Source organism: Ochotona curzoniae, unplaced genomic scaffold, assembly GCF_017591425.1.
Source record: "Ochotona curzoniae isolate NIBS_2020 unplaced genomic scaffold, NIBS_Ocur_1.0 scaffold_2683, whole genome shotgun sequence".
Taxonomy (NCBI): Eukaryota; Metazoa; Chordata; class Mammalia; order Lagomorpha; family Ochotonidae; genus Ochotona; species Ochotona curzoniae.
The window spans coordinates 1719386-1790997 of NW_024467100.1; the positions used below are offsets into that span (position 1 = coordinate 1719386).

General features: G+C 46.9%; 1 protein-coding gene and 2 pseudogenes across 1 annotated transcript; 1 reads left to right on the forward strand and 2 right to left on the reverse strand.

The window, feature by feature from the left end:
• Nucleotides 1–259: 259 nt before the first annotated feature.
• Nucleotides 260–20243, reverse strand: MGST3 (microsomal glutathione S-transferase 3). Its single transcript, XM_041003333.1, has 6 exons — nt 20154–20243; nt 5920–6043; nt 4811–4884; nt 3854–3911; nt 974–1046; nt 260–511 (listed from the first exon to the last, which is right to left on the reverse strand). Exons 2-6 carry the CDS (start codon nt 6034–6036, stop codon nt 375–377), a joined length of 459 nt encoding a protein of 152 aa, XP_040859267.1. The 5' UTR covers nt 6037–6043; nt 20154–20243; the 3' UTR covers nt 260–374.
• LOC121171704 lies at nt 12734–12833 on the reverse strand (annotated as a pseudogene).
• Nucleotides 20244–20479: 236 nt separating the features above from the next.
• LOC121171529 lies at nt 20480–49283 on the forward strand (annotated as a pseudogene).
• The last annotated feature ends 22329 nt before the right edge of the window (nt 49284–71612 follow it).

Sequence of the window (71612 nt, forward strand, 5' to 3'; positions counted from 1 at the left end):
GCAATAGTAGCATCACGGAGTAAGATTTCATAAAAGTCCTATGTATCTATAACCAGTGGTAAGCTAATATGTCTTACCTAGAGCTGGAAGACTTCCCGACTGGCATGCATACTTCTCAGCTCCACATGCCATGGAACAGCTGCTGCCAGGGGGAAGAGGGGCTTGCACTTCCGGCGGCTCCTCTGTCTCTCCCAGGAGCAGACCAGCTATTGAAAAAGACGCAAGAGGGAATAGGCAGGAAGTCGGGAGGCTTAGGGAGTATGAGGCTGATGCCATGTAGGTGTTTATTACATTCAGAAGACAGAAAGAAAAGGTAACTGGAAATAAAAGTCATTCAAAATGAAGGAGTTTTTTTTTTTTAAACTCATAATTCTTCAGTGGCAGGACTTGGACCCACTGCCCAAACTGGGTTTAATCCAGCCAAGATGCTGGAAAGCCGAGCACACTGTGGTGCCCATCAAGGCCAGGAGGGCAAGGGAGGACACGCCTCCACGATACCGCTTGCTGGGGTCTGCAAAAGAAGAAGGAACAGCAGGTTACTGGGGCTGCTGCAGACTCACAAGGCCTCCAGCACACTGCTGCTCTGGGGCCAAACTGCCTGGGTAATAGACCTGCTGCTCTGGGGCCAGACTGCCTGGGTACTTAATTGTGTTCTGCCTTAATAGTAAACTTACACTTTTGGAGCTGTGTGACACAGGGTCTTCGTCTTTCCAAGCCTCACTTTCCTCGTCTATAGAATGGGATATTATCTATATGATAAACTGCTTATAAAGTTATATGGCATAGATGAAGTTCTCGGAGCAACATTTGGCCCATAGGAAATGCTCAATAAAAATAAACTGTCATTTTTCAAAGGTTAGTAAAAACAAACTCTAGACCTCGCACCTACATTAACAAGCTACTTCCGCTTCAAGAAGAACAGAGCAGATGTAAGAGGTACATGCTTGACTTACGCTTGCCAACAGGCACTCACCTCCTGTATAATAGCCGTAAGCGTAAAGCACTCGTCCGATGATCCATGCGCAGCCCAGGCCAGAAGCTATGCGCTGTGAGAAAAGTGCCATGTTAGGACTGGCATTCAGGGAGCAGGCCAACCTTGAGTCACACCTAGGATTGGTTATGTAATGTACTATCTGAACGTTAATCATTTTATGACTTTGCTACAGTAACTCCCCACTGAAGTTAAGATAGAGTTTAGTGCCTGGTTTCAGCCAAGGAAATAAAAAATTTGTGATTCTTCTATCAATTGTTGCTGACTGGGCGCTAAGGATTGGCCTCCAAGGCAGTTAGGATGCACAGTCTCCCAGCTTTCCCTGTGTAACTAGAAGAACTTGTGCTAGAGCCATGGAGAGGTACAGGTGGGCCCAGGGTCCTTGCAGTAAGATGGGCGAGGCGGTTAACCTAGAGTCGGGACCAGAGGGCAAGCCCTGCTATCCCCGATGAGTCCTTGAACCCGAGCCAGCTGCTTGGGGCAAGTCTTTAGAGAGGTCATCCCCGGGAAGAACTGTAAGCAGGTGGCTCTGCAGCCTGCCTGCCGGGGTATGGCTCCCTGAGCACAGTGGAGAGAGCCCCGGAGCAGGTAGCTGGGGAGGGAAACCTCCCTTTCCACAGCACCGGAGAAGAACGAGATCAAAAAGTTAGGTAAGAGGAGCAATCCTCCCATTTGGTTGAAAGGAATCAGAAGGAAAAAACAAAACAAAACAAACCCCCCAAAAAACCCCCAACAAACTAGAGGGTGTGTGTGAGAAGGTGGCTTTCCCCCGTGCCTTCCCATCTAGCAGTGTGGTGAGGTGGCAGCTTCAAGCTTTGGTTCAAATTGACTTGGGGTAGAGTTAAATATCAGCAGGAGGGTCTAACAAGTGACAATTACACACCGCAGTCCTCTAAGTCTCCATCAGCTCTGTGGCCTTTGTTCAACTGCCTTTCGTTTCCCATCTCCTCCCCTTCCCTTTCCTTTATTCTCTTTTCTTTTTCTTCTTTTTAAAAAAATTAAATGGCAGAGTTACACAGAGAGAGAGAGAGAGATCCTCCATCTGCTGGTTCACTCCCCAAATGGCCGCAAAAGGTGAAGCTGGGCTGATTCAAAACCAGGCTGATTCTAAGGGGTGCAGGGACTCAAGAACTTGGGTCAGCTGCTGCTGCTTTCCTAGGCATATTAGCAGGGAGCTGGATCAGACCGGTGCCCATACGGGATGCCAGTGCTGCAGACAGCAGCTTCATAAGCCACCACAGTGCCAATCCCTGCCCAGCCATTGACTGTATTCCTCTGAGAAGCGAGAGTTTTGTATTTTTTTTCAGAATGAGGCAGATGACGGGGACTAGGGAAGAGGGACAGGATGGGGATGAGGGGGGCATCATTTGACGCCTACCCTAAGGAGAACAGGCTCTTCAAAGCAGCCAGGGCAACCACTTGGTAGGATGGAGGTGCCTCAGAGGCATCAGAAAGAAACATTTTTTCTCTCTAAGCGATACAAGAACAGCCTGATGTTTCTTAGAAAAAAAAAATACAAGCCTTCAAGGACATCAGGTGGCTATTGTGGCAACTTAGTGACCAAAGCAGAGGACCATTAGGTACCTACCAGGGCGGGTGGGGCGGGGTGGGGAAGGGCAGGGAGGGACGGGGAGGGGCAGGGTGGGGCGGAGTGGGAGGTGGCAGGTGTAGCGATGGTGACAGTGGTGGTTATGAAAGGCTTAGATGTAGAAGTCCAAAGTGCCTGGACACTGACCAGAGCTCATTTCAGGGACATTCTGGTCCCTGGAAAGGGCGTAGTTTCTGTGCAAGACAGCAACTAATCAGCCTTGTAGGCATGGTTAAGTGCAGGCCATGCCTACAGGGCCACAAGGGCCACCTGAAGAGGCCTCCAAGGCCCAGGGTCTGCCTGCACTCTTCACTCCACTGTGGGCTTCTCACTTACCGATGGAGCAGGTGCCTTCAGAGTGTGCAGAGCCTGTGGCCTGCAGTCACACAGAGCTCCTGCGCCCTCCCCTCCTAACTGTCCCCTGCACCAACAACCCTCCTCGGCGTGCCCTTCCTCACACTGCCTTTCTGCTCTGCCTGCTTCATTTTCCTCCACAGGCTTACCACCTCCAAACACACAGGGGCAGGCCATGTGATGTAGCAGGTGGAGATGCCACCTGCGGCACTGGTGTCCCATGTGGCGACTGGTTCCACTCCCAGCTGCAGCTCCATTTGCTATCCAGCGCCCTGCTAACAGCTTGAGAAAGCCTGGTCCACTGCACCCATGTGGCAGACCTGGTAGAGGCTCCAGGCTTCTCTGGCTTCAGAATGGCCAGTTCTGGCTGTTGTACCCATTTGAGAAGTGAACCAGAGGATGGAAGATTTCCCTCTCTGTCCACCCTCCCTGCCCCCACCTCTGTAACTCTGACTTTTAAGAAAATAAACACATCTTTAAAAACCATGGCACATTTACTTCTGCCGATATCTGTGGCCCCTAAGGGGGCAGCTGCATGTAATCAGGTGTGTGCCTGTCTCCTTCACTGCTGTAGCCTTCTGGGGGAGTCAGTGCTTGCTGTATGTATGAGTGTGCCACATGAAGTCCCTTACGGTCATGAACCTATTAAGAGACCCAAATCAGTCTGAATCTACTCTGGAACCATGTGGCCCTTATGGAAGTTAGACAGTCTGCAAGAAGCTGTTCCTATTTGAAAAGAAAAGTGGGCGGGGGGAAACACCACCTACTCACTTACTTTTAGGGATTTGTAAGAAATCATTAAATAACATCCTTGTATAGACATGGTGTCCGGAAGCCGTTCATTTCCTCCCCCTGCCCCATACTCGTTCAGTGAACTAAATTCTAACAGATTACACTCCCCACCTTCAGGAAAAACTTACTGGGTGGTAAACACCTCCAACAGTCAGAAAAAACAAGAAGGGAGGGTATACTTCCAACCTGGAATAGAAAGAAATTTTATTTTTTAAAAAAATCTTTATTTATTTGGAAAGGCAGAGCTACAGAGAGAGAAGCAACACACACACACACACACACATACACATCATCCAACCACTGGTGCATTTTACAAATGACCATAATGGTGAGGATTGGTACTGGCCAAAGCCAGGAACCAGGGGCTTCATCTGGCTATCCCAAGTGGGTGCAGGAGTGTCAGGCTCTTGGGCCATTTTCCACTGATTTCCTTGGGTGTATTATAGCAAGGAGCTGGATCAGAAGTATAGCAGCAGGGATCTGAACCAGCGTTTATACGGGATGCTGCTACTGCAGTTGGCAGCTTATCTTGCCATACCACAATGCCAGTCCCCGGAAGGAAATATTAAAGAGTGCCCCACTGAAGTATGCTCAAGCAAGAGTCCCTTACATGCTTATGTGCCAAGGCAGCAACTCGAGAGGCAAAATTAACACTGACTTGGGGAGAAGCCCTGGCCCATCATGCCCACACTCTTCTGCTCTGTGGTTGGTCAGAGGTAACCCAGAAGATGCCGAGCAAAAGGACCTCCAACACCCCAAATGGATGAAGGAGGTCTTGGAGAATCAGAGTGGCCTTCCCTACGGATGACAGGGCCTCCCCAGCCCAGGATGTTGGCATCAGTTTAGACAGGACACGCTTTTGCAAGCACTGTACCAGGGAATGCAATGTGCAAGACAGCTTTGAAAAGATGATTCCAAGAGCCCAGTAGTCTATCAACTCTCAATTTTTCTCTGTTCTCAGTCTGCTCGCCTACATAGTTTTCCAGTGACAATCCGGCAGGTGATCGTCACCAATGGCAGAGCTGTTGGACGGCACACACCCACTCCGCAGCCATCTGCAGGTGCCCAGCACAGCCGACACTCACGTGTTCTGGTGGGCTCGCTGAATGCAGTTGAAGATGTGCCCATTCTCAGGGTCTGAGCTGTACATGATAGGGTACTGTTGCAAAAAAAAACAGTGATCAGTCAGTCAAGAGTAGCATGTGGTGCTGAACTTCAAAATTAACCTTCACAATAATATTTCCCAAAGTATCCTCTGTCATACACTTGGAAGATGACCATCTGATTTCTGCTTAAATATTTACACAGACAAGGATGTCAGCTCTCAGGAGCAGAGTCAATGTTTCTAAGATATAAATATCTGTTTGTTTCGTGCTTGCACAAGGGACGGAGGCCCCCGTGTTAGTCTGCTATTACACAATTATGAGAGATTTTGTGGGCATTATAAAGACACAGAGGGACTGTTTCCCAAGAGTCACCAAACGCCATGACCTTCTACAACCCCCCCTGATAGGGGAGTGGATGATTGAGCATGTGAGAATTTAATGGATGTGTCCATTAGAAGAAGAAGAAACTAAAAAAGACAATGACAAAGAAGAAGGACATATTGGAAAAATTTTAAAAGATGTTCCAGTGAGGGATTTTCAGTGTAATTGGCTAGAGGGAAACAGACTTTAAAAATTGCTCCCCAGGGACCACTTTAGCCATTAGCGCTTCTAAACCAGAACAAAAGCAAGAGGCTATAGATCTCTTCTCTGTGTCTACTGGCCAAGCCCAGGCTAAATTAAGCATCTGACAGAGAAAGATAACCTTAAGACATGATTTTTAAAGTGGCACATGAGTAAACTGTGTTGCCATGTAATCCTCTTTACAAAATAACTCTATTCCTGGCAGTTGGGTCTAGCCAAAGGGTACTGTTCCAAAGCTAGCATACTTGGTCTTTCCATGGAAGAGACTAAGTAAAGCTGGATGGAAATCAGCCCTCTGTCACTCCCCCCCACCTCCTCTCAGCCCACATTTCTTGCCTCTTTCCTACCACAAAGCAGCCGGATTTCTAACAGGTGCAGTCCTGAAACTGCTACTGCCTGCCTCCAGCTTCCTGCCACTCCCTCCTGCCCCCAACTGAAAAATAAGCTCCCGGTTAAGCCCGTGGCCCCAGCCCAGCCTGTGAAAACTCAGCTTGTGTTTCACTCACCTCCACTTTGTACTTCTTGCGGGCCTTGCCGACATTGATGGCTAGGTGAAGCACCATGACGAAGCTGGCAGCACCCGTCAGAAGGACATAACCGTATTCCTTAGAGAGGACGGTCATGTTGGTTCTGCACGAGAAAAAACAGCATAATAAGGACACTTCCTGGCACCAGGTGAGTCATGGCCGAGGCCTTAAGGACCACACTGTCTCATTCAACCAGCAGTTGCACACATGCAGATCACACAGAGCTGGGAGTCAGTTTCTGGTTTCTAAAGGGTCACTAGAGACACGGCTATATGTCATGCGGCAAGACTTGAAAATTATTTAGGTGTGCAGCATACACATTGAAAGTATTCAATCACACGTCACGTGTTCTCATTTATGCCTGGGTTCTGCAGATCAATATTATAGTTAGATTTATCTGCACCACTGCAGTAGTCACTGCTATAGAATGAGCCAATGGAAATCACAGCTTTGAGAAAGTATTTAACATAATAAAATGGTAAAAGATAGATTAAATTACAGAGAGAGGAGAGAGAAGGAAGGAGGGAGGGAGGGAAGGAGAGAGGGTAAGAGGGAGAGAGGAAGGAAGAGAGAAACAGGATACAAAACCATTCCAAGCTTTTTTGTCTTTTGGCAGGGCCCAGTGTGAGAGCAGACATCCTGAGGCTTCCCTTCTACCTTGGACAGCAATCCCATACACAGTAAGGCTCAGAAAGTGCTAGGAAAGCAGAGCATGGCTCCCCAGCCTGCTGTGCTGTCAATCACTTTGGCCAGCTTTTATGAGAAGCCACTAGGAATAGGAAGACTTCTTAGAGCAAACAAAGTAAAAACAAATGGGACTACATAAAACCAAGATGCTCAGTACAGCAAAGAAAATGATAACAAAGTGAAGAGGCAACCAACAGGATGGGAAAATATTTGCATACCACAAAACAGATAGGAAACGAATATCCAAGATCTACAAAAAGCTTCAGAAACTCATCAATAGGAAAGCAAGCAACTCTGTTAAGAGCTGGGCAAAGTACATGAGCAGATGTTTTTCAGAAGAAAAATTCAAATGACTAATAGATAAAAAATACTCAGGCTCCCTAGCTAGTAGGGAAATGCAAATAAAAGCCACATTGAGGTTCCACCTAGTTCCAGTGAGAATGGCCTACCAACAGAAGTCAACAAACAACTGCTGGCAAGGATCTGGGGAGAAAAATACCCGACTGACTGCTGGTGGGAGTGCAGACTAGGGCAGCCACTATGGAAATGAACATGGAGAGTGCTCAAACAACTGAAAGTGGATCTACCATATGACCCAGCTAGCCCAAATGAAATGAAATTTCATATCCAAATGAAACGAAACCTGCATACAAGAGCATGACCTGCAATACAGTATTTGGAAGTAGCACAATCCGCGAAAGTGAAGACATGAAAGCAACCCAGATGCCCATCAAAAGAGGAGTGTGTAAGACACTGTGATATATACTTTTTTTAAAAAAAGATTTATTTACTTTTATTGAAAAGATAGATCTAAACAGAGAAGGTGAGACAGAGAGAAAGATCTTTCATCTACTGGTTTACTCCCCAAATGCTTGTAATGGCAGGAGTTGAGTTGATCTGCACCAGGAACTTTTTCGGGTCCCCTATGTGGGTACAGGGTCCCCAGATTTTTGGGCCATCCTCTGCTGCTTTTCCAGGACATAAGCAGGGAGCTGGATGGGAAGTGGAGCAGCCAGGATACGAGCAGGTGGCCATGTGGAATGCCTATGTTTGCAGGTGGAGCATTCGCAAGTTGAGACATTGCACCAGTCCTGGTACATCTATTCTACAGAATACTACTCAGCCACAAAAAGTGAAATCTCACCATTTGCAACAAAATGGTCCCAACTAGAGATATCACACTTAGTGAAGTAAGCTAGTCCTAAAAGGACAAATACCATATTTCTCTCTGACATAAGACAACCTTTAGGTAAAGTATAAAATAAACATATATATAGATAAACACACACACACACACACACACATATATATGTATATACATGCATTCTCGTAGATGAATTGTACAATGGAGACTAGCATACTAGTAAGCGAAGATATATTTCAGTGCATATCTCTACTCCTGAATGAAAGGAGGACACCCAATCAAACATTTAAATATATCTTTACAGTATGATACTAGATTTGAAACCTTTGTCTATACCTACCATGCCATGATGCAATTTAAACAAAAGAAAGATAAACTTGTAAGTGTTAAGACACTGTACTCCTATGATAATTCAGGGGAAAATGGTGGGAGGGGGAAACTGTGAGGAAGGAAGAGGAGCAAGAGGATGAACTTCCGTGGATGAAAGTGTATCACCACCTGTTGCCTTTGGGATGCATTGTAGGAAGCTGGATCAGAAGCAGAGCAGCCAACACTTAAAACCAAGCACTCTGATATGGGGGTGGGTCTCACAAATGGTGGCTTAACGTGTTGTGCTGCAATTCTGATTGGTTTACCCTCCGAGTTCCTCAGCTGGACACACCCTGGGTAGGGCTCTGTGACTCAACACACAAGGACGCCGGGCTGTGTCTGTTTGACTGCAGAGAACGGTCCTTGGCTGTCCTCCAAGCCTCCCTGCCCCCATCCTCTCCCCAAGTGCAGGGAAGAAGTTACAGGAGTGGTTACTCAAACAAAACAGTTCCAACTCTGGAAACCTTTTTGAGAAGAAATGAACATGACTGAGCCTTGCAGCCTCTCTGATATCCTTGAAGTTCAACACTTTTGAGCCGAATGGGCCTTTTAACACCAAGCTGTCTCTAAGATTCAGCAGCTGTCTGTTTCAGGGACAGCCAAGGTAAGCATATCTGCTCTCAGCTAAACTTTACAAGTCAAGAGTGTGTGACCAGAGCCTCCCCTAGGATGGAGGCCTGACTCCCTGGCAACCCAGCACCGTCTCATCTCACTGCAGGCTTAATCTTCGCACACATTCCAACACTTCTGCTTTGCAGAAAAGGGAATGGGGACTTGGAGAAATGGGAGCAGATCTAAGGCCAGAGCACAATACTCTGGCTGGCCCAGGCAAAGCACTGAGATCTGGTGGCTGAGTCGCTGACCTGTGCTCTGGTGACTTGTAACAGCCCAAGGGGACTAGATGGTAAGATGGTGAAATGCTCCTGGAACACATGGCTGCACAGGCAAGAAACGCCCAGAAAGCAGCTGTGCCACAATCTATGGTTAGATATTAACATCTGCCATGGGACAACTCAGGCTGAGGGTGAACCTGTATGCACTCCTGTGCATTGCTCTCCTTGCACTTGGCTCCAGTGATGTGCTGGGAGCATGACCTGGAAGCAGAGCCTGGAACAGGAAGTGCCTCTGAAGGGCAGAGCGTAAGCAGCCAGGGGTTCAGAGTCCAATGCTGCAGCAGGTGCTGCGGTATCAGTCATGGACATAGGGTATGCTGGGAGCAGCAGAGCATCACTTCCCCTGCACAGGTGCAGGTGCAAGGTCCACTGTGAGAAGCATGGAACAGCTCACTGAGGAGTCCTGCTTTGTGTGTCGCAACTTGCACTTAAAACAGAGCAGCCCCTTGGGCCTGGCGCGGTGGCACAGTGATTAAGGTCCTTGCTTTGCACGCACGGGATCCCATATGGGCGCCGGTTCTATCCCAGCAGCCCCGCTTCCCTTCCAGCTCCCTGCCTGTGGCCCAGGAAAGCAGTTGAGGACGGCCCAAAGCTTTGGGACCCTGCACCCACATGGGAGACCCGGAAGAGGCTCCTGGCTTCGGATCGGCATAGCATCGGCCCGATGCGCTCACTTGGGGAGTGAATCATCGGACGGAAGATCTTCCTGTCTGTCTCTCTTCTCTGTATATCCGCCTTTCCAATAAAAAAATAATAAAAATAAATCTTTAAAAAACAAAAACAAAAACAGAGCAGCCCCTTGTGTCAGCCAGGAAGAGTGTGAGTGCTCAAGATGCTTGTGGCATACATGACATGAGATGCAACTCCGGGGAGCTTTCAGGAGTGAACTGCCTCTCCCAGCACACGTCCCTTGGAGACCAAGATCACCAGCCAGCACGATGCTGGGTGTGAAGTATGCACCTAATCAGCTTAAGTGTCCTTTTCTTCCCTCAAATAACCCACTGCAGTCATGAGGGACACTGGATGTATGGATTATTCCAGAAAGAGGAGCTGAGACGTAGAAAAGCTCTGTCAACATTGCTGCTGAAAGCATCAATCCGGTAGGAAGTAAAACTGGTCAAGATTTGCCCTTAATTCAATCAAGGTTGTAGAACAGCAACCAAAAAACACTTCCCTAACTGCTAAGCCTTATTTTCTTTGATACCTCCAGGGCAAAGGACATGGCCATTTCCAGCTTTAGAGGGTGACTTTTGTGTGCACAGGGTGTGTCCTCGGCAGGGAAGCCAGCTCGGTTCAGTGGCCACTCCCCAGAGTCAGAACCACACCCTGGGCCATGGCAGCCCTAGAGCCAGCAGATAGCTCCCGCGGACGGGCCTGGGGAGCTGATAACTGACACACGGGCTCTTGGGCAGGCACACTCATAGGAACCACACACGGCATCTTGGTGATTACTACCTGCTCCAGGTCAGCGGCAGCCCTTTTTGTTGGACCCGACAAGATAAGGGTCTTGAAGCAGGGTGGGGTCTGGTTCCTGGACTCTATCTCCTACACTGTGTTAAAAACCTAGTGCAGAGGGCTTGCCTCTGAGGGCTGTCCCCTGCCTTTCCCACTGACCCATTTCCTACTAGAACATGTACTTGAACATGGATCAGCAGGAATATTTATACCTCCCAATGGACTGAATGCTCTCTCAGGGCACAGTACATGAGATATTAATCTGTCATTTTCATATTTTATAGAAACGCAAGAGTGTTGCTATTCACACTCTGGGTCAGGGGTTCTCACAGTTTGTTTGGAACTCTCCCCATTCTGCCCCCCCAGAGTTTTTGTCTCAGGAGGTCTTAGGTGGGTCATGAGAACATGCTTTACGGAGAAAGATCTACCCACTGGTTCACTCCCCAGATGGTTGCAATGCCCAGAGCTGAGCTGGTCTGAAGTCAGGGATCAAGTGCTTCCTCTGGATCTCCCTTGTGGGTGCAGGGTCCCAAACACTTGAGCCATCCTCCACTGCTTTCCCAGGATACAAGTAAGGAACCGAGCAGGAGTGGAATGGCCAGGACACCAGCCAGCACTTGCATGGGATGTGGCATTGCAGGTGGGAAATGACCTTGCTACACAGCTGAGTCTGCCCTTGGGGAACCACATTTCAAAAACCAGTGTTTCAACTTAAACAGCAGAATGCTAAATTTGTAACTATTACTGAAGGACTATATACCACTGTGATATATGGGGAGAAAGTGGTGGGAGGGGAAAATAAGAAGGGAGGAAAAGGAGGAAAGAGGAGAATCCCTATACCTACAAAATTGTATCATGAAAAATAATAATGACAATGATCATCATCATAATAATAATGTAAAAAATAACTCCACTGTATCAGGCAAAAATAAACAAACAAAAACTGCAGCAGACGATTTTCTCCAATGCAAAACCAGACACTGTCTTGTCTTGGTGACATGGGGTCTAGCTTGTCTCCAAGGACACAGTGGGGCTGATGAGGCCAGGGGTTGTTTTCCAGAACAAACTGTAGCTAAACCCTTCACATTGACACACTTGGTGGGTTCCCATCAGCAAGCCTGTCTTTCTTTAACGGAATGCTCAAGACGAAACTCAGCTAATTTTCTCCTGTTGTGACTTTGTGAGCCCAACCTGCACCAGACTCCAGGTTTCTAGAGCTCACGTCTCCATCATGGTCACTCACTAGACTAGATGTACCCACTCATCAGACTCTAAGGCTTTCCCTTTTCAGGAGTGATGCTCTTTATTCTCTTGGGCATTACTGTTCCCAATGCTGTGCACCCAACATATCTCAAATCTGACCATGCAGCACCATGACTGATAGCCAAAGGTCGTCTTGATGGATGGGCCTGGCAGGAACTGACACACTTCCTTGAAGATAGCACAGGCAGTATCAAGGACACTGGGAGACCATGGGTCACCGATACAAAATGAGACTTGTGTCTCTGAATGGGAGAAAACTGCCTCCTTCTCCATCTTAGAAAGGAAGCAGTCAGTATTTCACTATTTACGCTTTAAGATTTACTTATTTTTATTGGAAAGGCAGGTTTTACAGAGAAAGAGTAGGAGAGACAGAGAAAAGCATCTCCCATCCACTGATTTACTCCCAAAATGGCTGCAAAGGCCAGAGCTCAGCTGGTCTGAGGCTGGGAACCAAGCTTTGGGTCTCCCACATGGGTATAGGATCCCAAGACCTCAGGGATCTACTTCTGCTTTCTCAAGCCATGAGTATAGAGCTAGACCAGAAGTGGAACAGCCGTGACTTGAACCAGCGCTCATATGGGACGCTGGCACCACACACTGGAGGGTTAGAGTGCTGTGCCACTGTACCAGCCCCAGGACTTCACTATTAAATATGACATTAGCAGTAGACTTAATTCTTTCATTTTAAAATACACAGCAGCATTTCACTTGTAACTTTCAAAAAATGTTCTAAACTATGTGGTGGGTGTTGTACAGTGGGTTCAGGCACTGTTTGGGATACTCATATCCTATATTGGAGTACTTGGGTTTGAGTACTATCTAGACTCCAATCCAGCTTTTTATTAATGCTGGATTCAACATGGTGCCTCAAGTGCTTGCACTCCTGTCATCCGTGTGGGAGAGACCCAGATACAAGTTCTGGGCGCCCTGCTTTGACGAGGCTCAGGTCCAGCTGTTGAGGCCATTTGGAGAATGAACCAGTAGATAAAATGTCCTCTTCACGAATTTGCATGTCCTCCTTGTACAGGGGCCGTGCTAATCTCTATAGCATTCAAATTTTAGTATATGTGCTGCCAAAGCAAACCCAAAAAGTTCTCTCTGTTCTCTTGTTCTCTCTCTGTGACTCTGCCTTTCAAGTAAATGAAAATAAACATTTAACAACAAAATTTACCAAAAAAAAGCCCTTACAAAGTATTTATGATGCATGAAACATGATTTATCAGGTTGAGGGAGGATGCAAAGGAATAGTATTTGGAAGCAGGTGGGGTGTGGGACCTGAGGGTAGTTGCGGGGGGCCTTTGGGGAGGGGGAGTTATCAGGAAGACTGTAGTGCTATGGTAGTCAGTGGGGCCTCGAGGCTCCTGGGTAGGTGGATCAGCACTCTGACAGCCCCTCTGAGTGCTGCCAGAGTCTATAGACACTAGAGGATTTTAAGAAACCTACAAGACACCAAGGCCAGGTCTCACTTCAACAGTGATCAGACTGAAATAGTGTTGGTTTAATCCCCAGAAAATGTGCTCCACATACATTGGCAATACAAGGCTACATTAGGATCTCTGGCTGAAGCATTCTCCTCTAGGAATTTTGCCGACAGAGTCTCCTTTATGATTATTCCAGCCCTAAAACCTTCATCTAACGCTCTCTCTAATTCTTAAGTTTGCCAGCACTTGCCTTATCTCACTGGGGCAGGGTCCTTTCAGTTACAACTAGGCGTACCCAGAAAACTCTTGGGGTGAAGCTCCCTTCCCACTACTGACCCAACTTCCTCTTGGTTGCCCAGGAAGTTCCCCAGTGCACAATTAGCATTGCACAAATGGGGTAAAGCTTCATGAATTTGAGCACTTGTTCCTAATGATGCATCACTTCTGAGCCAGGAAGTTAAATCACCCTCTCTTTTATCAACTGATAGAGTTTCAAGAGACAGATGCTTCTTGCCTTTCATCTCCTTTTGCTTCTAAATAAATGAAGCCTGTTGAGGGGTTGGCATCTGGGCATGGCAGTTAGGCTGCTATTTGTAGTATCAGCATCCTTTCCTGGAGCACCAGTTTGATGCCCAGCGACTCTACTTCCAGTCCAACTCCCTACTAATACACCTAGTAAGGCAGCAGGTGCTGGCCCAAGTGCTTGAATCCCTGCCACCATTGTGGGAGACCAGGATGGAGTTCCAGGGGCCTGGCTTTTGGCTTTGGCCTACCAGTCCTGATTGTTTTGACCATTTGGACAATGATAGAGTACCTCTCTCAGCATGACTCTGCCTCTTCCTTTGTCACTCTGCCTTTCAACCAAATACATAAATCTGAAAAAACAAATACATATTGAACAATGGTAACCCAACTTGCATTTGTAATTTTGTTTTCCCCAAACTGTACTGCAGCTTCTCAGTTGTTATTTTCTTTCCTTTTTTTTAAAAAAAAGATTTATTTATTTTTATTGCAAAGTCAGATATACAGAGAGGAGGAGAAACAGAGAGGAAGATCTTCTGTCTGATGATTCACTCTCCAAGTGGCTGCAATGGTTGGCGCTGTGCCGATCTGAAGCCAGGAACCAGGAACTTCCTCCAGGTCTCCCACGTGGGTGCAGCATCCCAAGGCCTTGGGCCATCCTGGACTGCCTTCCCAGGCCATAAGCAAGGAGCTGGATGGAAGTGGGGCTGCTGGGATTAGAACTGGCACCCACATGGGATCCCGGTGCATTCAAGGCAAGGACCCCAGGCGCTAAGCCACCATGCTGGGTCCAGCTGTTATTTTCTTTAATGCCACCAGGAACTTGACATAATTACAGAAGATCTGCAGATCAACTTGAAGTCACTCCTCAAAATTTCATTACAATCTTTAATTGGCTGCCTGTACTATTAGTCCCAGTTTCCTTATATAAGGTACCTATTTTACATTATAAAAGTCAACATTTTTACTGAGAGTAACCTGTAACAATGGCAAATGAAATGGCTGGTCTGATCATACGTGTGGACTTGCCCAGACCCCAGAGACCTGGATTGTAGTCAGAGGATGCTGGGGTGGCTCTGAGGGTTCCACTGACTCACAGTTTCCCTGGGTAGCCGTCCAGCCTCACTTCTGCCTCTAGATACTTCCATAAAGGAACAAGACTGATAATTATCAAGGTAGTGGGCCCTTTTGAACCTGGGCAAAGCTCAAAGGAGAAATGTGAGAGCCTGGAGAGAACCTTTGCAAACATAGTTCCCTGTTTCCACGATGGGAGAGAAAAAGACCAGTGATTGTCAGCCTTGAAAACAACCGTGTGATGAATGACTGTGCTGGCTGTGAGTGGGGGAGGGAGGACTCAACAGAATGCTTAGGATCAAGGGTGCACTGGTACAAACTTCGCCAAGACCAGGTCAGCAAATTATCTGCTCTCTCCTTCTCTGGAGTTTGGCTTCTGAGTGACAAGGCACTAATCACACACGCCTGAATGGATTGGCTCTCCCTTGGGAAAAACTGGTAGTTCTACTCTTTAGAAATGTAGGAATACTGCTTTTCATAGTGAGAGAGAATCTCAGAGATTTGCTGGTATGATGACACAATTTCCCAAGTGATTCTCAACAGCCAAAGTTCTATGGGTGAGAATTCCCTGACATCTGACCTAGAAGGTCTGGGCCCTGTGAGACCATCTGGAGCTGAGCCTGCAGGGAGATGGGATCCCAGGGGAAGTCCACAGGAAGCAACCCTGGAGAACAGCAGGGAGAAGGGGGAGAAGCCCTGGGCTACAGAAGGAAACAAAGACGACTTCATGATACATGGAATACAGTCGATTTGTTCAATGCAATGCAAGACAAAATCATTTTACTCAAAGGAAAGCAAGCCTTTATTCTGACCATCTCCTCCAGTGTTTTCTCAGGCTGTTTGCTTGCCATATACTCATGGATGGGACCCTGACGGTCATCAGGCCTGAGAAGGAAGGGCCTGTCATCCCTCTCCCACACCCAGAGGCAAGCGTGTGTGTGACAGACAATAGGGACTGACTTGTGGTGAGGAGGGTTGGGCCCGCCATGCTGGTGTCCTATATAAAGGCTGCTGAGTGTCCCTGCTGGTGCGCCTGGGAAACCAGTGGAAGATAGTCCAGGTACGAGGCTCTTGCTACTCATGTGAGAGATTTGGGTGAAGCGCCAGGTTCCTGGCTCCAGCCTGGATCAGCCTGAGTCATGGAGGCCACTTGGAGATTGATCCAATAGATGGAAAAGCTGTTGCTCCATTTTTCTATACCTCTGCCTCTCTCTTTCTCTCTCTCTCTCTCTCTCACACACACACACACATCTTCCAGAGAGACACAGAAGCAGAAAAGAGCCATAAAACAGGAGGAACAAGGGTTAGGCTGCTGCTTCGCATGGCTCCACCCCACATAGCAGCGTCTGTTAGACCCGGCCACTCTACTTGCAACCCAGCTCACTGCTAATGCACAAACTGGAAAGCAGAGGGTAATGGCCAGAGCCCTTTGGCTCCTGTCACTCAAGTGGAAGACCCAGATGCAGTTCCTACCTCCCAGCTTCAATCTGGTCCAGCTGCAGCTGCTGCAGGCATCTGAGAGTATGAGCCTGCCTGTAGAAGATCTGTCTTGCTCTCTGTTTCTGTCACTTTGCCTCCCAAATAGATAAAAATAATAAACATTAAAAAGAAGCTACACGGGAGGAGCAGCTTGGGATGAAGACTCTGAAGGATGCAAACAGGGATCTATGAGAATACAGATGAGGGAAGAGCAGGCACAGAAATCTGGACAGGAAATGGCTTGATGTGTACACGGAGCTTTCAAAAAGGTCATGGGAAATGTATATTATGAAAAAAACCTGTGTGATTCCAAAAACTACAGCAAAATAAACTTTTACTTACACTTTCCACAGACTTTCTGAAGTACTTTCATAAGGGAGAAAAGTACCCTCAGTGTGTCTGAGGGCTGATGACAGACTGGAGGGAGGGCGGCAGGAGAAATTGATGACAGCCTATTAACACTAATTATCAATAATGTGCACGTTAGCCCACAGGGGTCAAACCTGTTCCATATTATTCATCAACAGCATGGGTCCGGCACAATGACTCAACTGGTTAATCCTGTGCCTACATGAACCAGAATCCCTTACGGGCGCTGGTTTGTGTCCCAACTGCTCCACTTCCTGTCCAGCTCCCTGTTTGTGGCCTTGGAGGGGAGTGGAGGATGGCCCGGGGTCTTGGGACCCGGTGTCCGGGTGGGAGACCTGGAAGTGGTTCCTGGATCTTGGCTTCAGATAGGATTGGTTTAGCTCTGGCCTCTGTGGTCATTTGGGGAGTGAACCAGGGAATGGAAGATCTTTCTCTCTGTCTCTCCTCTCTGTAAATCTGCCTTTCCAATAAAAATAAATAAACCTTTAAGATAAAAAAAAAATTAAGAAAAATAGGAACCCACTTAAATCCTCACAGGGCCTCTATGATGCCATTACTTCCATTTTGCAGCTGAGCAAGCTAACCACCAGAGAAGTTAAGGAATCTGTCCAAGGTCGCACAGGTGTCCCAGAGCCAAGCCTGGGTTCCCACACGTCCTGGTGCTCAGGCTCCAGTTGGGCTCTCCACCTTTGGCTAAACTGCCTCTCAATGAAGTTGAAGAGCAAGTTTGGCAACATCCAACCTCTTCTGAAACATTTCCACAGAAGAGAGAGCAAGAGGGGTAATAATTAACTCTAAGCCTGTGGCTGCCTAGAGCACAAGATGTTTCTAATTGGGTGGAATAAGAAACTTGGGACAGATCCCAAACAGAGCCTTTCATTGGAATGACTGCCAGGACTGCAGTACGACACAAGTGGTAGGACGTACAGGAAGGAAAAAAATGTCGTCCTCCAAGCTTTCAGGCAGATTTTCAAGGAGAAGGCGACACAGAAGTTGGCACCTTGACATTAGTGCATGAGTCCCAGCTATTGATCCCTGAAGCTGGGGTTACAAAGGAACCTGGGTAATCAAGCTGTAACTTCCGGAAGAGAAAGACATCTTGATTGAGTCATGTTGCTAGGACTTGGATTTCCATCACAAGCAACATGAGCAGGTGACAGCTCATGCTTAGCAGTGAGGTCCTCACCAGGGTATCTGCCCTCTCCAGGGAAAGGACTGCCTGCCTGCTGACTCCAACCTGAAACAGGGGTTTTATTTTTCCATGACTGTCTGCACTTGGGACGAAGCTTTTCACTGGGCACAGTTCTTAAGCTAACCACGTAAAACCTCACTTTTTTTTTTTTTTTTGGTCAAGAGTGTATGAAAACACTGAAGTCTTAGAATCCAGGTTCTAGTTAATGAGCAAACCCACTCCAGAAAGCAGAGGGCAGCAGTGCCAATTCTAAAAGCTGAACTCCTTCCCGGTGCTGGAAGATGCACTTGTCAGATGCTCCACTGTCGCTTTTCCTCCCTCAAGGGCAGACAGGCTCATACTGTGAGATCTGTGGTTTTACACAGCAAGAATCCTGATGGAAACCATGAAGCTCATGTTCAGCAGAGTAATATATTCATCAGCAGAATTAATAAACGCAGTTGTAAAAACAGTATATTTTACTAAAGAAACACTGCTTTAAAATGCTAAATGGCTCTTGGCTAACTGCAGCCAGCAATGGTATTCTAAATATAGATTTAGAACATTGAAACATAAACACAGGAAACAGTATGTTTAAATACAGCTAGACATGTACAAGACACTAAATTACCCTAAAATGTTTAAATCAACGGATCCCATTTGCTAGAACACCCTCCAATGGTTCACAACAGCGGGGCTCCTGAACTCCATCTGGGTGTCCCCTGCGGGCGGCAGGAACCCGGGCACGTCCGTATGGGACACAGACATCCTAAGCAGTGTCTCTGAACCAAGGCCCCAAATGCCTGCCTCTAAATTTCTTTGGATTGATGGGCCTGACAGTAGCATCTCTCTGGACAGTAGGCACAATTCCTCTTTCCTGTGCGTTCATTGTCAGTGCTAACCCTGAGGCAAGCAATTTCGGTTTCAGGATCCCATCTCCTTAGAGGCTGGGCAGGCAGGACAAAAATCTAAATAAGGGGCGAGACTGTTCTCCAGGTTTGTCCCTTAACCTAGGGAAGCCCCTGCAGCAGCGTTTCTTTAGCTGGTCATAGTGTCCTACCGTTTTATATATAGTAACATTGGCTCAAAGATAAAAATCACTTGACAAAGTTTTCTATTTCTGTAACATTGTGTCAGGAGGGAAGCCTAACAGAACGTCTCTCCTCCCATCAAAGTGATTTGTTTGGATGTTAGATGTTACTTTAACTCCTTAGTCCAACTCCCGTGAGAATAAACGTTGTAGGTCCCCAGACTCAGCTTCTAGTCTCTCATTACCACCTTCACTGAAGCACACCCCGCCTATAACCACTTTCCACAAACTACAGGCGCCAGGTGAGTCACTCATTTCCCTGGAGAAACCCTTGCTCCAGCGCCAACCCAGGAAGCATCTAAAAATCTGCAGCTATTCCCAAGACCACACCTCAGGCCCGCAGCTTGCGCCTCTGCAGAGGCGGCCTGCTCCTCCCCTATCTTTCCAGGGCATTTCCTTTTCCCACTTGCGGGATTCAAGTCCTCCCTAACCCGCCCCATCTTGGTTACTCTAGGCTACAATGCAGCCAGTAAAAGTCGTGACTCCCAGGGAAAGTATTAGTAGCCACCATTTGGGGGGAATGACTCACTAACGAGTCTCGCGTTCCTGCCACCGCCCTGCAGCTGCCTTGGGCAGGGTGACACGAGATCAAAGAAAATGTCTGAAACCCAAGAGATACCTACAAAGCAGATACCCTCTCCCGGGTCACTTCTTTTCTTGCCTCCCCTCCCCGCCCCCAGGGGTATGCTGTCTCAGGCAGGGGCGGAGAGGAAAAGGGTAGGAAATGAGCCACTTGCAGGTCTCTGCAGGCGGGAGCAAAACAAACATAATTCCCTCCAGGCTCTCCCGCGAGGTCCCTAGCAACACATCCAAGTGCAGCAGCAGTCACCGCAGTGCCCCGGGCCACTTCAGCAACCCGTGTTAGCGATCAGGCCTGCAGCGGCCCGGCTCGCCCATCCTCTGCACCAGAGCTGCACGCAGCTGGCAAGGTCAGGTGAACTGCGCGAGGCAGAAAGAGGGAGCCCAGGGGAGAGGAGGAGAAGCAAAGAGCAAACCGAGGAAGGGCTGAGCTTGGCAGCATCCCCGAGTTACATGCAGCGAGATCCGCTTTTTGGACTCTCCGAACCCACACCATCGAAGAGGGGAGGAGACGGGGCAGGTGGAGGACGAAAGGGCCTGACATGCACAGCTTCAGGGTTCTGATCAGGCAGGGGCTGGGGATATGAGAGCAAGCGAATTCTCCACTCAGCTCCAGGCAACGCAGGAGCTCAGGCCCCTCTGCCCTTCTCGCTCACGGCTGGGGGGGTCCGTGCTGCCCGCGGGTGCATTCACTCACCGAGGTCTCCTTTGCAAGGCTGTTGCAGAACGGTGCGGCGCAGCACAATGTGGGTGCGTCGTCCTTGGCTTCCGGCAGACGGAGCGGCGCTGGGCGGGGCCGGGCGCTGGGCCGGCCCTCTGCTGGGCGGGGCGACGCATGGCCACGCCCCCGGCGGAGCTCCCCCCAGCCGGGCGCGCTCTTACAGGTGCCAGCCGGGCGGCGGAGGGCGCGCGCTCCCTCAGATGTCCGCGTGCTTGCCCCTAACGTGTGTAAGTCCACTGCCAACCACCTTCGTGGGCGGTCGCCTTCCTCAAGGCTCTGGGCAGGTGCTCCCCTCTCGCTGCATGGGGTTTGCGGAGCGGAGGTACGCTAGCAATTTATCCCCAGTGGAGCCGCCGTAGCACGGCTGTGGGCGCTCAGCGGTCCAAACAAGGCGCGGAAATAGGAACACGCAGGTTTCACGTGTCCGGGGCGCGGGAGCGCGGGCGTGCAAGGTCTGAAGAGGTTTTAGGGCTGCCAGGGCGTATGAATTCCCGTCAGTAATCCTTACTGTGGTGCTGCAGAGGGTCAGGGCCCACTTCGGCCCGACGTGGGCGCGCGCCCTGGCCTGGGCCGCCTGCTCGCTGCCCGAGTTTTGTCTGCCGGACTCTCAGAACGCGGAGGGTGGGCGCCGTCGTGGCGGGGGGTGGCCTGGAAGCGGAGCTGGGCTGGTCCCCGGAGAAGAACGTGCCCAGCATGCTGCGAACTCCACGAGGGAGCTGCGCCCAGGAGGCGCCCCTTCCTCCGGGCACCCCAGCCCTCTCATGGTGTGCCATGCGCAGGCCCTGCACGAGTGACCGCTCTGGGGGCTTTTCCACGCAGGTGGAGGGCTTGGAGCCTCATCATTATAAGGTGTGGGAAGGCAGGAGTCGCTGGGTGTGTGCCCCTTTTTATTGGGCTGTCATATGTGCACGTGTAGGCGTGCTGTGAGGCTTATAAAACTTTTACTGTTGCTGTTTCAGCAATTCTAGCCATTCTCATGCTTTCACCTCTGCAAGGTGTTATGATCTGGGGTTTCTGGCGTGTTGAGGGAACAGGGCACAGGTTTTGACTGAACGTTGAGAGGAAGCAAATAGGAAAAGATGTTTCTGCGATACCAGTGGAGGTTATGTGGAAGCCAGTCACAAAATGGAGTCACTTTGGTTCAGGCCTGTGTAAGTTTGCTAGCCTGCTCTTTATGCTTCTGTATAAAATGCTTTGCCAGCTTCCCCCACTCTTTTTTTTTTTTTAGAAGCAGAAGGTACAACACGTGCTGCCAGTAACCCTGATTCCCACAGCTGCCTCTCATGGCGGTGCAACTCACTTGGTTCCCATAGCTGCCTAACTCACCTGTTCTATTAAAAAAACCTTCTAACTCTCATCCCGGGGTCTCTCTCTGAAACAAAGGAGAGCTGACCCCAGCCGGCGGTCTGTTTACCTGCCTCTTCAATAAACTGGTGCTCAGCGGAATTGTCTGGGCTGTACTTCTTGGGGAGAGGCTCGGGTTGGATGCACTAATTGTTTCCCCCCCCCCCCTTGCCTGCTGTTTGTACATGAAAAGGCAGTCTGGGATAGTAAGAAATGATTGAAAAATCAGGATGCTTCCGGCTTTTCTTTTTCCCAGCTCTCTCTGGATCGCAGAACCAGCAAATGTTCTTGTTCTCTGTAACTTTCAAGATAAATACATCTTTCTATAAACAGTCTCACTGGAACCAGTGTGTGGCATCGAGGGTAAAGCCATCGTCTGTGACGCTGGGATCCCATGTGGAAATGGGGTTGTGTCTCAGCTGCTGCCTTTCTGATCCAGCTCCTGGTAGTCTGAGAAAAGCAGTGGAAGATGACCCACGTGGTTGGGTCCCTGCTGTCACAGGCGGGACCCTGATGAAGCCCCTGGCCATTTTTGCCACTTGGGGAATAAACCAGCAGAAGGAAGATCTTTCTCTGTAACTTTTTAAGCAAATAAAAGTCTCATTCCACGGGGACCTATATTGTGGCACAATGGGTGACTTGCAGTGCTGTCACACCTTACCAGAGCGCCCGTTGGCATCCTGGCTGTTCTGGCTACTCTGCTTCTTATCCATTCCTCTCTGATGTACCTGGGAAGGCAGTGAATAATGGCCCAAACAGTTGGATTTCTGCCACCAGTGTGGGAGACCAAGTTGAAGTTCTAGGTTCCTGGCTTTGATTTGATGCAGCCGTTGCTGTTGTGGGCATTTGTAGAGAAACCAGCAGATGGAATATCTTTCTCTGGCTCTCCCTCACTCTCTAAAATTCTGCTTCCAAAAGAATACATCTTAAAGCAATCTCATTCTAAAAGCCTCGTTTTGGAAAAATACAGAAACGTCCCAAAGGACACACGCGTGTGCAAGCATGCACACACACACACACACACACCATGATTCACAGTACGTAGTGTTTTGTGATCAGCTTGTCCACTTCATATATTGTATATGACTTTTCATTTCTTAGTTCATTCTGCAACGTTATTTGACGATGATCACATGTTGTTTCGTAGCATGGGCACGGCAGTTCTCATCAGAGCTGGCTTGTTTTCAGTCTTATGACTGGTTCTACTTAACCTTAGTAAATTGATATGTTTATGATAATTTGGCTAAATGCTTTCAGGGTCAAAGAACACAGACTTTAAATGTCATTTAATATGTGTTAACAAGACACTCCAAGAAAATATAATATTTCCCAGTAGTGAATATTCACTGAAAAGGCGTGGCACAGTGGTTAGCTGCTGTGTGCAGTGTTAGCATGAACACTGTTTCGAGTCTCAGCTGGCCTAATTCTAATCCAGCTTCCTTTTACTCCACCTTTGAGAGCGTTAAATGATAGCCCAAGCACTTGGACCCTTGCTACCCATAGAATAGATTTGGGTGTTAGGCCCCTGGTTTCAGCCTGCCCAGCCCTGACCATAGAAGCTGTTCGTGGACTAAACCAGGAAATGGGTGATCTCTCTCTCACTCTCTCTTTTTGTAACTGCCTTTCAAATAAATAAATCCTTAAAAGGTAGATTCTCCCGTTAATTAACAAATGGGAATAAACCTTGCCTCACCAGGTTATTGTGCAGTTCAAGTAAAGTGAGGACCAAGAACTACACAGAAGTCTTGCATCTTTTTTGTCTCAAGATAATGTAGTCGGCAAGGCCCATTGCAACAGCATGATTTACTGTGGCACACATTGGCTTGGGAGTGCTCTGCCCCTGTTTCACTCACCATTAATGCCTTCTCCATTACAATCTGGCTTCTTCTACAGACTGCTCTCTCGAAGGTCACCCTTTGCTCTGTGGGCTTTATCTTTGGATTCGCAAATGCTGCTCTCCCCTCATTCGTTCCTTTGTTTTCTCCTGTGCTTCTCTATTTCCCTGCCTTCTTTTTAAGAAATCCTGTTTATTTGAGACACAGACATACCACACACAAAGGAGAAAGGGAGAAAGGAAGCTCCTGTCTACTGGTTCACTCTGCAAATGTCCTCAACAGCTGGGCCAGAGCAGAGCTAGGAGCCAAGGACTCAGCTTGGGTCTCTCATCATCTGCTGCCTCCAGTTGCCTGCACTGGCAAAGACAGGGATCAAGCCCAGGCATTCTGATACGGTATCAGTGACGTAAGCCTAAGCCAAACACATGCCTTCACCTCTGTATCTATTAAAATGAAGGGCTAGTGTTGTGGCTCAGCAAGGAAGGCAACACTTCATAGCATTGCTGCCCCAGTAGGCTCTGGCTGGAGACCTGGCTGCTCTACTTTGATCCAGTTAGCTGCTAATGTGCCTGGGGAAGCAGTGGAAGATGGCCCAAGTCCTTGGGTCCCTGCACCTATGAGGCAGACTTGGAGGAAGCTCATGGCTCATAGCTCATAGCTCCAGCCTGGCCCAGCTCTGGCTGGTGTGGCCATTTGGGAAGTGAACCAACAGATGGAAGACATCTCTTTGGTTCTCTGTCTTTGTATGACTCTATCTTTTGAATAAATGGATACGTCTTAAAAGAAAACAAAACTCTGAACTGCTGTTTGTTTCTTTCTCTTTTTCTTTTTTGTCTCTTCTTTGATTTCCCTCTTAGTGATTACAAACATTCTTGTGGCTAATTTGGTTTTCTAGGATCCAAATTCCTTTCTCTTTTAAGAAACTGCCTTGGTTTTTAATTTGTTTTGTGAAGGTAGTCGCTACTGCAGTACATAAGTTAAAGTCTGGTTCTCCCTCACCTTCACTTTGGAGGAGCTAAGGCGCCAGACACATGTGCCTTTGGCTTTTCCAGTTATGGTACTTCCAGGACTGTCCCTTGAGACAATGAGCAATAACCTGGGGACATTTGGAGGGCTCATTCTTTGTAGAGGCAGTGGTAGGTGTAACAGACCTTTGTGAACTCAAAAAGGCACTCCTCAGCTCACTTCAATCCTAAATGTTTATTCTGTAGCTACTCCATTCCAGTGTAAGGCATTGGAAGGTGGGACTCACAGGCTGTCTGCATTTCCCTAGTGCCTACAGCAGGCATCCAGTAGCTGTTCATTTCATAAGTGACTGGCCTGTGTTGGTTGCCCGGCACTCTGTACCTCCCAGGGTTCCAGGCTTTTTATGCAGCCTGTACTGGTAGCCTAGGCTAAGGGAGATCATAACCTTCCAAGCAACCTATCTAGCAAGTTACTGAGAGTCAGTTTCTGTTTCATGCGGGAACACCAACTTACAGGTGTCTTATTCTCTGCGTGTCCAACATTACATTCATTGGCTTTCTGATAAAACCTTTGTGTATTTCAGAAAATGATGTTATCCATATAATTACTTTAGCTAGAAACTTGGCATCACTCTGTGGTTCACCCCTTCAGTATCAGTCCTATGGTGGAACCCCCAAAGAGCCATTTATTCAGCTGTACAACTTTGGGAGGCAATTACATATGTTTTCTGAAGCTTATTTTGGCTCTGTATCTGCAGAATTAATAGAGAAGTGTCAGCTTTGCTTGGCTGTTGTGAAGATAGACTTGGGCTTCGGGTCCTCTGGAGGCAGTTAATAACACTGTGTCAACAGCCCATCCCAGGAGGGTCCCTTCTAGTTACTCTGCCTTCCATCTCTGCTGGCCTGGACAAGTGTACAAAACTCTTAACTGGCTTCTTTTCAAAACTCATCACCAGCTGCCATCACAGTCATCCTTTTACAGTAAAACTCCTCTCCCGCATCTGTGACCTGTGCCTGTAGGCTGAAGGCCAAACCTGCCAATTCCACATCCTTGCACATCAAACTCTTCTTCCAAAATCTTCCATTCTTTAAAATTTATTTTCATTTTATTTGAAGACAGAGAGACAGAGAGAAAGCTTGCTTCTGTCGACTTGCCCCAAGTGCCATAACAGGTAGGGCTGAATCAGGCTGAAGCTAGGAGCTCAGAATCCTTCACTTCCCTTTCCCCTTCTTCCTTCTCTCCCTTCTGTCCTTCCTTCCTTCCTTCCTTCTTTCCTTCCTTCCTTCCTTCCTTTTCCTTTTCTTCCCTTTTCCTTACTAGTTTTTTTTTTTGTTAAGATTCATTTACTTTTATCAGAAAGACAGATTTACAGAGAAGGAGAGGGAGGGAAAGATCTTTTACGTCTGTTCCCTCATTCCCCAACTGTCCAGGAGCTTCTTTCAGGTCTCCCCCATGGGTTCAGAGTCCCAAGGCGTTGGGGCCATCCTCCGTTGCCTTCTCAGGCCATAAACAGGAAGTTGGATAGGAAACAGAGCAGCTGGGATATGGACTTGTGCCCATATTGAATCGCAGTGTTTGCAATCCATTGAGCTGTTGTGCTGGACCCAGGAGTTGGGCATTCAGTCCAGGTCTTCCACATGGAAGGCAGGGCCCCAAGTACCGGAGGCATCATCTTCTGCTTTTCAAGGTTTGCATTATCGTTCTTGCCTGGTGCCGACTTTGGGTCCCCACCCTCTCTTGTAATGACCATCAGGATTGCTCCAGAAACCCCTCAAAATAAACTAACAAATAAACAACAACAACAAAAAAACTAGGATAGATAGAGAACAGCAAGGAAAGCTTAGAAACAGGAAACAGGCAGTGGGGATGCACTTATAACTCACTGGGTGGGACACGAAGATTGGTTGCTCCTCCCTAGGGTATTGAAGATTTCTCTGCACACCCCTCCGAAAACTGTTCACCTAAACTGTTGACATATGTCTTGTTATAGAGTTAGACTACCCGAAAAACAGCCAGATTCTGCAAAACCATGCTTCAACGCTATAAACTGCTAAATACTAAAATTAAAATAGACACGAGACAGCTGAATAGTAATCTATAGCCATTTTAAGGTGTATAGAACCCAGTTGTATATAAACTAATAATTGTAATGTCAATGTAGAAGTCATAGGATGTGGTTCAGGACTTGCACTCTTTCTCTCTCTCTCTAACATGCTGGTTACACAATACCATGTCAACTAATTCCATTACATTATAAATTGTTACTGATGTGATGTCAGGGCTTTTAATTGATTGGGATGATACTCTGTCGGCTCTACCTTCAGACCAGAGATGGTCTCCCCAAGAAACTTGAACTTACCTGGACAAAAAGATGCTGGATTCTATGCTTTGTAGATGCTTGCAATGAAAGAATCTCAACTGAATTTGAACTGTGGTAATGCAACAAGGTGGAGGAATCCACCATGGGGGGGCAGGTTTTGGGGAGGGGAGGGGGAATCCCAATGCCTATAAAACTGTGTCACATAATGCAGTGTAATAATAAAAAAAAAAGTTTTGCATTATCAGGAAACTGAATCAGAAGCAGAAGCTTGGACCAGGCACTCCAATATGGGATGCAGACATCCCAAGCAGCTACTTAACCATTGTGTCAACACCCATATCCAGAGTCTTCCCATTTTATAGAATTTTGTAAGCATTTGCTAAGTGCCTTTTGGATGCTAGAGATGAAGAGAACTTACATTTTAATAAAGGAACCTGTCAGTAGAAACAGAAAGATAATCATAGATGTGATTGTGTATGGGCATTTTGCACTTGAAAAAAAATTCCCTTCACTCAGGAATTTGTAAAGAGTAGAAATTGTTACTTAGTGTTATACAGTCTGGGAAGTGCAGGATCAAGGCACCAGACGGTGACAAGGATCTTTTTGACATATGATCAAATGATAAACAGTTGGATGCTGAGAGTAAATTCATTCCCATTTTTAAAACCTTAAGCAGTTTTAAGTTTTATTATATTTTGAATATTGTCTACATAATTGAGAGGGATGCACGCACATGTGTGCCTCTGATTAGGGTGGGGAGGATTGAAGTGTGTAGAAAGGCAGAAGGCACAAATGTTCAGGTTTCTTTTTCTTTCTTTTTTTTTCCCTTCTGTGTCCAACCAGTGGCAAGGAGAGGGGGCCGCTCTTTGCTGTCAGATGACATCAGCACCTGAGGATGGGGCATGGTCGTTTGCTGATGCATTGGAGATCCCAATGTAGGGAATACATTTCTGAGGATGTTACTTTTGTGGTTTTTGATAGTTCTCAGATGATGTTCATTTTGTTGCTGTAGGGTTGAGGAGATCTTTTCAAGGTCTGTTGGCTGATCAGTTCCACCTTAGTGCATTCCCAGGCCCAGGAATATGCTGCACAGCTTGTCCAGGAGAGTGGTCCAGTCTGTTCTGCTTTCTCTTCTCTAACTAGACAGTCTGTGTGCCCTGCTGGCCTAGAGGAGCTGGCTGTCATGTCCTGCAAGTGCATCTGGACGTGATGTGCACTACACGAGCATCAGCAACTAAGGAGGTCTGGTTCTGGTACAGGACCACATGTGCTGTGATTTTCCCTGTCTGGGATTTGAGTCCAGCCATGTAGTTGTGGAGTCTCCCAAGAAACCTTGCCTGGGTGACCTCAGACCTGACTGTGCACTAGCCAGTGCAGGGTCAGGTTCAGTCCATCTCCTGTGCCCGTCAGTGCATATGCCACATACCAGTGGATGCAGTTACCTGGTCAGTTGCATCTCTCAGGTTCCATCTCTTAGGTGAACTGGTGGGTACTGCAGACCCTTCACATGCCAGGTTCTCGTGCATACCAGCATGTGCTGTGCCTAGCCTGACCTACATTCTGTCTGATTCTTGTGCATACCCATGCATGCTTCGGCTTATTTCAGACCTCCCCAGCCCCCTATTTGGCCCACATGTATGCTGTTGGATGCTGCCACCTTGTTCATCCTGTCCCACCCTTAGACCTGGCTCTTGTGCCCACCAGCAGGAGCTGCAGCCTAACAGGAGAGTGTCCACAGTTCCCCTACTAGGCCCATCCTAAGCTCTGGATCCTGCGTGTACCCAGCAGTACTGTGGTTCAGCTTGACAGGATTTACACTTAATCCCAGCATTTAACAATGGGTGCTGTAGCCTAGCCTGGCTGACCTGTACCCATGCTGGCTCTCGCATGTACCAGTGGATGTGGCAGTCTAGCTCAGCTTGGCTGGTGCCTGAACTCAGTCCACATGCTGGCTGATGGGTGCTGCATCCCTGCCCAGACCAGGCTGCATCCAGTCTCATCTCTCACACTTACCAGTGGAAGCAACAGCCTAGCAGGGAATTACCTGAGGTTCCCCTACCAGCTCACTCCTAGCTGCAGGTCTTGCACATGCCAGTAGGTACTGTGGCTCAGTCTGGCATGGCCTGCTGCAGGTATTGGTTTTTCATCAGCAGGTGCTGCAGCTCGGCTCAGCCTGGCCCTTTCCTGACCCTGATCCTCACATGACCTGGAAGATGAGGTTGGCTGGCCTTTACCCCATCCTGGTTCTACTTGTGCCAGTATGTGCTGTAGACTGGCCTAGCCTGTCCCACCCCCAGATCTGGCTCACATGTATGCCTACAACAGGTGCAGTGGGCCAGCTTGAACTGGTCTGTCCCCACCCCTGGCTTTCGTGCTCATCATCAGGGTCTGCAGCCCAGTAGCGGAGTTTCCCAAGTTCCCCTAACAGGCACACTCCCAAGCTTGGATCTGGCATATGCTGGCAGGTTCTTTGGCCCAACCTGATAGGATCTGTCACCAGATCCAGTTCATATGTAACCTTGTACAGCCCAGTCAAGCTGCAGTTCTGGCTCTTGCATTCACCAGTAAGAGCTACAGCCCGGCAGAGAAGTCTGCCAAGTTCTCCTACTAGTCCCATTCCCAGTGCTGGATCTTGTACGTGCTAACAGGTGCTTTGACACAGCCTGGCATGGCCCACCCCCAGTATCATCTCTCACCAGTGGGTATTGAGCCCAGCCTTGCCTAGCCTAGCCAGCCACAGTACCCTGTCCTGGCTCTTGCATGTGCCAGCAAATGCAGCAGTCAGGCCCAGCCTGGCCTGCCCCCAGACCAAGCCCATACTTAGGCTGACAAGTGCTGCAGCCTTGCCTTGCCTGGCCAACCCCTAGCCCCAGCTCTCTTGCTCACCAGTGGGTACTGTGGCCTAGTAGGAGAGTTCTCCAACTTCCCCTAACGGACCTACTCCAGCACTGGTTTTTATGTGTACTGGTGAGAACAGTAGCCCTGCTTGATTGACCTTTTCTCAGTCCCAGCCTTTGCATGTGCTGGTGGGTGCTGCAGCCTCTCCTAGCCTGGCCTCCTCCCAGCCCTGGCTCCCAATAGTTTTTGGTGAGGTCCAGGATCCAGCCTGTCTCAGCTTATCACCAACCCCTGGTGGGTTCTGCAATCCTACAGAGGTGAGCCCACAAGTTCCCTACAGAATCTGCCCCCAGATCCAGTTTTTTCACATTCCAATGGGTGCTGCAGCCCAGCCTGATGTGATTTTCCTCTGCCCTGAAACTTCTGGGCAGATACTGTGGCCTAGCCCAGGTGGGCATGTCCCTTAGCTTTAGTTTACATGTGTGCCAACAGGTAGCAGAAGTTACCACTTGGCCTAGTACAGGTCTCCCACATGGCCGGGCGCCTTGGTCTGATTAGACATGCCGTCTGGGTTCCTCCTCTAAACCATCCTGTCTCAGCTCCCTTGCTATGTGCAAATACAGTGACCTGTTTTGTGGAAGCTCTGTAGAAGTCATTTCTCCCTTGTCAAACATGCGCTCAGTGCTGCCACTCCAACATGTGCCCAGACCCACTTTCCTGGGCAATATTCAGCTGCACTGCAGCTTAGCAATGTGCCAGGTGCCTGAGATATGAGGTGGCATGTCCTGGCCTGGTGCCGCCTACCTTCCTCTGGGTCAGTGCAGAGAGTTCCTTGCATATCTTTTAAAACAAAATAGAACAGGCAACGATCCTGGCATACTGGTATAGTTAACATAGATTTGGCATTAACCAGGCCCAGAGTGCCTGTGAGCCACTGGCAGCTTTTCATCCGACAGTGTAACATTTGGATAGGTGTGAGGCAACCTAGGCAGTTGGCTGCAGCTGGCGAGAGCCAACTTTTTAAAAAGCATACATACTTATTGTTATCCACTGAGAGTTTGGATTTGTTTGTTGTTTTGGAAACATGACAATACAAATATAATACTAACAGACCTTTTGGACTACAAGTGTAGATTGAGGAGAAAAATAGAATGAAGAAAGATGTTGATGACCAAGGGAGAGAAGATGAGTGGGGGAAGGAATTTGGGTAAGAGAAAACTGGGACTTCTTTGGAAGTGTGGGTAGGTTTATGGTGTTATAAATAACCCGAGAACAGTAGCAGCTGGGCATGCGCTTTATCAAGCAGATCAATGTAGGTAGGTATCCAGGGGATGATGCTTTATGCATTCACTCATGAATCCAAGCTTTTTCTATCTTGTTTCTCTGTTCTGCCCTAGAGCTGTTTTTAGCTGCCTGGGAAGCTGGAAAATGTTGAGCAAAAAAGCTTTGGATGAAAGGTGAGCCAGTCAGTGCCAATGCTTCTTATCCTGAGATACTTGGCAGCTACCCCGAAGAAAAGAGAGACCTGCTGGTGGGAACAGGAATCTGGCTGTTGGGTCTAAGCTTGAGATACACATTTAGAAATCAAGAGCATAACGATTTTACCACACACCTTTTAATTTACTTTCCTCGCCCACTACTTCTTTAAAAGGATGTGGACTCTATTGATATGTGCTAAAAACCTCAGTGTCTAGCACATGGTTGGTGCACAATAAATATTTATTTTTGTAATTGAGAGAGAGTATGTGCTGTTTCACCTTCTGACTTCCTCCCTAATTGTCTTTATTAGTTGAGGCTGAGCCAGACCAGAGATAGCAGTCCAGAACTCCAGCATCTGGGTCTCCCACATGGATTAGGACTAAGTCATAACCTGGCTTGGAGGGTGAGAATGACTGACTCCTTGTGAGCCATCCTCCTGTTTCTTCTGCTGGTGCCTCTTCAGCCACAGGTGATGTATTGCACTCTCTAAGCCTCTGGTTTTTCTGTAGTAGTGTCATTTAGACATTTTGTAGAGGCCCCATCCCACTTCTAGAATATATATATTTTTACTTTTATTTTTATTACAAAGTCAGATATACAGAGAGGAGGAAAGACAGAGGAAGATCTTCCATCCGATGATTCACTTCCCAAGTGACTGCAAAGGCTGCTGCTGTGCCGATCCAGAGCCAGGAACTTCCTCCAGGTCTCCCACATGGTGCAGGGTCCCAAGGAGTTGGGCCATGCTGGCCTACTTTCCCAGGCCACAAGCAGGTTGCTGGATGGGAAGTGGAGCTGCCAGGATTAAAACCGGTGCCCATATGGGATCCTGGCACTTTCAAGGTGAGGACTTTAGCCGCTAGGCCACCGCGCCAGGCCCTAGAATATTTACTGAATGTGGAGTTTAGAGGGTTGTAAGTCAGCACCTTGTGTGACCCACAGGTGGTCCATGTATATAATTATAGGTCATTTCCTCACCACCAGGGAGGGGAGCTGGCTGCCAGTGCAGTCCCATCTCTCACCCACTTGAATGGGATTTTCTGCACTGGGAGATACATACTCTTCAGTCCAAATGGAGGCCTTCCAGGCTGTCTCGCTGTGCTGATGGTGAATGGGAGCCATCACCCACCTGAACGCCTTAGGGCAGATGGGAGCTTCAGTACAGAAGAATCCTTTCCCTAAATCCTGTTTGATAATCTTTGCATAGTTGATTAGGGTACAAAGGGTCAAAGGCTACAGGAAAATGGGTCAGACCATTGTTTCTACATTATTATTTTTTTCTGTATCTGGGGTGAGGGAGGAGATAAAGGGAGAAGCTGGACCCAGCTTCCCAACCATCCGAGGTCCCCGATGTGGGGCATACTCTGAGGGTCCTGCTCAAGCAGTTTTGATAGTTCAACAGTTCAGAATTGCTGCCAATATTTCCATTCCAAGCACGATGAAGTCTCTCCAGAATCTACTGGCTGACTTAGTTCACCTTAGAATCTCAGTTTGCTCAGATTTTCACTGCCAACACATACCTGGGATAATTGATTAATTTGTTCTGTCCTCCATCCTCTGTTGTGGTATCAGGTGTCCTCTGCAGATTCTGATGGACTGCCATATCCTCCATGTTTACCTGGATATGCTCTCCACTGCTCCATCTGAACCCTGAGGAGGCTCAGCTTTGACACTAGCACTCCATGGTCAGACCATGGAACCTGCATTTGTCTTCATGATTGGGGTTCTGAGATCAGCAGTTCAGTTGGAGGGATCCCCAAAGAAACTTCATCTGAGGTGGTTCCAGACCTGACTCTTGTGTGTGCTTGCCAGTACAGGGTCCAGCACATTCTCTCGCTCCAATCAGCTTATGCATATGCTGGTGATTGCAATTGCTGGGTCAGTTCTGTCTTGAGTCATGTCTTCCATACGAACCAATGGGTGTTGCAGTCAAGCTTGACTCTGCCCACCTCACACTTGGCCCTCGTGGAAATTAGTGGGAGTTGCAGGCTAGTTGGAGTGACCTGTAATAACCCCCACCAGGTCTGCCCTTTGCCCTGGTTCCCAAGCTTGCCAGTATGGGCAGCAGAATGGTCCAGTCTGTCCCACATCCCATTCAGTTCTCATGCATGTCGATTGGCATTGAAGCCTAGTTCAACCTAATCAGCTCCACTATCTAGCCCACACACATGCTGGTAGGTGCCCTTTTGTCTAGCCATCACTGCCCCAGATCTGGTTTTCATGTTCTCCAGTGGGAGTGATAACCCAAGAGGGAGGTGCCCACTGTTTTCCTACTGGGCCCACTCCCACTCCTGGATCTTGCACTCTCCAGGTGGTTCTGTAGTATACCCTATGCCAGCTTCTGCCAGTTGATGCTGCGGCAAAGCCCAACCAGCCCTTGCCCACTCTAATTTATACATGTACCAATAGGGACAGTCAGTCCAGCATAGCTTTTCCCTGATCTAGCTCACATGAGGCCCAAAGGTGCTGCAGCCCTGCCTGGTCTGGTCTGCCCCCATCCCAACTCACACTCTCCAGTGGGAGTGGCTGTCCAGCAGGGGAGCCTTCCACATTCCCCCTCCTGGCTTTTCCCCATTCTCCCGCTGGTTCTCATGTGTGCTAGTTGGGTGCTGTGGCCCAGTCTGGCATGGCCCCCCTTGCCTCAGCATTTACTAGTGGATGTTGTAGCCTGGCCTGGCCTGGTCCACCCCTAATTCCAGCTGACACTGGTGGGGGTTACAGCCTAGCCCAGCCCAGCTGGCACCCAATCCCAGCCTTAATGTGTACTGGTATGTGTTGCAATAGAACCTGGCTGAACCCACACTCTCTTCTGGTACTTGGATTCACCAGTGGGTGATATGAACTGGTCTGCCAACCTGTGGGTGCCTTTCTCTGGCCTTGTCTGGGCTGCTACCTATTGTTTTTCTTGCACTCACCTGCAGGGGCTGCATCCTGCCAGAGGAGTTTCCAATCTCTTCCTTCAGAACCTCTCCCAATGCCAAATCTCACATGTATTGATGGGTCCATGGGCCAGCTCTGTTAAGTCTACCTCCTGTTTTGGCAGGAACAGTGGCCTTTCCTGACTGGCTTTCAACCCATTCTGGTTCTTATTGTTGGATGTTTCAGTCCAGCTAAGGCTTGTCCATACCCAGACACAACTCACACGTGGCTCAGGGGCAGAGACCTAGTCTAGTCTGTCCTACATCTACCCTGGTCCTCCAGAGCACTAGATGGTGCTGGAGTCTAGCGCAGCTTGGTGTGCCCAGCCCTAGTCCACACTTGTGCTAAAGGAGATTGCAGCCATATTCAGACCAGAATGCAGCCCCCACTCTGGCCCCTGCACTCACCAGTGGGAACCTCAACCCAGCAACAGTGTCTTCTTAGCTCCCCAACCAAGCCTGTTCCCAGCCATAGATCGACATGTGCCAGTGGTTGCTCTGACCCAGCTTGGCATAGTCCCTTACCTGTCTTGACCTTTGCCTTAGATAGTAGCCTGGCATCCCTGGCTCATGCAAGCCAGTTGGTATAAGAGCCTATCTCAGCATGACCTGTGCTCCATCCTGATTTCTGTTCTTGCTGGTGAGCTAAGGTTTGCTCAGCCCTACTCAGTCTGCACTCTTTCATAACCAACCCACACATTATTCAACAGTTGGAGCTACTTTGCCCAGCTTGTCCAGCCCCTAGGCCTGGACTATGTGATCATCAGTGAGAGTTATGACCCACTAGGGGAGTTTCCCAAGTTTCCCCACTTGACCCACTCCTAGCCCCAGATCTCATACATGCCAGTGGATGTTAGGCCAGTGCCCAGCATAGTCTACCCTTCCCTCGTGGCCTTGCATGAACTAGTGAACATTGCAACCAGGTCCACCCTATACCCTGTTTTAGGATGCATATTCAGGTGCTGCTGCCTTAACGTGCCCAGACTGTTGTTGGTTCCTTTAGCTGTGAGTGATGGCAGATTCCATGAATCACCACCCCAACTCTTAAGCTAACCAGCGGGACTTGTATTTCTACAGAGTTGGGTCCACACATCCCTCATGGAATCTACCCCCAGAACTGGTTCTCTTGTGTGCTGGTAGGTGTCATGACCCTTCCTAATGTGACCCATCCCCTGTTCCAACACTCAGTCAGGTGCTGGAATCTAGCCATGCCAGACATGACCTCAGCCATAGCTTTCAGGTGGGCTGGAGTGTGGCAGTCGGAGATGTTGCGCACTAACAGCCCATGTCAGAACTCCCATGTGGGCTGGTGAGTCAGTCTGACCCAAACAGATCTTACAGGCTCTCCTCTCCAAACCCCATGTCTCAGTCCCCATGCTTGCCAGCAATTTCAGTGACCCTTTCGCTGGAAGTGACACTGGATTCATCTCTCACCTACACTCACATTGATCTTATCCATGGATGTCTCTAGGCAGCTATTATATGCCCATAAACCCTAGAGCTCACTGCCAGGTGGTCAGCAGGTGGAGCCTCGCGCCAAGTGGCACGCTGGCCAGCCAGAAGCTCAGGACTCACCCATCACGTGGTGACGATATCCATGGCCAGAGTCCCAGGCATTGGTTCCGACCTGGCTTGGGTACCCTCTGCAGCTGCCACTCTGCCGAGGACCCCTTTACCTGAGCCCTGCTGTCGAACCCCCCTAAATCCTTTCGAATACTTATTCTCCCAAACATTAAAAAAAAGGGGGGGGATGGTTGGGCTCATCATGATGGCTCAATGCTCAAATTCTCACCTTGCAAGTGCCAGGATCCCATATGGGTGCAGGTTCATGTCCCATCTGCTCCACTTTCCTGTTTATGGGCTGTGGAAGGTAGCAGAGGATGGCCCAAAGTCTTGGGACCTTGCTCTCAAGTGGGAGACCCAGAGGAAGCTCCTGGCTTCTGGCTTCAGATTGGTCAGCTCCAGCCAATGTGGCCATTTGGGTAGTGAATTAGAGAATGGAAGATCTTTCACTGTCTCTCCTCTCTTTAAATCTGATCTGCCTTTCTGATGGAAATAGATAAAATGTTTTAAAAATTTGGTGTGTTTTAATTATTTAGCTTTTTTTTTTGAAACCCACCTTGCACTTCTCTGCATGGTATTGCTTCTGCATTTCTTTTTCTTTTTGACTCTGATAAATGTTAAGATTTTGATGCTCCCGTCAAACTTTTACATTTATCATCTTGTTTTATGTGTGTAAATCATGACCCATTGTAGCTCAAAGAAATATTTCTATCAAAAAGTAATTTCTAAACAATCCAAATGTTTCTCTTGCATTTCTACCAAACATCATGAAAGGGGTATATGGATTACAATAATATCAAAAGCCTCATTTCCACTCCTTTCTGTTTTTCATCTAATGTTAGTGCTGTCATTCCTTTCCATGGTTTTCTTTATATTTTTCTCCTTAGGACATGCTCTTTGGTCCTCTTCTCTTTTATTTCTGTTTTATTTTCGATCTCTGAAAAAACCCTCATATAACTAGGCAAAATGGATGCAAGTCTGGACTGCTTGTGTGGTGGCTGTGTGGCTAGTTGTCAGTGCTAGCTGGCAAAGATTGCGTGTCTATACAACATTTGTTCATCACTTTTGTAGATAGGTGAGGCTGTGTGAAATAGTGCTCCATAATGGAATGTAAAGGAAAATGAAGTATTCTATTTCCAGATTTTTTGAACAGCTATTTATTGATTTTGAAATTAAGAGTTATAGACAGAAGAAAGAGAAGAAGGAGAGAGGGAAAGAGTGAGTGAGCAAGAGAGAAGGGAGGAGAAAGAGGAAGAGAGAGAGAGAGCAAGACAGAGGGAGAGAGAAAAGGAGAGAGGGAGAGAGAGATTTCCTACCTACTGGCTCACTCTCCAGTTGATCAGAACAGCCCGTGCTGGGCCAGCCCAAAGCCAGGATCTAGGAGCTTCTTCCAGTTCTCCTATGTGGGTAGCAAGGGCCCAAGAACTTGGGTTGTCTTCCGCTGCTTTTCCCAGGCTATCAGGGAGTTGGGTTTGGGAGTGGAACAGCCAGGGCTGGAAGCAGAGCCCATGTGGGAACCTGAGGTTGCAGGCAGTTGACTCCTACACTACCTGGACTTGCTCTTCTCTTTTGAGCTGTGATGGTCATGAGCAGAGTCCTCTTGACTGCCAGAGCTACCCTCAGTCTGGTGCTGTGCATGTGGAGCAGATCTGCTTGACAACCTGAAATAGGTTCTCCAGAAAATTATGTGGGTGGGAAATTAGGATTTTTTTTCATGAATCATTTTATCTGATGCTCTATTTATTAGAACTGATTAAACTACTCTAAAATACAAAAACTGGAGCAAGTAATGAAATAGTGTCATAATAAAGACTCAAATTTGTAACATTGACTTATCAGTTGAACAGCCTGGGCTAGTTGGGAAGGCATATCCAACACCTTCTGATCTGTATTTATGGACAAGGCATTGCAAAGAGCTTTATGATAAATGGCTGCTGCCTTTTGCCTTTAGCAACACACAGCTTCCCAAACTTTGGAGTAAGATGTTTGCGAATTCAGAATTTTTAAAATTTAGACAGCTAACAGGGCGCATATTGTTTAATACAGTACAAGATAGTAGAGTTTGTGGTGAACCTCAGAATCAATCACATGACTATTTTCTGCAGGGAAATATATGATCATGTGTAATTATTCACGTAGAGTGGGATAAGTCAAGATTATAAATATCCCATCTGATTTAGTTCATTTTGTTACCAGTTACAGAATTAAGCTGCAGAGAAATGTTTTCAGAGGTTTCTTTTTGTTTTTATGTTGGGATTATGAGTAAGTAATTGTGGACCTGAATTATTGAGAGTGAGATAAGTCCAGACAATAACTGACTTGATTTTCTGTAGAGAAGGATCAGGCAGAGTACAGAATTTGGGGCATCTCTGAATCATACCTTTCATATATCGGGCAGTGAAACTTCTCTTGCTCAAGGAATTTCCAATAAGACTTCTTAGTCAAAAGGACCCCAGCACAAAAGCAAAGATAAGAATGCCTGTCCTGCTTTCCTACCACACCTGATGTTTCAGAGAGCTGTGAAGCAGCTTTCGAAACCCGAGAAAAGATAATCCACTCACAGCTGTATGCTGCTTTCCCAGGTTGCATTAGGAGGGAGTTGTGCTGCAAGAGGAGCAGCTGCAATTCAAATCGATGCCCACATGAGATGCTGATGCCACAGGCGGTGTTTTACCCACTGTGCCACAGTGCAGACCGAAGACGTATTTCTTTACTTTTGTGCAAGGCTGAAAATATTGTCTGCCTACTATTTTCTTTAAATTTTTTATGTATCCTTTCTTGCATTTTTCTGTTTTGCATGAGCTCTTTGAGTTTCTCATTTGTTGTTTTGTCAACATTTATGGCTAAATTGAAGATACACATTATTGATTTACTGTACTGCAAATATCTTTCCCCAGTTTGCCAGTGTTTCTTAGGCTTTATGTATTTATTTTTGATTAAACCAAATTGTACAGATTTGGTGTGGCTCAGTTTAGCAAATTTCTGTCTTACTACTGACTTAATGTCTTTGGAAAAGTCTGTTTGATTTTATTATTGTGTAAATTCATGTATGCTTTATTCAGAAATTACATAATTTGCTTTATGCAAAAATTTTAAATACATCTACAGTTAATTTTGGTGTAAACAGTAAGCTATGAAATCCATCTTTATTTTTTCTAACTCTTCTCCAATAATCTCAATATTTTATTTACCCAATCGACTAGATTACATGAATGTTTGCTGAATAGAAGTAACACTTGTATGTGAACTAAAATATTGTATGCATGAAGGTACATAAACAAACTTCTGTAAAGTGGAATTCAAAGGTAAGTTTAGGGGATGCTGCAGTGGCATAGCAAGCTAGTCCTCTGCCTGTGGCACAAGCATCCCATATATGTGTCTGTTTGAGTAATGATTGCTCCACCTCTGATCCAGTTTGCTGCTAATTGCCTGGGAAGGCAACAGAGGATGGTCCGAGGCCTTGGGATCTTTTACCCATGTTGGAGAACTGGAAGAAGCTTCTGGATCCCAACTTCAGATCAGCGCAGCTCTGATTGTTGCGACCATTTGGAGAGTGACTCAGTAGATGGAGGATCTCTCTGCCTCTCTCCCTTCCGCTCACTTCCCTGCTTCACCCATTACTCTGACTTTAAAGGAGAATAAATAAATAGATTTTTTTAAAAATGGAAGTTTAGAGATGGGCATTTGGCATAGTGGGACTCCCATTAGAAACCTGGCTTTGTTCCTTATTTCAGCTTCCTGCTAATTTGTATCCAGAAAGGCAGCTGGTGATGGTTCAAGTAGTTGGGCCTCTGCCACCCTCATGGAGGGCCTGGCTTCTGATGTTAGCTTGGCCCTCTGTGTGGTACCAACTGTTTGTGGGGTGTTTGGTGAGTGGGCCAGCAGATGGGAGATCTCCGTGTGTCTCTCTGCCTTTCAAATCAATTAATTAAAGGGAAAAGTTGGGCTGAGCATTGTGGCCCAGATGATTAGGCTGCCACTTGCAATGCTTACATCTATACCACAGTGCCAGGGACCAAAGCTATTCCCATTTCCAATCCAGCTTCTTGTCAGTGTGACCATTAGGGGACAGAAGATGAGGATTCAGTTATTTGGATTCTTGAACCCTACAGGATAGAACCAGTCAGTGGTGGTCTTTGATCTGACCCAGCCTTCATTGTTGTGGAATTTGGGAAAGTGAACCAGTGGATGGAAGACTTCTCTCTCTTCCTTCTTCACTCTTTTTTTTTCTCAAATAAATAGAAGCAGATAAATAAAACTTAAAAAAAAAAAAGGGAATAAGAGAACAGAAAAATTTATTTGGATGCAAAAAATTAAATTCATGCATTCTTGCTGCAGAGTCTTCAGAAGGTTAACTGAAAATGCATGTAATGAAGGAGTTCTGCCTGAATTTCAGAAATTTTTATACCCAAATAAAGTTACCATTTTTCATTTTCTCATGCACTTTAAGGATTATTCTTATTTAGGTCTCTTTCTAGATTCTCTATTATCTTTCGCTGATTTTTTTCATTGTCCAATACTGTTTTATTGTGATAGCATTTTCTGAATTTTTAGCAAATGTGCTTATTTAAAATTGATTAATTTCAAAGATTTATTTTATCCATTTGAAAGGAAGAGTTAGAGAGAGAGAGAAAGAGAGAGATCTTCATCTGTTGATTCACTCCCCAAATGGCCACAATAGCTGGGGCTGAGCTAGGCAGAATCCAGGCGTTTCTTCCACGTCCCACACATGTGTGCCCCATCATCTGAACCATCCTCTGCTGCCTTCCCAGGCCATGAGCTGGGAGCCAGCATTGGAAGTGAAGCAGTCAAAACTAGAATCAACACCCATATGGAATGTTGCCACCATAGACAGAGGTCTAACAATATACCACAGTGCTGGTCCCCTATATGTGGTCTTTTTGACTGGTATAGCCAAGGTGGTCAGCAGAATAGGGGCTGGGAAATCAGCTGGTATGACTAATGGTTCCACTGCCGCAGAATTAGCCAGTGTGCCAGGGCTGTGGTTAGCATCCGTGTGTGACAGGGACTCATAGGTTCAGCCGGCATGGTTGCAGCTGGCTGGGAAGAAAGTCTGAGAAATAAGATTGGTTGCGCAAAGGGGTATTGACAAAAGAAGTAAATCCTTGTGTGTCCTTCTTGAGAGTAATGGAACCCAGTTCTTGCTGTCTGAAAGGTGAATTAATAGAAAAAGTCCAAGGCTGGAAAATACTGTGTGGGATCGATTTGGAATCAGGAATGTGGACACAAACTGATAGGTGTAGGCTGAGTGTGAGTTTGTGTGTTTGTATGTTTCTAGCACTGTCTTCTGTGAAGACATGAAAGCAGTGGCATCCAAGAGGCAATGAACATGTCTAGAGTCTGAATTTTGGTTTCCAAATGCTATTTTCCATGAAAAGGACCCAGAGATCCTTGAATAAAATATTAGCTCCAGATACGGCGCAAGTAATGATAAGATAAACCTGGAAGATATTTCTATGCCAGAAAGTAACACTTGCTGAAAGAACGTGAAGGGTGTTGTTACTCCCATTATTCAAAGGACATGGGAGTCGGTTTGCAACTTTGAACAAATCTGGGGTGATTTCAGCACCACAACAAGAAGTAGCAATAACAGCTGCAAACCCTTGAGCTACATAGATCTGTGAATCTGTATTGAATAAATGTGTGAATAAATAAGAGAAAACTCTACCTTTTAGTAAGATGGTAAATAATACTTGTAGAGAGATGGAGCTGGTACTGTGAGGCAGTGCCTTAAGCTGCTGCTTGAGATGCTGGCATCTTACAGCAGAGTGCTGATTGGAGTCCTTGCTGCACTGTTTCCAGCTCCCCGCTGAAGCACCTGGGAAGGCAGCAGACGATGTCTCATGAGTTTGAGTCCTGCCACCATGGTTTGTCTCTGGCCCACTCTTGGCTGCTGTGGCCATTTGAGGAGTAAACCTGTGGATGTAGCATCTTTCTCTGTGTCTCTCCCTGTGTGTCTGTAACATTGCCTTTTAAAATGAAAAAAACACAAGAACAAACAAACCCCAAACAGCACCTACCCTTCAACAACAACAAAGAAAGCCTTCAATACCACTGTTTTACAATATTTTAAAAATATTGTTTGCATAGTTGAAAGGGATGCATGCACATGTGGGTCTCTGATGAGGGTGGGGAAAGTTGAGGTATGGAGGAAGGTGGGTAGGATAAATGTTTCAGGTTTGTTTTTCTCCTTTGTCCACAATGGGGATGGGGAGGGGGCCGCTCCTTGCTGTCAAACTACGTCAGCACCTGGGGGCTGAGGACTGGCCATTTGATGACACATTAGAAACCCCGATGTGGGGAAGAAATTTCTGAGGATGTTACTTTTGTGGTTTTGGTAGTTCTAGGAAGTTGGTTTTGTTGCTATAGGGTTGAGGAGATCTTTTCAAGGTCTGTTGGCTGACCAGTTCCACCTTAGTGCATTCCCAGGCCCAGGAACATGCTGCACAGCTTGTCCAGGAGAGTGGTCCAGTCTGTTCTGCTTTCTCTTCTCTAACTAGACAGTCTATGTGCCCTGCTGGCCTAGAGGAGCTGGCTGTCATGTCCTGCAAGTGCATCTGGACGTGATGTGCACTACACGAGCATCAGCAACTAAGGAGGTCTGGTTCTGGTACAGGACCACATGTGCTGTGATTTTCCCTGTCTGGGATTTGAGTCCAGCCATGTAGTTGTGGAGTCTCCCAAGAAACCTTGCCTGGGTGACCTCAGACCTGACTGTGCACTAGCCAGTGCAGGGTCTGGGTCAGTCCTGTACCAACCAGTGCACATGTCACATACCAATAGATGCAATTACCTGGTCAGTTCAACCCTCAGCCCCACTGCTCACACAAAGTGATGAATGTTGCACCCTAGTTCAGCCCAGGCTATCATGGTCTTCAAGCATACCAGCAGGTACTGTGGCCTAGTTGGGGTAACTCCCAGGAACCTCCACTAGGTCTACCTCTAGCCCCAGTTTTCGTGGGTGCAAGATGTACTGTGGCCTAACCCAGTCCATCCTGCATCCCATCTGGCTCTTGTATACATCCATGGGTGCCTGCAGCTTAGCTCAGCCCAATGCACTCACAGACCCAGCCCACATTTGTTGATGGGTGCTGCTGCCTTGACCAGCCTGGCCTACCCCCAGCCCTGGCTCTCATGCTCATTAGTGGGAACTGCAGCCCAGCAGGGGAGTGTCCACAGTTCCCCTGCCATCCCCACTCCCAGGCATGCTCCTAGCCCTGTGTCTTTGCATGCCAGTGGCTGCTGCTGCCTGGCCTGAGACGGCCTGCCCCAGTCTTGGTATTTGCCAGCAGGTGCTACAGCTTGGCTTAGTGAGGCCCACCCCAGTCCCAGCTCTTGCCAGTGGGTATAGTAACCTAGCCCAGCCTGGCCCACCCTTAGGTGTCACGTGAACTAGTAGATGTTACGATCCAACCCACCCTGGCTGTGCTATGGCCAGGCTCTCTCTTATGCCAATGTGTGCTGTGTGCTGGTCCAATCCAGCCCACCCTTAGACCTGGCTCACACATATGCTGACAGGTGCTGCAGCTCAGCCTCTCCTGGCCTATTCCAAACTCTATCTCTCAAACTGCAGTAGGAACTACAGTCTAGTAGATGGGATTATCCCGAGTTCTCCACCAGGCCTGCTCTGAGCCCTGGACCTTGGATATGCCAGCGGATGCTGTGGTCCAACCTGACATGGCCAGCCCTGTCCTGACACTCACAGGTACTGTGGCCCAATCCTACTGACCTTCATTCGTTCTAGCTCTCATCCACGAGTGCCACAGCCTAACCCATTCTGTCCCATCCCCAGACCTGACTCTCATAAACCAGTGGGTGCCACACCCATGCTAGTTTTCCTGAGTGTCAGTGGATGCTGCGGTGTAGCCCAGTCCAGTCCAACCCCAGACCTAGCTCACATGCATGGTGCTGCAGCCTTGCCCAGCCTGGTCTGCCCATAATTCCAGCTCTTGCATTTACCAATAGGAGCTACAGCTTAGCAGGGGAGTCCCCAAAATTCCCCTACCAAAGCTATTCCCAGTTCTGCATCTTGTATATACTGGTGGGTGCTTTCACACAGCCTGGCATGACCTGCACAAAGTCTCAGCTTTCACTGGTGGGTGTTGCAGCCTAGCCCAGCCAGACATGGCTTATACTCTGTCCTGGTCCTCCTGTGTGCCAGTGGATGCCTTGGCCCGGCCCAATCTGGCCTGCCCCCAGACCTAGCCCACACATATGCTGAAGCATGCTGGAGCCTTGTCTGTCTTTCCCTCAGCCACAGATCTCATCTTCACCAGTGGGAGCTGTGGCTTAGCGGGAGAGTTTCCCAAGTCCCCTTACCAGGCCCTGGGTCTCAGGCATGCTGGTGGTGCCATGCCCCTACTTGGTATGGTCTGTCCTCTGTCCCAGTCTTTGTATGTGCCAGTAGATGCTGTAGCCTGGCCCAACTTGGCCTTCTATTCCTGGTAAATTTGTGGTTCAGTCTGTGTTAATGTGTCACCACGCTTAGCTCGCTGCACAAATTGGCAAGGTGCCTTAATCCCACAGTCTAGCCCACAAGTCCGCTGCAAAATCTGTCCCCAGATCTGGTTCTCTTGTGTTCTGATGGATATTGTGGCTCAACCAGACATGACGCACCCATTGCTCCAACACTTATGAGTGGGTACTGCAACCAAGCCCAGCCAGACATATTCCCTAGCCCCAGCTTTTGTGGGCACTGTTTGGGTGGTGAGTGATGCTATTTAGTGATGTCCAGGTCTCTCATGTGGGCAGGTACCTTGACCTGGTCCAGATATGCCATTTTATGCCCCCCCCAAACCACTCTGTCTCAGTTACCTCACCTGCCTGTGAATGCAGTGGCCTGGGTCTGTGGAAGACCCCAGAAGGCATTCCCTCCCTGTCATACATGCCCTTAGCCACTCCCATTCCAATATGTCCTCATACCTGCTTCCCTATGCAATCTGCAGCCCATAATCCTGGGGATCAGGGTGGCATACCCAGCCCAGCATTCCCTGTCTTCCTCACATATCTTAAAAAAAAAAATAAAATAGAATTGGAAACTGCTGGTACACTGGTATATTTAACACAAATTTGGCTTTAACCAGGCATAGAGTACCAGCAGCTACTGGCTACTTTTCTTTCAGTGGTGTGACATTTGCCTAGGTACAAGGCAACCTAGGCACTTGCCTTCAGCTGGCATATAGTACTTTTGTCCTTTGTCCCCCTCAGCTGATGATAGGACACTGAGTACCTCAGTCCTTCGAGTGAAGTGAACCAGGTCCTGCCAGCAGCCTAGTTGATCTGAAAGAAGAACACAAGCTTCAGAGGGTGACTGAAGGTGTCTGTTCAACACCTTGATTTTAGCTTGATGAGACCCTGAGCATCAAATCCATTTATCTGGTGCCAAGCCTGCTATTTAAAAAGTTTATTTATTTGGAAGACAAATTACAGAGAGAGAAAGAAAGAGAGACAGACACAGATTGTAAGGTCTTCCATCCACTGGTTTATCAGCCAAATGGCCACAGTGACCAGGGTTGGGCCAGGCTGAAGCCAAGAGCCTAGTGTTCCATCTGGATTTCCCATGTGTGTGGCAAGGGGTCAAGTACTAGGGCCATCTTCTGCTGCCTTCCCAGGCATATTAGCAAGAAGCTGGGTCAGAAGTGGAGCAGATGGGACTTGAAGTGGCACGGTTGGGATGCTGTTGTTGCAGGTGGTGACTTAACGTACTAAACCACAGGATCAACCTCAATTCCCAGACTTTTGAGTTGCTCAAACCTCAAGTCTTTTACACTTATCTTTTCTGCCTTGTTTTCTCTTACCTGTCTTCATTCATGTCTCTGCCAAAATGTTACGTCTTGGAGATCTCTCCTGGTCAGCCCAACTAAGGTAGGCAAACCCCTCTCCATTCTCCAGCCTCTTTCCTTGCTTTGTTATCTTCAGAGCACTTCATACCCAACCTTTTTTTTTGGTGTGTGTGTGTGATGTATTCCCCCCCCTCACCCTCTCTTCCATTGCCATGCAGTATCTCTGGAAAATGCTTCCTCTTCGTTTGCTTGGGCCTCAGGCAATCTCAGCATTTGGCAGGTGTCGGATAAACGTTTGTTTAATAAATGATGAACAAATCAGAGCCACACTGCTGTGATTTGCTGAGCTCTTTGATTTGGCTTCAGCATTATGGCTGAGCAGTATAAGCTCACCCCGCTTCCTGATGCAAAGTTGAGCTATCTTCATCACTGCCTGAGTGGGTGACCCATGTGTCTCCTGTGAGGCATCTCCTTTGGTAAAGACCTGCTTGCTTTGGCTCTGACTCTGCCAGTATTCTGACCTCTCTCCTGTCTAATTCCCTGGTCCTAGAGCATATGACGCTGGGCAGGGACCTGTGGGGCCAAACTAATGACTTCACTAAGTTTTTCAGATAAAAAGCTCACCAGGAACATTACTGAAGCTAGGTTTTTGTAAACATCCAGGTTACACGTTGCGAGTAAAAAGAGCATCAACAGCTAGTGTTCTTTCACTTTTAAAAGTCAAATATGTTTGTGCCTTGTTTCTACCATATTTCAATTTGGGAGACATATTTCTAAATGAAAAATAGATATTTGTAGTTGAAGCTTTAGGAAATCTAAATAAGGAGCATAACAGAATAAAATAATTTACAGTTGCATTATTAGAGCTCTGCCATCTTGTGTACGTTCTTCCAATCTTTTTCTATTGTGTAAAAGAAAATATATCTTAACAAGGCATAATCTTTTTTAAAAAGGCTTATTTATTTATGTCTGAAAGGCAGAGTTACAGAGAAAGAGAGGCACGCAGAGAGAGCACGCCTCCATTTGTTGATTCTCTCCCCAAATGGCCACAATGACAAGAGCTGAGCTGATCTGAAGCCAGGAGCTTCTTCTCAATCTTCCATCTGGGTACAGAGTCCCAGAATCTGGACTATGCTTTGTTGCCTTCCCAGGCCATAGGCAGAGAGCTGGATCAGAAGTGGAGCCGTTAGAACTTGAACTGGCGTCCATAAGGGATGCTGGGGTTGCAGCAGGGCTAGCCAGCTACTCCACAGTGCCAGCCCCAAAGCCTTATCTTAAACAATGTATCTAATTCCCATAAACTTACAAGTAATGCCATGCTTATTATTGGATACACAGGACATTTAAAAAAGTTCATGGAAACTTGGAATTAAAAGATGTTTATATTTTAAGGCAGAATAATATGGCTAGTCTGGTGGATCCTGTTTTGCTAGATTACAAGCCAGCTATCAACACTTACCTTACACAAGATCTTGGACAGAATATTTGTCACCTTTGTTTAAATTTTCTGATGAGCCAAATGGAGGTTTCTTTTAAACAATGAGTAATTTAAATTACATGATTAATTGTTCTATGCAAACACAAGTATTTCATGAAAAAAAGATGTTTAATGAAGCCCTGTGTGTTTGTGTGTGAGTGCGTATGTGTGTTGGTGAATGTGAGCAAAGGAGAAGCACCAAGTGCCATTTCAGGGAGCTTGTCCACGGGATCCAGGGCTGGATCCCGAGCTGCCAAAGCCTCCATCCTGCTCTCCCGCGTGGGCTCCTCTAATCCCATTGCTGCTTCTAGATTCACCCCAGCCTAGCTGCCCTCGGAGCCTGATATTCGGGATTTGGAAGAATTCCTTTCAACAGTAGGAAAGGGCCTGTGTCCACCGCTTGGCCTTTTTTCACTAGGTAGGACATGTTCTTGCAGGTTTGAGATATGATGGTGATTTCTGATAGAAATTCAAGACGTTCCAAGGGAACTGCTTATGGGGAATTTGTTGCCGCTAGCAATACAATTAACCAGCCAGCAAGTTTTAAGAGTGCCAATCATAGTACAGAATTCACAGGTGGTAAAAAGCAGAGCTGCAGCAATGGCGAACAAAAGGGGAGTGCTGGACTTATGAGACTTTATGTGGGCTCGTTACACTTTAACATAACAGAAGACATGTTTGGAGGACTCTTTGAACCTTTTGGAAGGATTGAAAGTTTATAGCTCATGATGGATAGTGAAACAGGTTGTTCGAAAGGATATGGATTTATTACTTTTGCTGATTCAGAATGTGCCAAAAAGGCTTTGAAACAACTGAATGAATTTGAGTGGATTAGCAGGAAGGCTGATGAAGGCTGACCATGTTACTGAGTGTGCTGATGTCTTCAGTGCTTGCTAGGGTCCGTGCAGTGGGTGTGGATGGCACGAAGGTGTGAAAAGAACAGCTCCTCTGTTTGGCAAGGCCCAGAGGAGTTTCCAGCTGTTAGCAAGGCGGATGTCTCTCCAACCACCTTGATGCAATCTCACCCCCTTTTGCATGGACAATCACCCCACTAAGAATTCTGTAATGTATTAAGGCATTGTTGTTTGCCCCTGTGAGATGTTTTTTGCAACCGACTTGGAGCCTGGGAGTTAATGTCACTGATAATGTCTTGGTGAGTGGGCCTTTAATACTTTACTCACAGGAGTATAATTAAGCCCATGCCATTCCTGGCACCTTATTGTATGTCTAACTATTGCCTCAAAATCTGGCCTAGATATGTAGCACACCGTCTGGGAAAGGGCTGGATAAATATCCTAAATATTAATGAAAATGATGGGAAAATTAATTGAAACTGCTATGGCGATAAATATAGTTACTGTGACCTTAAAGGCTAGCCTGTCTGTGCAGTTTCTTTGGCGCATAGAAAATGTAGCTTTTTAAGCCACCTTTATAATTTTTGGCTAGAGGAATTAAGGATACTTTTATTAAAGAAATATGCCTTTAATTATTGTTTGATTGTTTATGGGGTTTTAGAGCCTATAGTTGTAGGGCCATTTAATATTTGAAACTTTCGTCTTGGATTTTTATGTTTTTTTCCCTTGTGATGTATTTCTCCCATTAAGTGTTTGGCAAGTTGTGGAAATAAAAATGTAGTAGGAATGTATTACTGATTAGTAGGTAATCGCATGTGCCTTGGCCTTGGAGTCCTGCCCAGTGGCTACTACTGAAGAATGAATAATGGCTTGCTTTGAAGAAGATGAAGAATTATCTTTATGAGCACCTGGTTGACCATGAAGTAAAAAATAAAATAATCAAACATCTGTGCATACTCATTTATTCATGAAGTAAAAATAGAACAATCAAACGTTTGTGCAGAGGCTTGTCATATGTCTGAGAAAATAAAAAGGACAGCTTCTTGAGGTGTAACGAGAGGGCTCCAAGTGACAGTGTCCGTGTCTTTTCTTTTGCCCGACTCCACATACCCTTCTCGAGCTCTGAACTCAGCTGGAGCTGGCCTCCGGCAAGTGCTAGTTCATTTTTGGATAGTGATGAACTGGAAAAGACTGGAATTGGCCTTGGCACAACTGGTCATTTGCAATTAATGGCAAGACTTGCAGAGGATATGGGTTTGCCAATTCCTCTGGCAGCACAGCAAGCACTGCAAATGAGTGGTTCTTTGGCATTTGGTGCTACGGCAGGTTTGCAAACAAGACTTTCCCGACAGACTGAAGCTTCCACTTCAGGTGCTGCTGCCTCTGTTCAGCCACTTGAAACACAGCATTTCCAGCTCTCTAACATGTTTAATCCTCAAACAGAAGAAGTTGGATGGGATGCAGGGATTAAGGATGATTGAAGAGTATAATAAACATGGAGGAATGATTCATTTTATGCTGACAAGAATTCAGCTCAGGACAGTGTGAAGTGCCCATCCATTGCTGCAGCTGTTGCTGTCGTGAATGCATTGCATGGCAGGTGGATTGCTGGGAAAATGATAACAGCAGTATATGTACATCTTCCAACTTCTCACAGCCTGTTTCCTGATTCTACGATGGCAACACAACTACTAGTTCCAAGTAGACGATGAAGGAAGATACAGTTCCTGTGTACATAGCTTTTTTTGTTTCTTGAGAATTCATCTTGCGTTATCCTTTATTTAGAAAAAAGAGGCAAGGGTCTACTGTCATTTATTTACAATTCCTGTTACCTTGAAAAAATAAAAAATGTAAACAGGGAAAAAGAAGAAAAAAGATGTTGATTTTGATGCAAAAAATTTTAAATCCATGCATTTTTAAAATATTACTCATTTTCTTGAACTTTCACTCTTTTAAAAATTTATTTTTTAATTTTATTTTTGATGATTTTTACATAGTTGATTAGAGTGAAAAGGGTCAAGGGCTACAGGAATGTGGGTGAGACCATTTTTTCTACATTCTCTTTTTTCTTTCCTATATCTTGTGAAATAGGGGAGAAAGAAGAGAAGCCATACGCAGCCTCCCAACCATCCCAGGTTCCCCGGTGTGGCTCTGCTCTGAGGGTCCTGTTCAAGTGGTTTTGAGAGTTCAACAGTTCTGCATTGCTGCTGACCTCACCACTTCAAGCATGATGAAATCTTTCCAGAATCCACTAACTGACACAGTCCACCCTAGAGTCCCTGTTTGCCCAGGTATTAGCTGCCAGTACTTGGCTGGGGTAGTTGATCAATTTGTTCTGTCCACCATACTCTGTTATGGTACCAGGTGTCCTCTGCAGACTCCAGCATAGTGCCATATCCTCCATGTGCATCTGGATATGCTGTCCATTGCTCCATCTAAGCCACTGAGGAGGCCCAGCTCTGACACATGCAATCCACGGTCAGACCATGAAATCTGCAATTCTCTCCATGGTTGGGGTTCTGAATCTAGCAATTCAGTTGAGGGGATCCGCAAAGAAAAAAATCTGGGGTGGTTACAGACCTGATTCTTGTGTGTGTTTGACAATACAGGGTCTGGCATGATCCGTTGTGTCAATCAGCTTATGCATATGCTGGTGGCTGCATTTGCTGGGTCAGTTCTGTCTCCAGCCCTGTCTTTTTCTTTTTTAAGAAATAATCTTACTTAAGTGATTGCAGTACAAAAGGTCAAGGGTTACAGTAAAGTGGGTAAGACCATTGTTTCCACACTAATATCATAATTTTTCCCCTGTTTCTGGGGTCGGGGCGAAACAAAGGGAGAAGCCTCATCCAGCCTCCCACCTCCCAGGTCCCTGCTGTGAGACATGCTCTGACGGTCCTGCCAAAGCTGTTTTTATAGTTCAACAGTCCTGAATTGCTGCCAGTCTTGCCATTCTAGTCATGATGAAATCTGTTTAGAATCCACTGGCTGACATAGTCTCTTCATGGTTGGGATTCTGAGATCAACAGTTCAGTTGGAGGGATCCCCAAAGAAAGTTTGTTTGAAGTGATCCCAGACCTGATTCTTGTGTGTACTTGCCAAAACAGGGTCCGGCATAGTCCGTCATCCAATCAGCTTATGCAAATGCTGGTGGTTGCAATTGCTGGGTCAGTTCTGTCTCCAGCCCTGTCTTCCACACAAACCAATGGGTGTTGCAGTCAAGTCTGATTCTGTCCACCACACACTCGGCTCACAGACATTAGTGGGAGTTGCAGGCTAGTTGCAGCGACCCACAATAACCCTAACGAGGCACACCCCTTACCTTGGTTCATGTGCTTGCCAGTATGTACAGCACACTGGTCCAGTCTGTCCCACATCCCATTAGGGTTTCATACATGTCAATGAACATTGAAGTCTAGTTCAACCCAACTAGCCCCAGTATCCAGTCCACCCATGTGCTGGCAGGTGCCACTATGTCTAGTCATGCCTGCTCTAGTCCTGGTTCTCATGCTCACCAGTTGGAGTGGCAACCCAAGAGGGAGGTGCCTTAGTGTTTCCCTACTGGACCCACACTTCCATTCCTGGGTCATGCACTTTCCAAGTGGTTCTGCAGTGTAGCTGGACAAAATTAGCCCCCTATGCCAGCGTCTGTCAGTTGATGCTGCGGCAAAGCCCAACCAACCCTCATCTACTCTAATTTTTGTATGCACCAGTCAAAACAGTCAGCCCAACCTGGCCCTTTCTTGATCTAGCTCACATGAGGCCCACAGGTGTTATAGCCCTGTCTGGTCTAGTCTGCCCCCATCCCAACTCACACTCTCCAGTGGGAGTGGTGGTCCAGCAGGGGAGCCTTCCACATTCCCCCTCCTGGCTTTGCCCCCTCCTCCTGGTTCTCATGTGTGCTGTTTGGGCACTACAGCCCAGTCTGGTACGGCTCACCCCACCTTGGCATTTTTGTAATGTGCACTGGTTTGTGTCCTGACTGAGCCTGGCCCGACCTATACTTTTTTCTGGTGCTCAGATTTGTCAGTGAGCGATGTGAATCAGTTCAGCCTGGTCTGCCCCCAACCTATGCCATATGTATGATGGTGGGTATCTTCCTCTGGTCTGGTCTGGGTTGCTCCCTATTGTGATGCTTGTGCTCACCTATAGGGACTATGTTCTGACAGAGGAGTTTCCCAAGCTCCTCCATCAGAACCTCTCCCTCTGCCAGATCTTGTGTATACTGGTGGTTCCGTGGACCAGCCCTCCTTGCTGGCCTTCAATCCAATCTGGTTCCTATTGTTGGGTGTTTCAGCCCAGCCAAGGCTTGTCCGTACCCAGACACAGCTCACACATGGCTCAGTAGGGGCAGAGACCTAGTCTAGTCTGTCCTACATCCACCCAGCTTCTCCAGAACAGCAGATGGTGCTGGTGTCTAGCCTGGCTTAGGTGTACCCAGCCCCAGTCCACACTTGTGCCAAGGGAGATTGCAGCCATATCTAGACCAGAATGTAGCCCCTACTCTGGCCCCTGCACTCACCAGTAGAAACCCCCACCCAGGAAGTATGTATTCTCATAAGCTCCCCAACCAAGCCTGTTCCCAGCCATAGATTATGTGCATGCCAGTAGTTGCTCTGACCCAGCTGACTTAGCCGCTCACCTGTCTCAACCTTTGCCTTTGATGCTGTGGCCTAGTATCCCTGGCTCATGCAAACCAGTCAGTGTAAGAGCCTACTTTGGCATGATCTGTGCTCCATCCTGATTTCTGTTCTTTCTTGTGAGTTGAGGTTTGCTTAGCCCTGCCCGGTCTGTCCCCTTCCACCTGCAGCTCGTTCCACCCCACATCCTATTTTAGAATGCCTTTTGGGTGCTGCTGCCTTGACCTGCCCAGACTGCTATTTGTTCCTTTACCTGTAAGTGATGCCAGCTGCCATGGTCACCCCTAGTTCAGCCCATTGCCACTCCATCTCACAAGCTAACCTGCAGGACTTGTATTTCTGCAGGGTTGGGCCCACACCTCCCCCACAGAGTTTACCCCCGGACCTAGTTCTCTCACATGCTGGTTAGTGTCTTGACCCTGCCAAGTGTGACCAGTCCGCTATTCCACCACCCAGTCAGGTACTGGTACCTAGCCCTGCCAGACAGGCCCTCATCGATAGCTTTGGTGTGGACTGGTGTGTGACAGTCATTGATGCTCTATGCTAACAGCCCATCTCAGGATTCCTAATTGGGCTGGTGAATCAGTCTGGCCCAAATAGATCTTATGGACACTCCCCTCCAAACCATCAGGTCTCAGTCCCCACACTTACCAAAAAGTTTTGTGACCCCATTACTAGAAGTCACCCAGAATTCATCTCACACCTACACTAACACCGGTGTTATTCATGGGTGTCCTTAGGCAGCAATTACATATCCTAAAAACCCCAGAGTTTGCCACCGGGCAGACAGCAGGCAGAGCCTGGCACCATTTGGTGCGCTGGATGCCCAAACCTAGGTCTCACTCACTGCCTGGTGGCAGTGGCTTTGGCCTGAGTTGCCAGCATTGGGTCCAGCCTGGCTGGGGCACGCCCACAGCCACTGCAGGGAGCTGCTTTTGCCCCAACCCCAAGGCCCAAACTTCAGCCCTGTCTTCTACACAATCCAATGGGTGTTACCATGCAGCCTGATCCTGCCCACCATACACTTGGCCCTCACAGACATTAGTGGGAGTTGCTGCCTAGTTAGAGCAACCCCCAATAACCCCACCAAACTTGTCCTCTTCCCTGGTTCCCAGCTTGCCAGCCTGTACAGCACACTGGTCCAGTCAGTCCCACATCCCATCTAGCTCTCATAGATGTTGATGTGCACTGAAGCCTAATTCAACCCAATCAGCCCCACTATCTAGCCCACACATGTGCTGGTGGATGCCACTCTGTCTAGCCATGCCTGCCTCTAGTCCTGGTTCTCGTGCTCATCAGTGGGAGTGGTAAACCAAGAGGGAGGCACCTATCGTTTCCCTATTGGGCCCACTCCCACTCCTGGATTTTGCACTCTCCAGGTGGTTTTGTAGTGTATCCTGACATAATTTGCCCCCTGTGCCAGCATGTGCTAACTGATACTGTGACAAAGGCTAACCAACCCACACTCACTGACTTATGTACGCACCAGCAGGAACAGTCAACCCAGAGTAACTTTTTCCCGATCCAGCCTACAAGGATGCCAACAGGTGTTGCAGCCTTGTTTGGCCTGGTCTATCCTCATCCTACCTCTCACAGTCACCAGTTGGAGTATTGGTTCAGCAGGGGAGCACCCCCACAGCCCTTCTGCTGGGTTTCCCCTGTCCCTTCCTGGGTCTCATATATGCTGGTTGGGTGCTGTGGTCCAGTTGGCATGGCCTGCCTCATTTTGGCATTTGCCAGTGGGTGCTGTAGCCTGGCTAGGCCTGGCCCACTCCCAATTCCAGCTCATGCTGGTGGGGGTTATAGCCTAGTCCAGCCCAGCCAGCCCCTAGTCCTAGCCCTAATTTGAACTGGCTTGTGTTGTGGCCCAACCCAGCTTGACCAACACTCCATTCTGATGCTCTGATTTACCATGAGTGATACGAACTGGCCCAGCCTGGCTTTCCCCAGACCTGAGCCAAATGTATGCTGGTAGGTACCATTATCTGGTCTGGTCTGGACTTGTCCCTATCTTGGTTCTTGTGCTTACTTGAGAAAGCCTGTGTCCTAACAGAGAAGTTGCCCAAGCTCCTCCATCAGAACTTCTCCCATTGGCAAATCTCACACACACTGGTGAGTCCCTGGGCCAGACCTATTTAGTCCACCTTCTCCACCTCTTGTCCTAGAAGGAACAGTGGCATTTCCTGACTGACTTTCCTCAATTCTGGTTCTTCCTGTTGGGTGTTACAACCCAGCCAAACCTGTTCCACACCCAGACACAGCTACGCATGTCTCAGGAGGGGCCAAAACCTAGCCCAGCCCATCCTACACCCACCCTAATTCTCATGAGTGCCAGTGGGTGCTCAGTCTAGCCCAGTCCGGCATACCCTAGACCCAACCCCCCTATACTGAGGGACACTGCAGCCATGTCCAGACCAGATTGCAGCCCCCACTCCTGCCCTTATGCTCACACCTGGGAACCACAACCCAGCCTCAGTGTCCCCTTTTCTCCCTGACCATTCCTGTTCCCAGCCACAGATCTTGCATATGCTAGTGGTTGCTCTGACCCAGCTTGGCATAGTCTCTCACCTATCTTGGATTTTGTCTTCAGATGCTGCAGCCTGGTCTGATCCAGCCTGCCCTCAGTCCCAACTGTTGCTGACTGGTACTGCAACCTGACCCTGCTCAACCTACTCCCACCCTTGGCTCATGCAAACCAGTAGGTATGACAGCGTAGCCTGGAATGACCTGTGTTCAATCTGGTTTCTGCACTTGCCAGTGAGCTAAGGTTTGCTTGTCTCTGCCCAGTCTTCCCCCTTCCAAAACTAACCCACACACTTGCCAATGGATGGTGCTACCTTACCTGGCCTGCCCAGTACCCATGCCTGGACTCCATGCTCGCCTGGGGGAGCTATGACCCAATAGGGGAGTTTCCCAAGTTCCCCCACTTGGCCCAGTCCCAGACCCAGATCTCACACATACCAATGGATGCTAGGCCCTTATATGGCATAGCCTGACCTTCAAACCCAGCCTTTGTATGGGATGGTGGATGTTGTGGTCTGGCCTGCCTCTCAACCTGTTTTAGGGTGACATGTGTGTGCTGCAACCTGGACCTACCCAGACTGTTCTCAGCCCCAGTACCTGTGAGTGTTGGCGTGTTCCATGGTCACACCTAGCTGAGCCCATCACCGCTCCCAACTCATAAGCTAACCAGCGAGACTTGTATTTACACAGGGTTGGGCCCGCATATCCTTCACAGAGTCTATCCTTGGACCTGGTTCTCTTGAATGCTGGTTAGTGTCATGGCCCAGCCTAATGTGATTCCTCGCCTGTTCCAGTATTTAGTCAGGTACTGGGATCTAGCCCTGCCAGACAGACCCCCAGCCCTAGCTTTTGTGAGGGATGACATGCTGTGGTCAGCAATGTTCCATGCTAACAAGCCCAACTCAGGATTCCCATGTGGGCTGGTGCATTGGTCTATCCCATACAGGCTTTCTGAGACCACCAGGTCTCAGTCCCTTTCCTTACCTGCAAGTGGCCCTATTGTTGAGAGTCCCTCAGGAGTCATTCCTCACCTATATGCAAGTTGGCCTTATTCATGGATGTCCTAGGCAGTAATTCCTACCTGCTAGAACAGTGACAATGTTCTTGGAAGTCCCTTGAAGTCATTCATCACTTGAACATGAATTTTCAGGTTCCTATATGCCCTCACCAGTGCCAACCACCAGACTCCTTATAGGCCCATACCCCCAAGTCTCCAGAGCTTATCGCTGGGTGGCCAGTGGGCTTGGCCCTGTGTCATTGGTGCCCTGACCACCCAATCCAAGATGACACCAGCAGCTTCAAGAAGCTGGCACAGTGGCAGTCCCAGGTCGGGAGGCTAGGCTGTGCTCCCTCCCACAGCTAAAAGCAGCTGGTGGGGTGGAAGGTCTTACTTTAAAAATATATATTTATTTACTTTATTTGGAACAGAGCAAGTTTCCCTGTTCCACTGGCTCACTTCCCAAATGTACAGAAAAACGGCCTGAGCTGGGTTGAAGCTGAAAACTCATTAAAGCCTCTCCTGTGGGTGACAGGGACTCAACTAATTGATCCATGACTTGCTGCCTTCAGGGTCTGCATGAGCAGGAAGCTGGAATTAGCACCCAGAACCTGAAATCCAATGCAGGATCCAGGCATCCATGTCCTAAGTGGGACCTTAATCACGAGGCTCAAGGCTCACCTCTGGCCTTTCATAGACTCAGGCCATTAGCCCTTTGTGACACTGATCTTTAGACTGTGTTTAAAAATTACTTCTGTTTCATAGTGAAAGGTTTGTGCTCATACTTACTGATGTTTTAGGCTATGATTTTTCATGTTTGTATCATTCTTAGTATGGTCTCACCTGCACTCATGTTTTCTGTTGGAAATTTATGGCTTGTTTTATGTTCAGTTCTTTAGTACATGTTGAATCTTTGATGATTTTTAGTTATATTTTTGAGACAACAAAATGAGGAAATGCAGAAGGCCTCTAACATTTCCCCATTCACAGCTTATTAACAGGTCTGTTTTGTTCCTCTTTTCTTAAAATACCACAAATGAAGGTGCCGTATGGACTTGGTCTAATTTTTGAATACCCGGTTGTTTCATTTGTGTCTATTTTCTCCCTGTAGTATAAAAACTGCTCTAAATTTTGCTCATTGCCTGGGTTTCAAAAGTAAAAGTGTTTTCTCTCTTTAATGAAAAGGTCAAAGTCAAGCATAGGCAGAAAGACGACAGGACAAGAAGCATATTTTGCTAAAGGATTGTGTGATGAGCATTAATGTGGCCCATTTGGCACAGATGGGAAATGGGCTGTCGGGGTGCAAAGGTGAACTCTTTTGTTTGTTGGTAAGAATACTCTGTAAGCACAATGCTTCAAGTTAGGCAAGCAGTATCCTGGCAAAGTCTGATTTCAATCAAAATAACCTGTAGTGTACCAGTGAAACTGTGCTGGTTTTAATGGCCATAGGAAAGTGGTTCACATAGGAAGGGAAATGAAGTGAGTTAGTCTTCTTAAGAGAGAGAGAGAGAGAGAAAAGGAGAGAGAGAGAAGGGCTTGTTGCTATCATTATTTTATTTTCTTTAAAGATTTATTTGTTTATTGGAAAGTCAGATATACAGAGAGGAGGAGAGACAGAGAGGAAGATCTTCCATCCGATGATTCACTCCCCAAGTGAGCGCAATGGTTGATGCCATGTCGATCCGAAGCCAGGAGCCAGGAACTTTTTCCGGGTCTCCCATGCGGGTGCAGGGTCCCAAAGCTTTGGGTCCTCGATTGCTTTCCCAGGCAAAAAGCAGGGAGCTGGAAGGGAAGTGGAGCTGCCGGGATTAGAACTGGCACCCATATGAGATCCCGGCGTGTTCAAGGAGAGAACTTTAGCCACTAGGCCATGCTGTTGGGCCCACTATCATTATTTTAAATGGGTAGCTCTCTGAAATGTATCACAACCTTCCCTCCCACTTAAAAAAAAAAAAAAAAATCCAGGGCTCCGCATGGTAGCCTAGTGGCTAAGGTCCTCACCTTGAGTGTGCCAGGATCCCATATAGGTGCCAGTTCTAATCCCAGTGGCCCTGCTTCCCATCCAGCTCCCTGATTTTGGGCTGGGAAAACAGTAGAGGACGGCCCAAAGCTTTGGGACTCTGCATCCATGTGGGAGACCCAGAAGAGGCTCTTGGCTCCTGGCTTTGGATTGGCTCAACTCTGGCTGTTGTGGCCGTTTGGGAAGTGAATCAGTGGATGGAAGATCTTCTCTGCCTGTCTCTCCTCCTTTCTGTATATCTGACTTTGCAATAAAAATAAACAAATCTTTAAAAATCCATTGAGATTGGTCAGGAACAATTATCAAATAAACTGTGTGGTGTAGAAAAGCTGTGGTTCCCAGTCTCTTAGTCCTGCTATTCTGGAGTGCCTGGCTTCTCTATTTTCAATCCAGTTTTTCTGCAGTAGTGCACTGAGATAGCAACAGAGCATAGCACAAATACTTGGATCCCAGCTACCTACTTTGGAGTCCTGAGTGGAGTTCCAGGCTCCTGGCTTCTGCCTGGCCCAGGCATGTCTACTGTGTATGCTTGAGGAGTAAACCAGTGTATGGAAGACCTCTCTGCACCAATTGTATATTTCTCTCTTTCTGTTGCTCTACCTTTCAGTATATGAAAAAAAAATATTTAAGAAGTTAACATCAGAAGAATGATTTGCACATATTGTTGATTGTACAACCAGTAAGTATAGTGCGTGTCCTTCATTTTATGTCTAAGTATTTGATTCCTGTGTCACTAAATCGAGATCACTGTATAATGCCCCTGTCTTCTTTAGTAGGGCTACCATGGATATAGTGCAGTCTTCTTTGGTGTTAAAATGTCTGTTAGGCCATGTACCCATTGGCATGCATGAGTGCCAGGCCTGGGTGGGAGGCTGGTAGGGGTTTTGGAGGCAAGACACTAGGTGGTGAGTGGAAGAGCCATGTCTGGGAGTGGGGTAGTCTGGGCAACTGCACTCACTGGTACATGCAAGGGCTGGGGCTGGGACCTGGGCTGGGGCAGGCAGGGCAGGCTGTTATACCTTATATTGCATGCAAGCAAGTACTGGGTCTGGAGAATAGCCTAGCAGAGGTTCATGGAGTCTCCCTGAGTGGGCTGCTATAACCACTTGTACATGTAAGAGCTGGAATTGGGGATGGGCCACGTCAGGCCACTGTACCCACCTGTGCCTGTGGGAGCTGGGGCTGGGGCCCGGCCTGGTAGAGGTTTTGTAGGGCTCCCTCCTAGTCAGGTGATTGTACCTGAAGATGTGTGCAGGAGATAGGGCTGACGGTGATCTGGGTAGAGTGTCGGGATCCGGACTTGGCTTCCTGAATCATGAGTGCTTTAGATCCACGAGATTCCCAAACTCATGGAACATCCCAAGGACATGTGTTCTGCCTGTGGAGTACATGTTGCAAGACTAGGCCACCTCTGTTGGTGACTCTGCAGAAAGGATGAAGAATATATGCAGATGCATGTGGAAGATGAAACAATCTGCTCCTCTAATCCAGAAGGAGACCTCAAGTAACTTTTTGTTTTGTTTTGTTTTTTTTCTGTTTGTTTAAAAAAATTTTTTTTAAATATATTTTGACAATCTTTACATAGTTAATTAGGGCAAAAGGGGTCAATGGCTACAGGAAAGTGGGTAAGACTATTATGTTTTCCAAATTGTTTCCTTCATGTTTAAAGGGGGGTTTTAAAGGAGAAGGCCCACCCAATTTCCCACCCTCCCCAGATCCCAGATGTAGGGTATGCTCTGAGGTTCTTGCTCAAGTGGTTTTGATATTTCAACAGTTATGAATCACTGCCAATCTTGCCACTCCAAGCACTATGAGGTCCTTGAAGATTCCACTGACTGACATAGTTCATCATAGAGTCTCTGTTTGCCCCATATTTTGCTGCCAAGATATAGCTAGGATGGTTTGTTGACCTGTTCTGTCTTCTCTCTTTTCTTGGTTAGGGTTCTGAGTCCAGCATTTTGATTGGGGAGATCTCCAATGAAACTTTGTCTGAGGTGTTCTCAGACCTGATTCTTGTATGTGCTAGCAAGTATGGGGCCTGGCACAGTCCGTCACCCAATCAGCTGGTGGTTGTAATTGCTGGGTTGGTTCTGTTTGCACTCCCAACTTCCCACTGGAACCAATGGGTGTTGCAGTCCGGCCTGGTGCTGCCCAGCACATACTCAGCCCTTGCATAAACCAGTAGGAGCTGCAGCCTAGTTGGAGTGACCCACAATAACCCCCACCAGGCCTGCCCCCTGCCCTGGTTTGCCAGTATGTGTAGCAGTAGTCCAGTCTGTCCCACATCCCATTCCACCCCAGCCGCTGTCCTAGTTTTATGCCCTCCTGAGAAAGTGGTAACCCAAGAGGGAGGAGCCCACTATTTCCCTCCCAGGCCTCTCCCACTCCCAGATTATGCACTCTCCAGGATGTGGCCCACACATCCCTCACAGAATTTACCCCCGGTTATGTTTCTTGAGTGCCAGTTAATGTAATGGCTTGCTTAATATGACCCTTCTCCTGATCCATCATCATATCAGGTAACATGATATAATTCTGCAGGACAAGCCCCGAGCCATAGCTTTTGCATGGACTGGTATTTGGTGGTCAGCATTGTTCAGTGATTACAAGTTTTATAAAGGAAGAGCTACTGCCAATGGGATTCTTTACGAAGCTTCATGTCCTAGAAGCACAGTGGGTTCAACCTGGAGCTAACTAAGCAGCGACTCAAAGAAACAAAACCCCAGAGCTCCCTGTCCGGGTGGCCAGCAGGCGGAGCCTGGCACCAAATGGCATACTGGCTGCCTGGGGACAGCTCACCACATGCACATGGTGGCTGTTGTCTGGGATCCAGGCATGAGACGCCCCGTCCTGAGATCCACCACAGCTGGGAGGCTGCTGGAAGTTTAAACTCCCAGGCCCAAGGTTGCACCCCTCCCCAATCCCGTTCACCACCCAGTGAAGGCAGCGGGTGGGTCCTGGACCTGCCTAGTCACAGAGACCTCCCCCCTCAGTGTACTCACCCCAAACAAGTAACTCTTCAAAGAGTGAAAAGAAAAGCAAGTGCCATAGCACTATGCTCCAAGTTCAACAGAAAGCGCCTAAGTCTGTGGGTGCTCTGAGGAAGATATCGACAACCAACAAGCCTTAGAACTTACACAGAGAGAACAATGAGTAGCCCCTGTGAAGACAGATGGGATGTGTCACCTCTTAATCATGGTACATGTATAAGCCATTTATCTCAATTGTTCAACAACCTCTTAGAGAAATTGAGATGATGCAGGGGACATAGCCATAGCCACTGAAGGGAAAGCCTCCCTCCAGCCAGCAATAAATGTTCACAAAATGAAGGTCAGAATCAGGTCAACTATGCAGTGAGCTTAGGGCCACAGGCTGCTCTCAGTCAGTGTCACCCATCTACTACTCAAGTAACACCCCCAGAATACTCTCCCTGTTCCCTCTCCCCGAGGCGCCTGAGACAGTATCAAGAGACCATCTCCTTCCCTTGGTACAAATGTAGTCTGACACTGTTTATGAAGGACTATACTATTGTAATAACGTAGAAGGAGTCAGTGGGGGCAAAGGTTTTGGGGAGGGGAGAGGGGTGATCCTAGAATCTGTGGAACTGAATCATAAACTAATAATAATAATAATAATATATGCAAAAGAATGTAGTCTAACAACAAGGAGAAACACACCCTCTTCCACTGGTCCCCTCTCACCCAGGAGGGAAGGAAGAAATATTTCTCTCTCTCACTCCATCTCAGTCACTGACCCACATGAGTCTATAATTCCCTCACCTTTGTAATGAACATTAAAAATAAGAAAGGTTTGTAAAGTATATAACAAAACTCTTCACTCCTCTTAGCACTCCACTAGACAGTACTTCCTTCCTGTAGGTAGGTTTGTCTGTGACGCTGAGTCCTCTACAGTGGAAAGTGAGAATATCTTCAGAACGCCCCCATATGCTGCTCTACGCAGTTTTCTTTTTTGATTTGGTGAATGCAAATGGCATACGAACTGAGCCACAAGGGAGTCATAAGAAGCAAGACTCTGTAATGACTGTGGAAGAGGGTCAACTTTCCTATCTAAATACTTATCTAAGGAAGAAATGACTTCCCACGTGTTGTTACTGTTACTTTGCTTTTCCCAAATAAATTCAAAACTGATATCCCATATTGGGGACGAGGGTGTGGTAGTGCCATAAACCAAAACCTAAACAGGTGATACTGGCTTAGTGGTTGGCTGGCTTGGCCATGAAGAAAGATTTTGCAGAAAAGAAAATAGGATCATGCCATCACCGGAAGTACATTTATTAGCTGGTTATGTGGTGACTAGCGACAACTTGAGAGGCAGATCAAGTACCAAATGAGCCATTTATTCTAGGGAAAATAGTATGAGCCATTCATTCTAGCTGAAAATAGAATGGCGGTGCTGGTGGTGCTGGTGTGTGTTGCTTCAGAGTGCTCATATTGAGGAATTACAGCAATGGAATGGTCTCGGGCAAGAGCCAACTGATTTGAAAGCAGACATGAATGAAATAGAAAACCTATAAATTATGAGACAATGTATCTTCATTCCCCAGCAATTATCAGCCTGAATTTTTCCAGAATTGGATTATCTGACTGTTTTTGTCCTGTTACACTGAAAAACAAAGTGGGGGGGGGCTCTCAATAAATAAGGGTCCATAGTGGTAAGAATAGGGAATAGGGGGAGAGAGAGATTGTCCATCTTCTGCTTTGTTAACTTTAAAGGGGCTCGTGTTGAAATCTTGGTTTTCTTGTCTGTCTCAGGTATGACTAAATTGGTGGATGGAAGTCAGATCACACAGAATCAGCAACATTTTGGGATCTATGATATAGGGCCTGAATTTGGTGAAACAGGTACACACAGCCACACTGACTCTCATTCTGCAGTGAGAACAGATCCCACAGTTTCCTGCCTATTCAGCAGGTCAAATGCTTTGTCTATATTTAGCTATATATTGCCATTATAATCACCACATGCTGAGTTTGCCCATCTCTGTTGAGATACCTACTCCACCCCTGGGTGTGGTAAGTGCAGCCTTCAACACAGAGACCTCCAGGGGCTATTCAACATCTTACCCATAACATTTACCACCTAACTGGGTGCCTGCAATGGAATAGACACTATCCTTGCACTTGAGTTCACGAAGAGTGCTAAGCATCCCTGTATGTCCTTGGTGAGGAAGGACCATCAACCATGGAGTTAAGGTGACTGGGTATGTTCACTATTACTGCTGTAGTGATCCCTCACATAGACTCAAATGACATTCTTTAGACTCTGAGAAGTCCCCACTCATCCACGGATGTTAGGATGATTATCACATTGAAGACATTGCCTTTGCTCAAATTAAATCCGCTAGGAGCATGCATGGGAGTCTTAGGATGTGAGAGTCCATTGCTGACCCTTCTGCCACTGTCTGAGCATGGAGGGCGAGAGAGACATCTCAGGGCATTAGATGGCAAAGGCTATTTCCTCCCAGGGCACAGAGGGTTTGTTCCCTGAAAATGCAACTCTCAGCAAGTAACTCTGCTCTTGCCCTCTACTCCCTTTGCCTTGATCAACTCAAAGTTCCTCTGTGTCTTCCCTGAACCTTGTGAATGGTGAGTCTGGCCTTGATCTGGCTACATCTCCCTCCCTCTACTTCCTGCTCCTGTGGCTGGGATTCTTGCCTTTCCTGGTCTGCTTTTCACAGCAGCTGCTTGCTTAGGTGTTAGGCCTTACCATGTTTTCCTGACCATTATGTCGAGAACTTGGGTCTGGGCCAGGCTTTCCAGGTGCTAATAGCTTGAATAATGAGCTCATTTTAGGTCTTAGAGTATTGAACTCATGGCATGAGGTGTGAGAAAGAGCAAAACCCAAGGTGATAGTGGTACCAATCTGGCTTGTCTGTCAATCTAGTGGACCCACTTGTGAAAAGAAGGCAAAATGTTGTGAGACAAGGGCCTATTGGGCAGAACATACATTACTCAGACCTACTGCTTCTCAGTGGGGCATATGTCACCAGGATCCCAGGTTAAAAGCTCAAGTGGCAAGTGGCACTGGGTTTGGCTCCCAAGGAGAGCTCCCAGATATACTTTTTTTTCTTGGAGTCATTATGCATTATGAAGACCATGGAGATCTGTTCCACAGGAGTGTGCAGGTTTTGAGTGTGTTGTCATGGGGCTAGAAGTAGAACTGATTCTCCATTCAGGAGGTAAGAGACACCTGTGAGCAAATGACATCAACACAAGTTCCACTGCTGTATCAGATGCTTCCAGATTGCAGGAGTGAGACTCAAGCTCTTTCCTCACTTCAAAAGTTTTCATTCATCAGGTAGTAAAAGTGCAAAGTTTTCAAAACCTGTGTAATGCAACATTCTTTCCAGCCTTTAGGCAAACTGTAGGGATGGTTTGTGATCTCAGGGGAAAGAGACAGAACCTGGTAATAGGTATTGGCCCTGGAGAGGAAAGGACAGGGAGGGGAGGACAGGGAAAAAAGGGGGTGGGGGATTTTCACTATTGTTTCTTGAATCCTAAACCTCTGTTACTTACCTATACACACGAATTTGCTTACAACATATAGCCAAGAATTGCCTAAAACATTATCTTAAAATGTCAGTTTGAAAAATTTCATGAAGAAAGGCAATTTTGCACATGAGATTAGAGGGGAAAACAGAAGGGAGGGGAGGGAACTTCTGTGGGGGAATAGAGACCCCCAGCACCAACTAAACTGTATAAAAAAATTTAAAAACTCGAGAGAGAGAGCAGAGGCCCTGTGGGAATCCCCCAGAAGCCAGCACCTGCAGGCTCAAACAGATTCACGGATGAAGAGTAAATCAAGGGGAATCAAGATGGCAGAATATAGTAAGGACACATTTAAGCAGACAGAGAAATATTAGCCAGTGTGAAGCAGAGAGAGCACATTCCAGGAAACAGGTGAGGACAGAACAACAGCAGATTGGTACCTGGAAACTGACAGACAAAGGAAAGCAGCAGCCACACGGTGGAGTGTTGCAGTGACAGATACCCCAGCAGAACTCAGCAAGTGGCAATCTGAACTCCATCAGCAGTCGGAATTATACCAGTAACCAGGTGGGAAGGGAATTTCACCGGGGAGCTCAGGAGGTGAACCCAAAGAACTGTTCATCATGATGGTCTGATTTGACCAGGAGCAGAGACAGAGCAGCAGATCCCAGACGAGAGTGCAGGAGCAGGGTGGATTACACAATTCAGTCCACCTCCTAGAGCCGTATCAGGCACCATTTTGTTTAAGGAGGCAAGGACTACGAACAATACTGCGCATGCACTGACCTGGGAGTGAACTCATTTCCGGCTGAGCAAACTGCAACAACTTGTAGTATCCTACTGGTTCCACCCAGGTTAGGTTTGGGCCCTCAGACTTGATGGCCAGCAGATCAAGAACTCTAGTTGTGGCACATCAGGTGCCGTTTTGTACAGTGTGGCAAAGAATTTAAGACTGCAGGGACAACAGTGACTGCGCATCACTGAGCTCGGCAAGATCTCATTGAGCTCAGTGCATTGCACTGGTCCCACAGGAAAATAATACCTACTATGGCATCATACAGGTCAAAATAGGTCCATGTGGCCCTCAGACCTAACGGCCAACAGGTTCCAGCAAGATCAGCACCACCAACAATCTAGCTATATAGGACATCTGGTGTCTCCCTAATCTTGAGACCTACTCCAACCATAAGTGGGAGAAAGGTTATATAGACAATGGTGCAGCCTCAGCACAGCATCACAGGAGGTGGAGATTGGTGAGCCAGGAGCTGGGGTTATGGAGACCATGGTGCAAATATTTCATAAGAACCCAGACCTAGAACTTGCTGGAGGGAGTGGCACAAGTGACTGCAAACAAAGAGCTGTGTACCAACTGCAATCAGTAAAATTGAACTGTCGACCTGTGGGTGACACAGCTTAGAAGCTTGACCCAAGGAGAAGACAATCACCTAGAGCAAAAAGAGACAAAGGCACAATGAATATTATTGAAGACTCCCCTTGTAAAGGAGCAAAACCCTGTGCCAACTTCAGAGTTAACTGAGAAAGACATCGAGAAAATGGGGGACACAGGATTCAAAACACTATAAAACTTATCAACAACAAGAAGCACATAAAGCATGCATTAAAGGAATGTAAGGAATATGTCACACTGTAAATGAATCACATGAAAGCTGATATATCAGAAATGCAGAGTACAGTAGATTAAAAGTACAATGGAAAGTCTCCAAAATAGAATGAAGGAGGCAGAAGAAAGAATCTCAGAATTGGAAGAATTTTCTGCCACCGGGGGAAACAAATGAAAAGCTGGAAGCAGGGCTGGATCAGGCGGAAAAAAGTATTCAAGAATTGAAAGACACTACTGAAAGGCCAAGTATAAGAGTTATGGGAGTCCGAGAAAGTGCAGAAAGAGAAGCTGGGATTAAAGGTGTATTCAATGAAATAATAAGGGAAAATTTCCCTAATCTAGAGAAAGAATTGGGAAACAACATCCGGCAGGGGCACAGAACTCCCAGTAGGGTTGACCAAAAGTGATCTTCACCATGACACATGATAATCAAGCTCTCTTCATTCAAACATAAGGAAAAGACCCTTAAATGTGCACATAAAAATTCAATTGACATATAAAGGTATGCCAATTAAACTCACAGGAGATCTCTCAAAGGAAACTACAGGTCAGAAGAGAATGGTATGACATATACCAGATTCTAAAAGCAAAAATTTGTCAGCCCAGGATAGAATAGCCAGCAAAGCTTTCCTTTGTCATTGAAAATGAAATAAAATTCTTCCACAGTAAAGAGAAGTTAAAAAATTTTGCCTCTTCCAAACCTGCCTTACAAATGATTCTTACAGATGTTCTCTTGACAGAGAAAAGCAATAGTGCCCATCAAAATCAAAGGCAAACGGGAAGAACATCCCAGTGAAGTAACAAGAGAAAACTAAATTGATGAACAACCCATTACTAAAATGACAGGACCAAAGTACCATCCATACATATTAACCCTGAATGTCAACAGCTTAAATTCCTCAATCAAACATCATAGATTAATAGACTGGATTAAAAAACAAAATCCATTTCTGTGTTGCCTACAGGAGACATATTTCATCAACAAAGATCAGCAGAATCTATATCTCGTGGATTTTGATTTTTTTGTTAGTTTCATCTCTTCAAAATACTTTCTTCCGATTAAATGCTTCAGTGACTCATAGATCATACATAAGCATCATTTTCTTCAAGAACTTTCTTGATTTTCATTTCTTCATCTACACATTAGTCATTAGCATGGTGTTTAACTATGGCATTATAAATTTCTGTTTTTCTTCCTGTTGATTTTGTTTTGTGGCTTTTCATTCAAGGAGATGTATAGTAACTATGTAATGGAGACTAACATATCCTGATATGAGGATACAATGCACTATGCATTTCTGCTTCCAGACAAAGATGAAACTGTCACCATATCTTGACAATAGGATGCTGGACTCTCTGCCATTGTCCATGCCCTCAATGATGGACATGTGACTGTGTATGAAGAACTATACTACAATAATGATACAGGGGAACTCAGCCGTGGGGAGGAAGGTGAGGAGGGGATAAGGGAAATGCCAGGGCCTATGGAACTGTATCATAAAATGATAATAATAAAAAGAAAGATTTTTTTTCATGATGATCATCGTCAATAAAGTTTGAGAAACACAGTGGTAGGCCATTTCCCAAAGATTTAAATTTGCTGTTGTCATCAGGATTTATTCTGAAAATATCTCTTCTGGTTTTTTGTTTTGTTTGTTTCTTTGCACTCAAAGAGCTCAGTCTTTGAGATATCTTGAAGTAGTAACATATGCTTTTAGTCCCTCAGTGATTAAGAGTGCACTAAAATCTTTTTTTGTTCTATCCTGTTTTTTAAAAAAGATTTTTTTATTTTTTTTTATTGGAAATGTAGATATACTGAAAGAAGAGGCAGGGGGGAAGATCTTCCATCTGTTGATTTACTCCCCAAGTTGCACAATGGCCAGAGCCAGGAGCCGCCTTTGGGTCTCCCACATTGGTGCAATGTCTCAAGGATTTGGGCCGTCTTTGACTGCTTTCCCAGGCCACGAGCAGGGAGCTGGAAGGGAAGCAGGGCCATCAGGATTAGAACTAGCACCAATATGGGATCCTGGCACTTGCATGGCAAGGATTTTAGCTGCCAGGCTACCACACTGGGCTCTCCATCCTGGTTTTTATGGTAACCTCATCATTCCTTTTTCAAAATGTACATTATCACCCAAGTGTGCATCCCAAAGCCATGTACTAATTAAATCTTTCCAGTTTACAACAGCTTTTAAATCTCTTCATCTATAATTCCCTTATCTTCTTCCTTTACCTTGATATTTTCTGTTGAGTAAACTGAATAAATCTTGATAAAGATTTCTGTAGCATGTGTTTTACTAATTGCATTGTATGGCTTAAAGTAGCATGCCCCTGGTTATTTATTTTCTGTAACTTTACAGTTGGATGTAATGTTTTGGTAGGTTTGATTTTATGGGAATAGCACTATGCACATGAAACTGTGTCGTTCTGTTAGGCGGCACATGGTGCGTGTTTGTGCATGGCGTAAAGAGACACTCATCCTCAATGCCAGGAGCTATGAACTCTTCCAGGGCTGTAACAGTCATGACATTCTAACTCAACACCTCATTTCCTTCACTTCACAACTTTAAACATTTTCCTTTTTATTTACTGGGGATGCAACAAGGGAGAGAGATAATGTGAGTTTCCATCTGCTGGTTCATTTCCCATTTGCCTACAATAGCTGGGACTAGCTCAGGCCGAAGGCAGGAGCCAGAAGTACAGTCGAGGTCTCCCGTGTGGGTGGAGCTGCTAAACTAAATGCCTGCCCTACTTGTTAGCTGTAATATTTCTACTTAGAGAACCTTCTTCCCCTTTTCATTGTCTGCTTATTTAGAGATACTATTGTGCTGGATTTTGAAATCCCCAGATAATCATCAAGTCTGAAGTCAGTGCTGAGGCATAAAGGTGGTTTATTCAGATTAACCTAGGTCTCCCAGCCACCTTCCCCAACCCAGCATGGCTGGGCGGGGGAGGGGCAGCCACAGCTAAGTCTGCTGCAGGTTCAGCAGGGAGGACAAAAAGAAGCCAGCAAGAGCCCCAGAGAGTCCAAGCCCCCCAGTTCTTATACATTTCAGGCTATTAATTATACAGTCATGATTTAGCAGACTTCTATTGGTGGATTTGAAAGAAGCAACTTTCAAAAGGTACAAACTGATGAGCTATAGGGCGGTGGATCTTATCAAACACCAGGGACCTCCTTCCTGAGGAGTGGTCTGCCTAGTGACCTGCCAGGTGTCCTGCAGGGTGTCACGTAGACTACGAGGCCTGGAGTTCACACAGCCCCCAGCCAAGCCATTAAGGCAGAATCACAAAAGGCAAAAATGCCTAGGTTCTTCAATTCTATTTATAAAGGAAAGAAAGAAGAAGAATCAGATTATTTCCCTTTATTTACTGGTTCCAAATGCATCACTTAAGATCAAGGATTTAAACATACTCAAAGTGTTTTAACACATTCATACCAATTATTCTTTATTGGTGTTTTCAGTGACTCCTGAATTCCTCTGACATAACTCCAGTGTCACTTGTAGCTTTCTCACATTCTATTATAAGATCATACAGACTAATCTTGTACGTTTCCTGCCCCAAATATGGAATCCACCATTGTTCAAATAGCCATGGTTTCATTCAATGGGAAGTATATTCTGAGAGCATAATATTGACAATTGAGATGCTTACCATTCCTGAGTTGATAATGACTTTTTGGTCTTTCCAGAGGAAATAAAAAGGGCGTTTCTGAAACATAAAACACCGCACAGTTTAATAGTGATATTTCTCTGTTTTAGAAATATTTCAGTATGTAGTTTTAATGTAATCTAATATTTGCCTTACCTTTCTTCCTCACTGAGAACTCTACTTGCTGAGAATAGCAGAGGTTACAGGCATTGTTGCCTCTCTCACTCTCTCTTTTTGTCTCTTTCATGCATGGCAAACAAACCAGCCATAAAGTTCTGCTAAGGGTTTCAGCCTGGCCCCAGAAGATTGTGTGAAATTAAGAGAGAGGTTTGTCCATGTTTCTTTTTCTCTTCCCTCTTTTTTCTTTTTAAGATTTATTTTTTAGAAGGATGAATTTTCTTATTTATTTGAAAGGCAGAGTTAGAGAGAGAGGAGGCAAGACAGATTCTTCTGTCCACTGGTTCACACCCCAAATGGCAGTGAGGGCCAGGGCTGGGGCAGGCCAGAGCCAGGAGTCAGGAACTTCCTAAGGGTCCCCACATAGGTGCAGGGGCACAAGCACGTGGGCCATCCTCTTATGTCTCCCTGGGAGCATCAGTAGGGAGCCTGATTGGAAGTGGAGCAACTGAGACTCAAACTGGTGCCAACATGGGCTGACATTGTTGCAGGTGGAGGCTTACGTATGCCACAATACCAGCCCCTAAGTTAGAAATAGACTATCCTTCCTCTGTGGGACCAATGTGTTGGTGGTGTCCTGAGACTAAAATAGTCATAAACGGGAAACATTACCAGCAGAAAATTGACAGCTCACCAAAGAAAGAAGGTTGGTGCTCTGAATTGAGTGATGTAAGAAATGAGATAAAACTTCTCTCCACATATCCTGTCTGGAGACCTTACTAATAAAGATGTCATTCTGCAAGATAGGTGGGGTCTCTTGAACTGGGAGACATGTATGCTACATGTAGAGTAGGCATTGTTCAAAAAGATTTATAATACACTTGATCTTAGCCAAAAGGCTGAGAAGCAATCAAAAAGATTTATTTCTTTTTATTGGAAAGGCAAATTTACAGAAAGAAGGAGAGACAGAAAGATCTTTCACTTGCTGGTTCATAACCCAAGTGGCCACAATGGCCATGGTTTAGCTGGTCTGAAGCCAGGAACTTCTTTAGGGTCTCTCACATGGGTCAGGATCCCAAGGCCATCTTCGGCTGCTTTCCTAGACCACAAGCAGGAAGCTGGATGGGAAATGGAGCAGCCAGGACATGAAACAGCACCCATATGGGAATTGGGCGCTTGCAGGGTGCTGATTTAGCCAAGCAGTGAGCCACTTCTCTTGGCCCTAGAAGTAGGCATTTAACCAAAGCGTTAGGTATTTACAAAACAACCCTAGGTATAGTGACACATTTAGTCCTAATAAGTCCATTATTTTAACTTTTTTTTTTTATCAGAGCATTTTGTAGTGTAAGCTTTTAGCCCAGTGGTTAGGGTGCCTGGGTTCCACATGGAGGATGGTGCTCGGAGTCAGGGATGCTGTTGAGGCTGAGTCCTGAGACCATGAAGGAAACAGCTGCAGGCAACTTCTGGGATTAATCCACCTCTGTTGCAGGTGTGGAGCCTCGGGCTCAGGTCTCAGGGTTTGTAGGAAGTGCTGACACAGTGACTATGAGGCAGGACAAGCGTTCTGGACACCAGCGCAGCAGGGTCTCGGGGGTCCGAGAAGAGGTTGCAGAGGCCTGAAAAGGAAGCTCCTTTGGAAGGAAGCGTCTGCATGAGCAGCTGTGACATACTCTGCTTTGAACGGTTGCTGGGTCTTCGGTCGGAAGCTGGGGCAGCTCTCTATTCATAGTGAGCCTTTGATGAGGAACTAGAACCTGCGTTGTCCTTTGCAGATAAAGAGAGAAAAGATAGGATGCTCACAAGTGTATAAAGCAATCCCCAAATAATTTTTGATGGCTTCTTGAGCCTTCAAATGAGGAGAAATCTTATATTTGCTGCTAGTTTTCTTATTAATTTATGAGAGCCATCATGACAGAAAAGAGGACATAGAATCTGACAAAGGATGAACATGAAAAGGTGGTCT

What these genes read in the sequence shown, in the direction of transcription:
- MGST3 (XM_041003333.1), bottom strand. Translation starts at nt 6,036, where the DNA reads ATGACCGTCCTCTCTAAGGAATACGGTTATGTCCTTCTGACGGGTGCT. An exon ending in GCAAGAAGTACAAAGTGGAG is followed by an intron (nt 4,885 to 5,919) that starts GTGAGTGAAACA and finishes TTTTTGCAACAG; the next exon opens with TACCCTATCATGTACAGCTC. An exon ending in TTACGGCTATTATACAGGAG is followed by an intron (nt 512 to 973) that starts GTGAGTGCCTGT and finishes CTTCTTTTGCAG; the next exon opens with ACCCCAGCAAGCGGTATCGT.